Here is a 51,531-nt window from a genome sequence, read left to right as displayed (position 1 = left end):
GACAATCATTTCTGGCATTTCGCTGGTGGAAGCCTGGTGCTACCTAATCTGATTGCGAAGCAATAGGTGTCGAGGTTTTTGTTTCTCAGAGTGTAATGCGACCGTTTTATTCTAAAATTTAGGCTGGTGCGCCACTCATCTGCTCTTCCAAACTTAGTCTTTTCTTCAAAAGACTGTCTATGATACGCTGTCGATGGGCCTGCAGATTTCTGGCAGCGTTATTTTCAGTGGAGTACATCAACAATATGGGAAACGCAAGCAGATGAGTCCTGACATAGCAGACACCATGATTCCAAAACTGAAATATAGGTTCCGGTACAGCGGAGCTAGGCCAAGGTAGGCATAAAGATGTCCTAAAGCGGGTTTATTTATTTATTTATTTATTTATTTATTTATTTATTTATTTATTTATTTATTTGTTACTTATTTTTTCATTTATTATACCCTGAGGGCCATACGGCATTATAGAGGGGACTGGTTATACAATGTAACAAAACAACGAAATATCAGCACAATATTACGGAAGGTTGCTAGTTATACAGTGTTAGCTAATGCATCTTGAAATAAACGGTGATCATTAATTAGTGCCAGTGGTTCAGGAAGGTGATTCCACTCGTCGGATGTCAGGGGTAAAAAAGAATGAAAGTAGGTTCTCGTTCTGCAATAATGGTATTCCAACCTTGTGGGCATGATCCATCCGTAGTGACACGAAGTGCGGAGGTGATATAAGTTCTTCGCACAGGTAAGAATGTTGAGAAATTTTATAAAAAAGGCGGCGACGAAGTGTTCGACGACGGGACGCAAGGCATGGCAGACCGAGACTAGATTTCATGCTGGTTATGCTTGCAGTTCTGTTGTACTTCGAGAGAATGAGTCGGCCAGCTGTATTTTGGACCATCTCAAGTGAGTGCGTTACGTTCTGGTGATGAGGATCCCATAATGGTGCTGCGTAGTCGAGTTTAGGTAAAATTAGTGTTTTGTGCAGTAAAAGCCTTCAGCGATGATGGTGCTTTAGCAAAGTTACTTCGAAGATATCCAAGTCTTTTGTTGGCGTTGTTAACGACATGTGTGACATGAACAGTCCAGGTAAGGTCATTAGTAATGTGAACACCGAGGTATTGATAAGACTTTACAGAGTCTAGAGACAAGCCGTTAAGGTGATGAGAGGGCAAGTTATTAGTCACTCGAGACACACACATGAATTTGCACTTGTTAACATTAAGGTTTATTAGCCAAGATTTACACCACGTTGAGATGGAGTCGAGGTCTGATTGAAGCATTAGTATGTCACCATCGCATGTTATTTCATTTAATATTACGCAGTCGTCGGCGAATAGGTGAATGTGAGATGAAATGCAGAAAGGGTAGGTCGTTAATGTAAATAAGGAAAAGAAGCGGACCGAGCACAAAGCCTTGCGGAACACCGGAGTGAACCACACTCGGATCTGAGGTGAGGTAATTAATGGAAACTAACTGGAACCAGGTTAAGTTGCTGCAATTTGTATAGTAGTAAGCTATGACATACTTTTTCAAACTCTGGTCACAGCGAAAATGATGGTCACAGGGAGTTAAAGCCGTCTTCTGAAAACATTATACCAATACGTTGCCCGTCGAAACCTGGCTACAAGAGAGAGGTGTGTTTCTGACATGGGGGACTAATTGACTCCTATGTTGAAACCTAGAGAATGTCGATATTTATTTCTTGATTCCTCGGGCGCTGTATTCTTCTGGGACGTCCTGCAACGTACCCTTAAAAAAGACCTCCCGCTCATTCCCAAAGGTACGCTGTTTCTCGCTGTTAACAAGGAACAGATTTCACATGATGTGCTGTTTCGTCTTGGCTTGCATTCGACCTGGTGGTCTCGAATGGCAGTCCGATATACGGATCCTGATGTCCGCTCTGCGTGCAGTTATTTTGTTCAGAATGTATGTAATCTGCGTGTTATCCTCAGGAAGCAATGTTTCTATGGTGAAGTCATTGAAGTCATGTATGATCTCGCTAAAATGGAAGTCCATAAGTTTTTACATCAAACTATTCATCAAGGTTGGGTCGGGCTGTACCTGCCGCAACAGTCAATAAAGAAAAAAAATGCCGCGATAGTTTAGTACTTTCGCGGAGCGGCCTGCGCAGCTGATTTGTTCGCGCCACAGCGGCTTCACATCTCCGTCGTGGATAATAATTTGGTTTATTTTTGGTTATTAATTTCACTTGGCACAAACAAACAGACACCACAAGCATACGAACATCTTAAGATCTTGGCTAAAGTCAGCTGAGACACGTGGTATGTTATTAGAACATGCCATCAACTGTTGTCAAGTTACGTTCAAAGTAAGCTTGCTTCTGTCAACGTAACCAGCCTTTTCCCTCGCTGAATGCGCAGTTGAAACTCAGGCTGTTTCAAAAGCCACAGCAGCACAGGCGCGCGTAGTCGTCGAATGGGAAAGCCGTAAACTACGGAGCTGTACAGATGGAGACCCTGCCGAAAAATGCCGCCGGCCGTGCCAGAGTTCTACCGCTTCTCTACCCATCCTAGTGTCACGGGCGGCGTTAGAGCTGCACTCTGCTATCGAACCGCGCTTCGAGCATGTGCATTCCGGGACTAATAAAGTATCCTGAAGAATACCGTTAAGCATCTGTGTGTGCGTACATATTTCATGAACGAGTGAGAGGAAGCATTGATTCGACGACATGCTTTATAGCATTCAGCGCTATCGTAGTAAGTCACTGAAAAGGGCGTGCGCCTTCTTTCGGGTACGACCCTCCTAACGCTTTACAAATATATTTTAGGAATGCATTGGCCGTCACATACGTATCAAGATCCTATGCTCTCTTTCTTTGTAGGCGGAGAGGAAAGGTGGTATAAAATCAGCCGAAAGAATACATCGACGACATGCAGCTCTTCGATCAGCAGCTATATGGAGAAATTGTGTATCCTGGCTTTATTGCTGCTATTAGCGACCTCTTGCCTGGCCGACAAAGTACTCGGTGAGTGGTCTGAACAATAGCGTTGACGACCAAACTTGCAGCGTTCGCAACTTACCTCCTGTTCGCAACTCTTCATTCGTAACTTGTCTCGGAGGTGGCGTAGCTAATGCTTTCCTTCCTTTGTCTCCTCGAGTGGATGAAAAGTCTGACAGAAGAGCGAGAATCGTACAGGAGGTTTCTTTCGAGGCTAGCGGTGTCGGGGCAATACAGTGGCCCCATCGAAATGCCTGTGCTTATGTGCTAATGAGTCCAAGAAAGCTGGACTTGTTAGGAGCATAGCAGGGGAACGAAACTGAGAACAGCAATGAAGGCGTCTAGCGTGCAACCTATAAATTCGTTGTATCGGATGCAACGTGTGACCAACGCCGCGTTCAAGACATCTTCAGCAAAAACAGCAGCTCTCTCGCTCTTCGCTGAGTCCTGTAAGGGGACACTGTGAAATGCCATATGCAGTAGATGTGATGATCTATGCTGTGTGCAAGGCTATCCACGTGCGTTTAAAATAAAACAATTTTACGGGTAAACCTTGTGAGACTGCTATCGCTTTTATTAATCAATATTATTTTAGTTATTTGTTTATTCATCCATTCTTTCATTCATCACCATGATGTCAGCTAGAAAGTGATATTGCAAGAAGACTGCGTGGTACTGTCCTCCTGGGTAAGGTATTTCCAGTTTACCTGGCGGTGGTGCCTTGCACGATTGATATATTTAGTGCAGTCATAGGTTTATCAAGAGGATCACTAAGAAAAGGCGAAAAAAAATCGGCTGTGGTTTAGCTCTGGTGAAACCTGGAGTGACGTGATAGCAGCAGTTGGCCGAGTGGAACTCACTCAGTCGAATTGCAAATTCAGTCTTTCGCCGCTCCGTTTCGCTGGGCGTTCCTTCTTCATCTTCGACCCTGGAAGAAAACTCGCTCTCTCCCCCTCTCCCCCTCTCGATTCCCGCCCACTCAGTTTCGACGGCGCCGTGCCGCCAGCAGCTGCTCCGCACCACGTGACCGACCACCGTGGCGGTGCCACACGCTGACAGCTCGAAATGCTAGCGTCATGTAGCTATCACTACAAAATACTGTCAATACTATGGTTTGTACGCTGTTGTAAATGTCAAGGTTTGGCTTAAAAATTATCACGAAGTTTCACTGTGTTTGCTCATTACCATTATTTCGCAATTCCGTGCACCGTGAGTCTCATTTTAGATCAGCGATCACGGTTCCACACAAATCTTCGCGTTTGAAGACCGACTGAGTATTGTCGTGATGTAAACAAGTGCTCTTATACGTTTCAGAACTTACGCACTGGCACCACAAGCCACAAGAAAAGCCGACTGAAAAGCCGACTGAAAAGCCGCCTGAAAAATGTGATAGGGCCATACCAGATGGAGCGGTGAGCGAGCGTTGTGGCCGTACCCCGTGTTATTTTTAAATATCTTGCCGTCTCGTAAGGTGCCTCGTTTCACTTTTGCTATGGAATCTTTTCCGCAGATGAGAAGACGTGGTCGCTTATTGCACTGCATCTACCCGTGTGCAGGCACGAATGTGAAGTTCAAGCACGTGATGGACGGAAGTCGATGCTGGGTAGGTGTGTCCTGTACGTGGGTCAGTGTCAGTGAGGCATCCAAATAACGCAGCTTTCTTAAAGGCTTCTCCGGACTGCCACTGTTCGTGCTATCATTTGTTTTTGCCCCCAATAATGGTCTCCTGCCTTGGATTGTGGTTCATTTCACATAGCACAATGCAAATACTTAATCTGTTGTAGGCTGAACGGCTACAGCTCGAACTGTTTCACGCATATAGGTTCACTGGTTCACGAATTTCACGCATATTTCTTTAATTCGGAACACAATACATGACCTTTAATGCAATAGCGTTAAAGGCCCCGTTCACCACAAAATCCGGTGCCGGCATTGTCAGCGTCGGCGTTGTCAGCGAAAAATAACGGGAGTGGCTCTGACAGGTGGCCCCCGGAGAGCAACCTGGCATCCGGATAGTGAGCAAACTGCCCACCGTGGAAGGTGGCAGTTAAATTAATGATTGGTCGCTCGGTAAGAGCAACCTGGGCCGCATAAAGCCTACGGCTGGAATCACTTGCCATCGCAAGGCAGTCGCACATCGCTTAACCGCTGCACCATTGCGTCAGGAGGAGTATGAGGACTTCCAGGGATCTATGAATGTAAAGTAGAGGATACCGTTCCACATATACGGGAATTAACCTATTCCGTTATCGCGTTATACCCTTAAGGCGGACCTTAAGTGTCCCCTCTAATGTTTTGACAGCCGAACACAAGAACAAGGCACGTACACCGTTATCAACAGATGAGTTTCTTCAAAAGATCTTCAATTTATGCAATCACTGCATGGAAAAAAGAACAAATCATAATGGAGAACCTACAAGAAGGTCAGCAAGCGACACGAAAACAAAAATGACAATCTACTCCATACCTCTCACGATACCCCTTACGTGCAGTTATGTTGGGAAGACGGGCATATTTCTTAATGTGCCTCGACAAGAGCGTAACAAGAAACTGTACTGTGTAGCCGTATCCGGTAAACTGGCTGCCTACTGTCGCGAATGTAGCGAAGGAAACTGCCAGTCGGTTAAAAGAGACTGTCAGATTGTGACCGAGAGGAAATCCCAGCTCGCGAGGGAGATAGTACAGGCCTGCCATATAGCGAAGGACCACGATCTATGAGTCTTTGTTCTCTCAGCTTCTTTCTTTAACAACGACATTGAGTATGTATCAAACAGATCGTGAATCTTGCTCTGATGTAACTTGGCCTCTATCCTCTCCGCTCTCCATTATGATTTGGTTTTGTAGCAATAGCTACATTACGGTAGCATTTCGAGCCTTCAGCGTGGCGGCGCGCCAACCTGTGGCTGCGCCGCCACGCTGTTACGTGGTTTGTCACGAGGTGCGGAGCAGCTGTCGGCGGCGCGGCACCGTGGCTTATCACGTGGTTCGTCACGTGGTTGGTCACGTGACCAAGCTCCACTCTGCCAGCTGTAGCTATCGCGTCACTCCCGGTTTCATCAGACCTAAACCACCGCCATTTTTTTTTCATGCAGTGATTTTTTATAAAGTGACGACATTGTGAATAAACTCATGAGTTGATGGTCATCGGTGTATGTGTCCGGTTGTTGCGTTCGTTTATCTTTTCGCTCTGAGTTTACACCCTTCTCATGGACAACCAGCTCCACGAACTTCTACCCTTTTCGACAGCATTCTACTCGGCAGGTTGACCGCTGATGTTATGACACTGAATCACCTTCAATTTTGCTGTTTTCTTCTTTCCGCTTTCACTTTTGCTGTTGTTTTAGTGTGAATGTCCATCGACGCTTGCTTTTCCGTGTCATCTAACAGTGTCAAGTTGCTGCCTTTTTCTGTTCTCATTTTTGACAATATCCAGCATAGCCGCGGACGAGGGGAATGCCGCAAAGGTTTGTGTTTACCACGACGATAAGAACATCTGCACTTCTTCTCGGACACATTTGATCTGGACAAGGCTTCACATTTGTGGCAACAAGCATTGAAAATATAAAATGACTCGACGATTCACATGCGCTGTCTCTTCGCCTTCATTGCAGGTCTTTACTGTTTCGTCTAATACATGTGCGTCCCCACGCCACAGCAGTGTGGGCAGTCTTCGTGATGTTGGCACGACATCCTTACCGATCACGGCTTTTTTCTTGTTTGTGGTCAAGGGCAGGCTCTCTTCACCCTTCTCTATTCTTATGCAAGAGCTGTCACACATTGCTTGATCTTGGTGCTTTTTAGTACGACTGTGTCAATCTTAAAACTATGTCTTAATGACACAAGTACACGTTACTTTTTTTGAGAGGAGGATTAAAGTACTTTATTTCAAAAACATTTAGCTGGTGTTTAACTCCGCTTAAAACGACGTGTAGTGAACGAAAGCGCGCTGACGTAAATGGTGACGCCACAAACCACAAAATAGCAACCGGATTGCGCAAATCTTAAGGTCATAAATTATTCTTCCGAGACGTAAACTTAGATCTACGCAATTTTTATTCTTACTTCCCGAGGGCATAGCAGAATGGCGCTAAGCACTTGAACCTGTCCATGAGCAATGTGCATAATATTCCTTTTTACGCTTCAATACTCATGGAGTATAAATTAATACATGGGCAATTAGCGGGCGTTCACACGCCCGCTAATATATATATATATATACACATCGGAGTATACGCTTCATTTAAGGAAACATTTATTTGACTCGACGTTTTTTCAAGAGATCGGTCCTCCGATCGAAACGTCGAGTCAAATAAAAATGTTTCCCTAAATAAAGCGTATACTTCGATGTATATTATTTTAAGCAGTCAAGTACCTCATGTTTTCATAGCTACATATATATATATATATATATATATATATATATATATATATAGTTATGAAGGGAGCCAACAGTCAACGAAACCAGGGTGCATAGGAGAATGTTTAATTTTTTTTTAAATCTGTAGTGCTAATCAGTGAGATAATAATATTGAATTTAATCTATCGCTTAAAGAAGATTACTTATAAAGTAGCAGAAAAAACAACAATGCCGCCGGTGGCGTGTATATATATATATATATATATATATATATATATATATATATATATATATATATATATATATATATATATACGCACAGTGCTAAGCGGTCAACATTTTAACAGTTGTGTACTCATTCCTTCTTTGGGCAGAATTGCCGTGGTCTGGAAAGGAAGTTCTCAGATAATACTGAATTTGCAACCGCGCAGTTTGACAACCAATTATGTGGCGAACACAGATTATTGCACAACGAATTGAACAAAAAAATTGAACACGTGAAGCTGGCTCCGCGGCCTGTTAAAACATTCGGGCTGACGCCGACAGTGAAGAAGGGTTAATCAGGTGGTTAAACCAAACATTTGGCACCGCCAATGCATAATATGCGCCTTCACATTAACTTTTTTCCTGTCCACCAGCACGTTATCCAAATTCAGTACAGGAGCAACGCCTTGTAGCAAGGCGAGACCAGAAAGCCCGAAGGCCAGCAATGGCGGAAAGGTAACGTTACCAAATTTCACTGCGGCCATTCTCTAACGCTCGTCTATGGAATAAAGCCGCGTGGACATACGGACTTTGCGCCGATGAGATAAAATCGAAAGAACTTTTCTTGGCCTAACCGCCTCCTTCTTCAGGCTAAAATTGCGCACAGGGCTGGTATCTCGCGAGCAGTTGTGTTTTATATTACGTTTGGGAAAAGTACTAGACTGATTCGGTAAAAACATTGCGGTGGCTCAACTCAGCTGAGCCAGGTTACACGGAGCGGAAGCTGGGTTAAACGTGGTTACACACACTTAGGCCTATGTTCATCTTTATTGCAGCGCACAGTTATACTTTACTGTTTACACTTGGCAAGTCTTAGTCCTTAATGCTAAACAGCAAGGTTTCGCACCAATGATGCCGGTGGCGCTATTAAGTGCTCTCGGGGCGGATAAGAACTCAACCGAGGCTGCGGAAAAACGCATGAAGTTAACGCAAGGTGTCGGGAGAGGGGCAGCGGCGCCCAATGCTTTGCGCCCAGTTTTGACACAGTATTCGAGAAAGCCCTCACAAGCCAACCGCGTAATCGCTTTTTCCTCAGTTTTAACTTCAGCTAGCGGCAAAGCACTCGTTGCTCCGGTGAACGCAGATGGCGCTACCAGTACCACTGTTGTGAAAGCTTGCTGTTTTGGTACGCTCTAATCGCAGACGACAGGAATGTTTTATTAATTCTTACCGAATCAAGCTCGTACGTCACCCGGAAGTAATATAAAACAAAACTGTCCGTCAAATGTAACCTTTGTGCAAAGTTAGAGCCCCATTAAGTGGGTGGTTTGGCCGAGGGAAATTTTTTCGATTTAATTCATTGACGCAACAGTGACTACTATGTGGGGATTGTGCTTCTCGAACGACCAGGGCACTGGGCATCTGCTGCTGCTTTCCTTAAAGACCCCAGTGGTGCCGCAGGGAGCGGAACGACTGCATGCGGTCGCGCTAATTATCCTCCTCTCAAATGAAGCTTTTCCTAGGACAATTAGTGTAAATAAAACTCTGGTTCATTCATTCTCTGTCATCCCAGCGACGCCATTGTGCCCCTCAGAGTGACGTACTCAGGTGTTATTTCTACATGCGATCCCTCGGAGAGAGCCAACGTGGAGGTGGCCACCGACTCCGGAAGTGACAAGGTGCACAGTGGTTCTCTCCTGGTGCCCTGGCCTTTGCCAGAAGTTTATGAACGCGGATGGCCAACGCGCGTGCATTAGATGTTTGCTCGATTTTCAGCTCGAACTAAGTTCTGTCACCCGCTCTGAGCGGCCCTGACGATATTGTCGTGATGGCCTGACTTGACTGGCTATCCGTCCTGGCCATCCAAGACACGTGATGAGACATCAACGTGCGACCTGTGTCGTCTAGTTCTGTTGCACACCTTCCCCATTCTCTTCTGATTTGTTCCACACGACACCACTCTTAGGCTGACCGGCGACCTTAACTCTTCCGTCCGGTTTATGTAGTCGTTGATTGGGCGCGCTGTTCTGCAGGCCCGTTTCCGGATGTGAAGGTGGGGTTTATGGGTTGTAAGGAGGAATAAAGGTCCATCCAAATATCAGTGCACTCTTTTTATAGCAGCTTACTGTTTACTATACACTTATGGTCTTAATTAACCCTGCCTTCCTTCCTTCAGAGTGGTTTGAACACCTGCCGCACTCTAGGCGATGTTCAAACCACCAGGCCACCGCCGCGGTGCACCGCTGTTGACTTAAATGTGTGAACTGCTTTAAGCCAGCGCTATATTTATCTGCCATTCTTCCGCCAGGTCATGCCTTGGTGCCTGTAAGAACAGCAGTAATCTACTGCCCACTGGACCTTCAATGTACCATTCTCAGCTGACAGTGTCACGTGGACATAAGCAGCATGTGTTGTCCCTGCCATGAGCAGCCGCAAGATCCAAGGAAGCTAACCGCCGTGTCTGACTACCTTCCTCACGGATGCACTTGGAAGCGCACCTTTATAGCTTGAATTCCAGTTCTGCCTTCCACTTAGTCGTTTGCTTTCACCGTTCGTAGTGTGTCGCCCTTGAGGGGATTTTTTGGTTGCCAAGGAACCTCACGAAAACAAGGCTTAGACATCGTAGCATGACGTCCTCAGGGGCCATTACTAACAACCATGCATCAAGACAAACGGTAAGCGTGTGTAAAATAAATTCCGCGTGCAGGCACGCATTATCCCCGTTTTAGTCACAGCCATGGCGGCCGTGTCGCCCAGATTTCGTGTACAGTCGGTTCCGCACCATCGCTGCTGGCGAGAAGCGTTGGGCATCGAAGAGATTATTATAAACGGCTTTCACGAACCATGTCCGGCTATGGAAGAAATCCACTGCCCATCTTTCTCACGCTCCTTTGTCAATAACTTTACAGCAACATTTTCATGCTAGCTACGTCGCTCTCAGCTGCGTTACGAGAAAGCACACCTAGCTGCCGCATAAATATTTCGCGCTCTTATAATCCAAAGGTGCGCTTATCTGAATGCACGACATACAACTATCGGGACAAAACGTGACGGAATCCAGTGTCATCGAAACCAAGGAGCCTAGGGTGTTTCGTAGCGATAGCTACACTACACCACCTCTTCGAGCCTTCAGCATGGCCACCGCTTCAGCGTGGCCACCGTGGCAACCCCTGGTAACATGATTCGTCACGTGGTGCGGAGCAGCTGCTGCTGCCGGCGGCGCGGCGCCCTGGCGAAACCGACTTGGCTTTGCGCAGAGGTAGTGTCGCATCCCATGAAGTCTGGACTGAGGAGTGACTATTGCTAGTTGAAAACTTTTCCCAATGCCCCTCCTGGACAAAGTTAAATACCGTCGGCCAAGGCAAATTTTGAATGGCCCTCTGATAAAATATTAATAAGCCGCACGCACCCCGCAGCAGATCTGCATCGAGTGGGTCCCGCGTGACCTCCTGAGCGCACAAAGCCGTGCAGATTCCGCGACCCGCCTTGCGACCCCAACCTAGTCTTTGCCTCGAGTCCTCACTCTGTATGACACCAGCCGCCATTTAACAAGAAAAAAAAACACCTCCGGTGCCGCACACGTGCTCTAATTCCTCCGTGCGCGGTAACCCTCCCCCGTGGTCTTAACCGTGCAGAGAAGGTTGCGTTTCGGAGGAGCCGGATCGGGGTTGCCCTAACTCCAGCCGTGACCGCAATTTCAAGTGGCCGCAATTTCAAGATTTATATCCCCGCCCCGGGTGTCCATTCTGCAGGATCAAAGATGGTGAGGCGGATATTCACCACCTGCTGTGGGTTTGCCCGGCGCTGAAGCCGACGAAAATTCGGCACCTGGTGGCAGTAGGTCTCGCACCGAACAATCCGGATTCATATGTCGCTTGGACACAAGGACCACATCAGCGTTTACTACTTGATTTTATCATATCAGCCACCCTTTTTTTTTCATTTCTTTAAGCATCTTCGTCATCCCTCATTTCACACCCTTTTATTCCCGGAGGCAATCAACATTGCTTAAAAAAAACCGAGCTGCAACAGCTGTGCGCATGCGCCGTGTCAAGTGGGACGAAGACGAAGAAGGAACGCCCAGGGAAACGGAGCGGCGAAAGACTGGCTTTGCAGTTGGACTGAGTGAGTTCCGGTCAATAAGATGTAGCTATCGCATCACTCCAGGCTTAACCAGAGCTAAACAATAAACATTATTTTTTCTAGGATTTGTGTTATTCATCAACGTGAGAATAATAGGCTAGCTAAGCCTAATCGTCTAGAAAACAGAGGACAAGCAACCATATGCCACTGGTCGGATCTGAACCCACGACCTCTGAATTAACTGATCCCCCTCCAAGTTTCAAACCATGCCTCACTGCACGCGGCACGCTTCTTTGGAGGGAGGGTCCGTTACTTTTCTCCCCGATAGTACATAAATATTGGAGCAATGAAGTCCTAGCTCAGTGAAATTATGATGAGGTTTTAGGTCCTGAGTGAGTATACAGCCTTCATGTTTCTAGACGAAGTTTGGAGACCAATGTTTGACGAGTGCAGTCCTCAGTTTCGTCTTCATGTAAATGCTTGTAGCCGCACGCGTAAATCCAAAATTTTCTCTTCATTTTTGCTCTTATTACCTGACGGCGACGCTGGCCTTCGAGCCGAACCACTTGACTGTGTTGGCTTCACGTCACCTTGCCGTCCATCGTGGAGCAGCTTAGTTACACAAAGTGCGCCCGGTGCGTGTACTCCTGAGTGCAAGTGTATCTGGTCGTAATTGTGTCAATACGTGCCGCATTCTTCAGGTCCTGAGTGCATGGTCGACTGCTGTCGCCTTACGCTCTGTTGGGCTCGGAATAACGGGATGGGGTGGAGACTTGACCGCCAGCTGAAGAAAGTTCACATATCTCCATGTTGCAAGCCCGAAAACCGCTTCACGCTCATGTAAACAATTCCGACACTCAAGGGGCGAGCACAGCCTTACTTGATTAGCATTGGATATATTCGATGACGTGTTCTCTACAGCAACTAGAAAGTAGTGCACCTTCATGCCAGTCAGGCTGATAATTTTCGTGCACCGGTTTTGTCGAAACATACTTTGCATTCCCCGATGGAGCCAAACTCTTCTTTCTCAGGATGAACTTCCAAAACTTCCAAGCTCTTTCAAATGCCGCGTCAGTGCGCCAGTCAGGCGATGTGATCGCTGATATGAGAGTCGTAAACCACGGAGCGCAATAATGGACACAGGAAAGTGGGACGGCTTTGATCGCGTCAGCCTGCCGTTGCGGAGCTTCGCCCTTTCCCACAGCTGTGCACCTCTCCGCTTCTCCCACTGTCGACAGCGGTGCTAATGGTGCAACATAAATATACCCGCATGTGGCCAAACTGCGCTCGGTGTTACGTGCAGGATCTTTGCGGCCGTCTCTACCCTTTGTGTGCCACTGAGAGCAAGCACAGGTTGTGACGTGCCCTTTGATTCTCATTTGTATCGTCGGAAGGTGAAGTTTGCGACTGTTTGGCAGACATGTGAGGCAGCGGCGAAGTCCCTGAATGCTTAATGAGAGCGAATGTTAGGCATTCGTGTACGCAGCAGATCGTTCTTGTTATTCGCCGCCAGCGACGAAATGCGCTCTGAAATATTCCAAAGGAAACATCGACCGTGTGGTGCTGGTTTTCGATCGGCAGAAACATGGCGAAGGCGGTCGTTTTGACTTTATTGCTGCTGATTGTAACCTCCTTCCTTGGCGCCTAGTACTCAGGTCAGTAGTCAGAAGACGTTTGAAACTTCGAACCGTTGTCCCTAATTTGCGGAAAGCGGAAGGAGGCGCACAGAGGGACAGAGTAATTACTTTCCTTGCTGGCTACGGCAAAGGGCGACAAATCTTCGAGTTTTTAGATAGGGTGCTTTGAAGGAGACTTCTTTCGGGATAGATAGCGGCGGAGTAATTTTTGCTCTAAACCGAAAACTACTCGGTTAATCTGTTGAAGCGGATAATTTAATAAAAAAAGGCGCAGAAATGTTCTCTAAAATGCTTGAAGTGTGCCCTGTGAAATTCAATTGTACAGGCTCATAATGCTTTCCCAACGAGGCTAACTGTGGGGAGTGCAGTGTGCGCTAGATGGCAGTTCTGTCCTGTTAGATTTAGTCCGATTCTGTTGGAGACTGCCAGTAGCGCAAAAAGGAAGAGCTGGAAAGAAAGGCAATGAAATTTCGATTGTTTTTTATAGAGCTATGAGTAGGTTGAGTGGAACAGATATGCACTTCTCAGGACTTATACAAAAAAAGAGAGGGGCCAGCAGCCACTGAAAGCAAGGAAATAGGAGGTAACGACTTATTTTATGCATTGTTTAGGGAAGAAAAGTAGCTGAGTTATCAGTTTATATAGGAGTTAATTATTCATAAAGCATGAGAAAGCACAACCGCATGCAACTGACTGGCGCCCAACCAAAGTCATCTGCATGTTGCACCCACAGCATCACCAAGTGATCTACGACGACGGTTGTCTCCCATTCTACACACCTATGGATCTGTCTAAAAAGCATGCTAACCTCCCGAATGTTCTCCCGCGCTACACTCAATTCATGAACATGTGTCCTGCTATAGACCTGCCGTAGATCATGATCCATCTATAGACGAAAACCATGTTTACATCATACAAAGGGGCTCTCCCAACCAACAGGGACGGCCGGGGGATATCGTGCACGTCGTCGTCTGCAACTGCGCGCGATTCGCATGTCAACTCGTTTGAGGACTGTATTCCACGCTGAGCTCTCGATAAACTGTGTAGATATGGCGACGGCATTTGCGAGCAAACTCTGCGCACACGTCAGTATGTCCGGCTAAACGAGATGCTTCTGCGGCTCGGAAAAACACCCAGCTGACTGAAAGCCTTGACGTTGTGGGTGGTATGTCCGATATCAGAACACACATTTATCTTCGCGTTATAAAAAAATGACAGCTTCTAAATGAATGACCCTGAATATTTTCTGACAGTTTTTTTTACAAGTACCCGCCGCTGGTTAACCAACGGCCACCTTCATCAGCAAACTGTGATATGGGAAAATAATTTTGGAAAAATTTTCTTAGATCTGTATCTATGGGCCGCACCGCCCCTCCCCCCCCCCCCCCCCCTGCCCTGTTATAACCTGAACTAGGGGGTAATCCCTGCAAGCACATATTGTGATACTTTGAATATGTATCGGCCTTGAAATGACGTTCAATGCCCTAATATTGCCTTCCTGAAAACGCTCGGCATTTGTTAATGAAAGAGCAACAAGAAATCTACATTGAAAATTTTTGTTTGCATGTACTCCTATGGACCGTACCCTATCTCTCTACCCCGACGATGCGACAGCAGCGCCACCGCATTTAGCGTAGGTAACAAATCGTTGTTATAGGAAAAATGCCACGTGGTCTCGATTCTGGCAGTCTTCATGCCACAAGCTATATAAGATGATTCTTGCACAGCAGCAGCTTCAGCCTTCGATGATACTCCAGTTGTCATTTTAGGTGTAGCAGTAACTTTTCCTTCCACTGCTATGAATATGTGCAGAAGTGCTAAAATATTTCAAGGATAAGTGCAGCCAACGAAAATAAATTTAAAAGCTGATAGGAGATAACCGCCATCGTAACTCAGTTGGACAGGAGGAGATCATGCGCTTGACTTCCACTCTCGAGTGGATCCTCTTAATTTAATTCTTTATATACTTTATGGAGCAGCGTTAGGGCCCCGCATCGAAGGAAGGCCGCTGTCGGCGTTGCCGTCGGCGTGGCAGAAAAATTCGAATAGGTCGAAAAATTTGGAACAGTGGCCATTACAAGAGGCTTCCATAGATGGCGCCAGCGACATCAGCGGTGCGCAGGGTAGTGAGTCAGACACTCTGCCGCTCTACCGCGCAGGCACGTTCGTACGGCTTGATTAAAGTGGGACTTTACATGTATGACGTGTGGTTTTTCACACAGTTATTGTGACTGTGAAAGAAGAAACAGTGTCCGTACAAGCTATTCCTTGGTTTGGTAATCGGCTTCTTAGGGCTGCATGGCTTGGAAAAGGAGCCTGAGCCTTAAAATTCTCTCACTGCGGGCTTGAGCAGGCACTCCAAAAAACTGCAAAGGCGGATTTCTGTCCCTGGAGGATAGATTTTCAATCGAGGGAGGGTCAGTAACCAAGTCTCTTTTCCAAGCAGTTCACCGCAAAGGAGCCGAGTACCAGGCCGCAGGAAATCTTGTACCCATTAGAAAAACCAGGGACTACCCAGCAGCACTGCGGCCGAACCCACCACCTCCCGAATCCCAGGCAGATGCTATGCTATGGCCGCCGCTTAAGTGTACCACCGACTTTTATTCTTTTAGTGCTTTAGGAGAAAGAGGACACTTCGCTATTTTAGTAAGGTTTGCTCTTTCTCTTTTTCTCGGGTCCCGTCGGCAGCACATGGGATTTTTTTTCTACAGCATTCTGCTAATTATCACCCATCTAAAGTGATTTCCCAATTACTTCTCTTCTCTGAGGAACACCGCAAATATTGTGACTTTCTTTTAATGATTTCTTTGGCCTGACAGCACATTGGCGTATTCCGTAATGTTAGAGCAAATAAATGTCGAGTATTACGTCCATTTCTTCACGCCGCCCCCCATACAAACATCTGAGCCTTGTTACCCCTTCCACTCCGCAATAATGTTTTCATAAAATTTGCCTTCAATTAAAACCACATGAGCGCACTAATCAGATCTAGTCGCTCTCTCTTGCATCGCAGAGCGCATGACTCATGAACGACAGTGTCATAGACTTCATCCGAAAGACCAGGTAGGTCATCGGCATGCACGGAACCCATACAAGTCTCAAATAAATATCGTTTCAGCGACTGAGGTCATGAATTTAATTTAAGTTTTCGAATCTTTTCTACAGATGTTACTCCTTGGTCGCCTGCTAATGTGCTTCTACGTTTGTAAGGGCCTTCCCCCGAGATTTGGCCTCGAGAAAAATGGAACCAAGTGCTGGGTACGTGTACTGACATTGCAAAACCAAGATCAGTGTTGAGGAAGCATGCAAACGGCGCTAAATCTCCGCAGAGGCTTTTCATGACATCTATTGCTTTCACCCCTTTATTTTGCTTTATACTTTGAATAATTCCACGCCATGTGTTTGGCATATAATCGCATACCTTATTAAACAGGCTTGGTCGAAACATACCAGCATCCATATGCTTATGAAATACCACTATTTTAACTCCTGGAATACTGCATGAGCGCTAAGGAATGAGGCGCGGTGCCAATTTAAACGTGTGCAGATATTTCATTGTCGGTGCTTGACCCATTTATACAAGAACTATGCTTGGCAGACAGACAACTTACTGAATTGTTCTTACTGAAACATGTTCTTTTCATTTACTTTTTGCCTTTCTGTTTCTGTTTTTTTTTTGCTGTTACTGGGACAGGCACTGGGTACCCATGTTAACTGTCAGTGCCGTTATCCAATTTTAAATTGCGGTCTTCTCTCTTCTCATTTTTTGACGTCTAGTTTCTGTCCATCAAAGGGAAATGCAAGCATGGCATTTGCGTTCCCTGAGAAATGCCATGAAGCCAATCGGGACACCGCTGCTTACTGCCGGAATTAGTCTGCCTGGACACGACTTCGGTATTACAGGAGCCAATACTCTACCATTTCTGACTGCATGGTTTATTCGCGCCACCCCTTCGCCTGCATTGCCAGTGTTTTTTTATTGTATGTGCGCTCCCACGCCTCTGTTCCTGGTCTGCGGTCCGGCCGATGAGCTGCCCTCCCTTCAACCGTTTTTTATTTGTGATATGTAAGAGTTTACCCGTTTTATCTGTGGCCTGTACTACCACCATCAGCACTTTTCGCTCTTCACTAGAACCCACAATCTCTGCTGGCAATAAACAGTCTACCCCAGGGTTGCCGTTGGTGGCTACTTTGTGCCAAATTTTCTACTTTACGTCCCCATCTGGCAATGAAAATTTCGGGTTGGTTGCCTGGATACTTTCTGGCTACTTTGAATTTTGGCTTTGGTGCATTTACTAGCCATTTTTTGTTTAGTAACTACGTGTACAATATCAAGCAAGCATAAAGACAATCCATTATTTTCGAGCCTTTCTGTCGTAGTCGCCGATGTGCGCGCGCGTCGTCCTCGCCGGTGAGAATGTTGCGTACCGAGGAACCTGCCAAGCCTTGCCCGAAATTGCAGCCATATAGGCGTAACGCTTGGACATGAGAAACACAATACCGGTGAGGAAACACTTGTGCAGCCAAAGGTGGGAGAGCTTCTGTTTTATGTCTTAAACGTGCCGAGACGGTGTCCGCCATGTGAAAGCAGAGACGTGCACAACGTACATTCCTAGAAAAAGGACGAGAGGACAATAAACTCGGGTGGACGCTAATGTAACCGTTGACTGTTCTTGTTTAGATTCTAATAAGTAATTACTCCCATTTTAAAAATCTACTGCACCTTGGGGATTCTTCTACAAAATAGACCAATACTATATATTGTAGATGAGCTTAAAAAGCCCGTGCATTGAACTTTAAATAATATATATATATATATATTTATTTGCGGCCTTTTTGTGGTCTGAATATCAAGCAAAAAGGCGAAATTGTGCTCTTTATGTTGTTTCTTGTAAGTGATGATGTGATGATAGATTTTTATGGCGCAAGTGCATCTGTGGCGAAAGAGCGCCATGGGAAAAGGTATTTTAGACTTCTCAAGGTGGGGGAAAAGACCCATTTCCCAAGCATTTCACCCCAAATAAGCCGAGCACCGGGCCAAGGTAAAGCTTGTACCCATTTTATCATCTGTGGGTACCCCGCGGCACTGGGGATTGAACTCCGTACCTACCGCATTGGATTCTGTCTCTTGTGTTTCTACAAATCTGTTCTATTTGGCTACAAATATGGCGCTAAGATTTATTGCCATGAGTAATCTTGGCTAGCTTTAACTTGATTTGAGGCTCCTTTTGAAATCTGCCCAACGGCAACCCTGGGCTGCCCTGAGTCGCCGTCTATACGCCTGTTCGTTCCCTCCGTCTGGATATCTGACGTCACAACTATGTTTCTGTCTCAGCACTCGCACCAGTAAATGTCTTAGCACTCGTACCTTTAAGATACTTTGTACCATTCGTGTTCAGAGCGATGTCGAAGCTTTTTTTCAGCGAGTGCTGTACCGTCCAGTGATTTGTTTCAGCTGAACATAGGACCCTTCTTGTTACAGACAGTTCTTAACGGCATATCGCGAAAGCAGTAAATATGACTTCGCGAAACATTGAGCGAAGAAGCACTTCGTCCGACCTTTTCGTGCAGAGTTCACCGTCATTAATAACAGCATTTGCTTTTCACAGTTTCAAGTGTAATCTGCATCGTCGCAACGGAAATTTATTTCATCTTTAGGATGTTTACATGACAATCCTTGGCATTTATATTTTGCTATTCTAATCAATTTTGACAGTTTTTGCGAAAGTTTGCCCATCCCTGTGGAAAATCAACCCCTGGAATTCAGCGACTAAAAGTAGTAAATTATTTTCCTTGACGCCTAAAATTAATATTTAAATGGGGAAATGCTTCTTTCGGATGGAAAGAAAACAATAGCGCCTGAGAGGGTTGAAGGGACTACGCAATGAATTAAATGTCGCTTGTAAATGTCATTATTGCTACGGAAGAGAGCAGGAAATTTATTATTAATTTTTAAAAACCGGGTTTTTTGCAAATCGCGGGGCGATTCCTGCTCTCGTAGTGACAAATTTTGAAACTAAAATCGTGAAAAAAGACGTCACTATACCCATGACTTCACCAGGCCACCACACGCTGCCTTTCGCTGGAGCCACGGCAGCGACGACGTCACGGGCACACTTCCGGTAGCCGTGAAAGTCGTCTGCTCGTGCTGCCGCGCGAGCCCCTCGGGCAAGCGCGACCCAGGGCATTGCCTTCGCGCATATGGTTTCAATTTACCTCTACCGCCTATTTCTTTCACGAGTTCTGGAGCCACTCGCAGTGTCTTCCTCGTCCGCCCGAGATTTTCTCCGGGTCCATTACAGCTACAACCGACGACACGCAAAGGAATCCGAAGCGCGCCGTAATACAGGAAGACAACAGAGACCGGACATACGCTGCCGACGCTGCTGCTGGGGCGCTGGGTACGGCAAAACGAAGTCGCAAACCGAACGTCAACGGATGACGGGTTCATGGGCAAGGCCCAGTCCCAAAGCTTTCTTTATTTTTTTTTCTGGTGCCCGGCGTGTACGAGTATCGGGGGAGAGGAGAAGGGTATACATAGAATTTTTAATCGTCTACATCTTTGTTGTTATGTGCTAGCTCAAAAATTATTGCTCTAGGGCGACCAGTCAAGGAATGCCTATCTTTCATCTGCTTTACGTAACCTCAATTTATTGCATAGTCCCTTAAAAAAACGCATACCATTGAACCATAAATACCGCGCGCCGCCAGTGTGCACGCGTTGAATGGCGCCGACGCGGCAGGCCTGTGCATAGCTGGCCGGCACCTGGCGCCGTCTCGCGCAACCAGGGAAATCTGTGTATGCGTAGTGGAGGCGCGCGGTATACGATAAGCGCTAGCATTAGCTGTATGAACTGTGATAAAAGTCCCCAATATTTTCTACCCGTGTTAGTGGTTTCGCTGCCCGCAGAAACGCCTGCCCCGAACTAACAGGTGAGGAAGGTGCGGGGGGTTCTTGTCAGAAGGATAGCGAGATGACAATGAGCGTGCGCAGTATGATACTTGACGACGCCCACTGCGAATGACTCTTTCCTAGAGCGTGTAGCACCGTGAGTTTGAGCGCCTGACACCCGTTCAAGTCCGTTATGCAACTAAATAATGTTCTCTCCCATGCCTGCACACCAGAGTAGGAGCTCATACCTACTGGAAGAGCACACTCTCTCGCCTCTCTTCCTTCCAAAACACCAAAACGCACACGTACCTCACAAGGCTACAAATAGGCCTAGGTGATACTCAGCCTACAATGGCTGCAAGCGCTGTGTGAGTGAGCGGTAGGACTACAACATAAGAAGTGACGCGATTAGTTCTGTCTTCGTGTCGTATTTTGTCCCGTGAGTGTACCTCTCAGACCTGAGCACTTTCAACAGATGCACGTCACGTGCAGAACTAAGTATTCCGCATTGGGTAGATTTGTCAGGATTTAACGGGTGCTGAAATACCCGAAGCCCTGCGAGCGCGTTGTAGCAACACGAGACCACGGCACCTTATTGATTGCACTTTACACGGCTGGCACTTCCGTGCACTCTTCCTGAATGGGCTACACAGCTCCCTCTTGTTAGTTGAAATCAACAGGGGTCAAAGCGCAAGGATCGACGGCACGGAATCCTGAGACATCGCAGCCAAGATTTTTAAATGGAAAATTTATTTTCATTCTATACCGGCTAGAAACAGTGATTCATTGATCCTGATTCATCAGCTAGTTGTAAATCAAAATCGCAAAGCTTTAGCGCCGGAATCAGAAGACAAATCGGGTAACTGAGTGCATGATCAAAAACGGCATTTCGTGTAAAACGTAGAGCTCCACATGACAGCGGTTCTGCAGTAAACGATTTTCTTTTCTTTTGCAATGAGCTCTCCACAGCGGGCATTTCTTTTTTTTCCCCCATTTGGAGAGGCTAAGGCATGGCTGTACTGTTGGTGTAAAATTTTAATCCACATTTTTGGGGTAAGATTCGGGGACGTAGCGTGAACGTGTGGGTTTTCGAGGTTTTGGGACTGCAGGCCGAGGTCGAACGTGCTTATGCTCGGTCACTTCACACCTGCCATTTTGGCACGTGCCTTTCCCGCGCAGGCCCTGAAAACAGAAAAAAAGAGCACATTTAATACTGAAAAGGCGGAACTTTATTCGTAAGTAAGTTATAGAGGCCGGCTGTGGACAGATTGTCATTGATGACGGAGAGAGGGGAAAGAAAAACTCTTCAGCGGCAACTCCAGGGGCTCTTCCTGGGCGTACGCGCCCAGCGTCGGCGCTCTTGGCGTACGCCAAAACCGGTCTGCGCATGCGCACTGCAGGAGACGCCAGCGAGCCTCGGTGAGGCGCCGATACCTGTCCGTGCTAGATATCGGCATCAGCGCACGGGCGCTTGTGTACGCGTCGGAAGAGGGGTCCGGTTTATAACAATAGGCGGATCGCGGGGACCTCGGTGACTCTTTTCTTCATAGCTTGAAGCTCTTCCATGTTCCCAGAACTTTTGTTCGCGATTTAAGTTGTCCTTTCTTCGCTTCCCAACCCCTTCTCTCCGCGGCTTGAAATCCTCTCCGTCGGCTCGAGAGGGGAAGCGAGCCAGCACCAGGAGCATGGAGATGCATGCCCCTTTTCTACGCCCGTTCCGGCGTACGCCAAGAGCGCCGACGCAGAGCGCGTTGGCCCAGGAAGGGCCCTTGGAGTTGGCGCTTTAGGCGATCGTAGATGGACCGTTTGAATGCGCTAGCAGCCAAACGTTCGTTATATGAGAGGTTGACACATTTAAGCTTGTTATATCCGAGGTCAACATTAAGTTCGCCACATCGAAATTCATACCCAAAAGTTCGTTATATTTGAGGTGGAATAGTTAGGTTCGTTGTATTCAAGGTAACACTTGAAAGTTTGTTATATCCAACGTTAACACGTTCGTTGCATGTGGGCAGGTGGGCGGCGTGGCTACTGTCAGACGGCGGTCGCCATTTCCGCGTGCACAGACCCTTTAATGCTGACGCATTAATAACAGGCAAGGTGACGGCAATAAATTATAAAAAAGTTCTGAATATCTGGAAGAAATTGAGAAATATGCCCATTTACGGACGCTAGACACGACGTTTCCTCCACTAGAAATCAAGTGACGCCCGGAAAGCTTGAACAGTACAATTGATCCTCAGAGACCATGTACCGTCAGCAGCCAAAGACTCGTTGGAAATGGGGGCCAAGGCAGCAGCAAGGGCGACCCGATCACCAGCTTAGGTCACCACAATAAGAAACACGCGAGTAATATGCACGTCGAATATAGGACAAATACCATCACGCGAATCCTTTGCTTGATTAAGAGCAGAATATGATGCACACCGGACCATCCCGTACCTCCTGAGTTCACGGCGACGAATCATACGGATTGCTGGCATTGTTATTCACAGGTGATGCTCTTAACATATGTGCTCGGAAAGAATCCCAACCTTTATTCTGTGGTCTTAGTTCCGGAGAAGTGGTAACCAAATGTGGCATGCGGTTGGAACCGCTTAAGCGCTTCTTTTGAGGCACCCTTAAGCCCTGTGGTACACCTGCTCCAGATTTATTTTCACCGGCGCGCACCTTCTTTCGGAAGATTTGTTTCATTAGAACCGTTTATGTAGTTTTCAATGTCTCTAGTTTCCCGAGCTAGCCTCCTAAGCCCTGCCACATATGCAACAGCTTCCCCAAACCACCTGACATTCTGATTGGGACCTGGACATGAAAGCAGGCAGCAGCTGCCGGGATAGACAAGCCATAACCCAAGAAGCACAGGTCATCGGCCCAATATTGCAACAGGATGGTCCCATCCTGGTCCTTTGCAGGGCCAGCTTTGCCAATACAGGTCCAATGTTGGGCCAGTTATTTGTGCTGCTTGGGAATGGCGAGATCTCTTGATCTCGCGGAGTGACCAGGTGGCCCACTGAGCGAAGCGAGAAGATTACTATTACCACAAATTACTGCACAATCCTAGAGGAATTGCTAAAAAAAATATTGCGCCAAACCATGTAACCAACAAGTGGTTTGCATGGTTTAGCGCTATTTTTTCACCTATTCAATGATGCACCAACTAGCCCAAAAAGAGGTGTTAATTTAAAGGAGTTGCTACTTCTGTCGTTCTCCTGACTATCGTTTCCCGTCGTTCATTGTGACAAAAATTTAAAGTGACAAAAGCTGAGTCCTAAGTCTATGCAAGCAGCGCTAGGAAGTCTTACCCAGCAGGGTGTTCCTTCCGCCTCACTCTCTACCTTGGGAGGAAATGATCGGCAGAGGTACTTGCAGTACGGCGTGCGACCGAAGATGTTCGTCTGAGAAGAAAAAGAGAAAAGGAAGGTTGAAGAAGAATTTTTGTGAAAGCACGAAGACTGAGGCGCCCAGAGCTACTTAAAAAAACGTAAAAGATTCTAGAATACTTACAAATTTGCTGGCTATTATCTTTCCACATTTTTGCTTCTTGAGAAGACATTCTGAAACGAAATGATGTTTGGCTAAGCTCAGATTAGGGACAAAGAAGAGTGGATAGTGCCTTGCGCAGCCGTCCACTTTTCATGCCATCAGAGCTAATTGGGCCTCTTCGCTCCAGTCTGTTATGAAGCCGGTGGAGGGCACGCTTATGTCAAGACTGGGTTTCACATTACAACTTGACAGTACGCGGAAAAACGCTCATCATTCTATGCAAGCATTGGTAACTTAAAACCATAGACTGCGGCCGCTCATGTAAAATTTTGTAATCAGAAAACTCATCAATGCGATTTTTGGCTCTGCTTACATAGTTGCATGACCACAAGAAAATGTAGCCTACATTATGACACATAACTTCGCCTTCTGAATTTTGTTGTGTTATATTAATAGAAATCTTTACTCCCTTTACTGTTCTAAAGCATGCTCACATCGGCATTACATAATTGTCCAGCTCACCACCTATGCAAAAGAGACGCCTCTATAACTGTACTTCAGTTAACGATGTATCTCTCGAAATGTCATTCTTTCAACTCTCCATATCACCCAGCGGCCTTCACCAAAGCCTAGCTTTTGCTAGTAATCCATTCCCCTGCCTTAGCAAGCCACATGCTACCTTTTTGAGCATTACATGTCCCGTCCAAGTTCATCTTCTCCTCTTCGTTTCCACTTGCATAGCATTTATTCGTTCGTTCTCAAGTCGACAAAGCTCTTGGCTAACAAGTTAGCACAACACTAAAAACGTTCACGAGGAACATACATAGGACAACGGGCTACTGACAACTGATCATCTGAGAGTACTGCGCGTCGTCCTGTGTGTCTCCCTCGCGAACCTTTTAATTTCGCGCCAACTTTTTGCCCATCACAACGATGCACAAACTGCTCAAGCAACGATCTTCAGTACAGCACTCCTCTCTTTCTGCGTCTTGATCTCATTCTTTATCTCATTCACCTGTGAATGTGCACTATATTCCTTGTTCATGCAGTCGCACCCAGACTGAGCGAATCGGAAAAAAGCTATTATTGAACTCGGGAGCGAGCATCTTCCGTCAGGATTGAGAACAGGGTCGAATTTGAGAACATAATGCAACACTTAACACCGCCAGTTTTTTCGTGATGAAGAAAAAAGTAAAATGTCGGCGCAGATCCCACTTGACCAGGCAGCTCTTGACAGTGAGACTGTAGATGTCCTGACAGTGAGGCTGTCATGGTCATTCGTGCGCCATCGAGGTGTAAGTAGCTGCGTCGCAAAAACATATTTTGTTTTCAGAACTACTTCTTTGACTGTGGGACGTCCGGGTTGAATGTTCTTTAAAATATGAAGGGAGGTTTAGCAGCTTTCGTAAAAAAAAATGGCGATCGCAGTCAAGTGAATGTTTCCTTCAGCGGCTACACTTTGGGCCGGGCCGACACGAGCGATAGGGAGATCGCTGTTACAGTCAGCTGAGTGATTATGCACAGTTTAATTAATTATAATGATAATATATCCAATCCACTACGCGGCAATCGGAATTTGAAAAATGCATTGATCAAGGACTAATCTAACACCACTGTCGTGGCACGCCTTGCCTCACCCATGATGATCCGGCGGACCACCTGCCACAAGGTCTGATCGACTCGTTGTGTTGTGTTGAAATAAACTTTTTACTCTCGCTCTTTAGATGGATCAATTCTCTGCTGTTTCCAATCTGATTCAGAAACTGACCGCTCACAGAGCGCCGGAAGTCCCACCCTCAATGTTGCTTGTGGGCCTGATGAAATGTTCAAGGTACACATACAAGGTTGAGTATTAACGGGACCTTGTCGCTGCCAGCTGTCGGTACGGCAGACAGAGGCTCGAGCAACACTGTCACTGATACAGAGGGAAGCGCGCGCTTAAATTTCGTTACCCTGTGAGGGTCATCAGAGTATTGGCCTGGCTTTAACGTTCTCTTGGCAAGAAGGGCGGCCGAAAACACGCCGATGGTGCAGCTTCTGTTCATGATGATCCTTATGGAAAATGCAGGCTCCCGATACGGTCCTTATTACACGTTCTGCTTAACCCAGTCTGTGTGTAACTGCATGGGAATTAAGCGCTGCACACATTGCCGACATTCTATGTTCATTCCTATTTTACGCGCTGCATCACAGCCATTTGTTTTTTATTTGTGTAGAATGTGCTAATCGCTATTCAACAGCGTGATAAGCCTTGCTTGGTTTGAGCAGGACTGAAACAAAATACATTCACCGCTTATCTTCCCACAACGTTCTTAATTTCTGGAGATAGCGAATGAGCATTGCATAGTAAAACAGCTTCCTTAAATCCTTCAATGTTCCGAAGGCTCTTTAGCTTCTTTTTGGAGTCGACTGTCTTTACCAGCTTATTAAGCAGTGAAAACTGCATACTAAATATTTTGTGAGCATGGTTATAGTACGACTACCAATGGGCTCTCTAAATGCAAACGCTACATATTGCACTACCAGCGGCCGCCAGTTTGAGCCGCATTTAGCTGCCAATCTCAGGTTTAACACTGCTTGTGTTTTGTGCAATTTTTTTTTCATGTGTGTGCGGGCAGTCACGTGTGCATGTGCATCGCAAACGTTCATTACGTGCTTGTACGCTTGATATCATTGTGAAATGAAACCCGGATAGCAAAGGCATGGTGAAAAGTTCTGCGCTGTGTAGGATTTGCTTTAAAATTAAGGTTGCAGCTAGTATATGCGCCTGGAGACTGTGTACAGTGAAGGGAGCAGGTGCCAACACAGTTCTCAGATGCCTTAAACACAAAGACCGCATCATATGCCTGACCATCGAGCTAGATGCACACTACTAGCTGCGCAAGTTGCATGCCCGTGTCTCGCTAACTCTGCCAAAATAAGGCATAGTTTGTCCCGACTATGCAGTGAGATAAAAAGGAAATATATAAAAGGCAGTGTTTACGATGGGGTCACATTGAAAAGTCGTCTCTCATTAATAAACACCATCGCTACAGTGACATGACAGGCGTTACAATATTAGGACGTGTGTACCAACTGTCTTTGGAAAATGATATTTAGGGAACGCAAAAGTTTTCGAAGTATGCATGCCCTTAACGAAATGATTTGTGTGCAGCGTAAATTTTTCAAACACCAACTGTATTGGGTGCAGCGTATTGTTCTATATTACACGCTAGAAGTTTTATACTTCACGAATTAATAAATACTAAACACGCGGAAGTTCCCCATAACATGCTCCTTGATAGTTAAAACATCCAGTTAGTCGATGTTCGAACGACACTTCGATCGGGAGCGCTCACATCTAACACGCGCACAGGAGGGCACGGCCAGTGTGTTTGTCTCCCTGTGTCCGCGTCAAATTTTCATCATTATCAGACTGACTACGCCTACTGCAGCGCAAATACTTCTCCCATATCTCTCCAATGAACCCGGTCATGTGCCAGCTGCGGCCTCTTTGTACCGGCAAACTTCCTGTTCTCATCCACCCAACTAACTTTCTGCTGCCCCTGCTACGCTTGCCTTCTCTTGGAATCCGCTCCGTTACACTTAAGGACCATTGTTTATCTTGCCTCCACATTACATGCCCTGCCCATGCCATGTCTTCTTGATTTAGGTTTGTTCCCTGACCCACTCTGCTCTCTTTCTGTGTCTTAACATTAAGCCTGTCATGTTTCTTTCTCTATCTCTCTGCGCTGTCCTCAAATAGAGTTGAAGGTTTTCCGTTAAACTTCGCATTTCTGCAGCATAGATGGGTGCCGGCAAGATACAGCTGTTATATAATTTTCTCTTGAGGCATGGCGTGTTTTCTGTCTATCCGTGCCGCATTTTCCCCCTCATATCAGTGCAGTTGTGTGTGTGTATGTCCTTTATGTATCCTCGTCTGAAAGCGCTGTGATTCCATAATGTCTGACAAGAGCTAAACAGCCCACAATAAACCCTGCACCGGTTAAGTGCCATTCATGATCTGAGAGTGTCTGCCAAAGGCCATCCGTTCCATTCTTATTCTCCTAGTTATTTCACTCTCGTGTTCCGGATCTTCAGTCACAACTCGCCTCAAGTATATGTATTCTTTTACCACTTTCAGCACTCCGCTACATATCGCAATCTGCTGTTCTCTTACGAGACTGTTTAATTTTACTTTAGTTTTCTCCATACTAATTTGTAAACCCTTTGTTTGCATTTGCCTGTATAGATCACTGATCATGCTTTGCAGCTCGTCCTCTGAGTTATTTATCGTTAGAATGCATCTTGAAACCGCGAGAAAAGACAAGGGACGAGGAAGAAACCAACAGGAAAGAGCGCGGATTACTTCAACTTGTTTATTAAAACGGTGTGTCACATTTATGCAATCGTCGCAATCACACTGTAACCAGAAAAAGGATCATCACGTAACACTGGTGCGCAGCCGTGTACGGGACATCATGGTATGTTGGTTTCTTCCTCTACTACTATTCCTATTGAAAAATGTGTATAGGTTTGAACAGGTCGACAAATAGGGTTATGGAACATTTCGTTCAACATTATAGGATGAAGCTTCCGAAGCGATTCAGCCTTTGAGTGATTCCTTAGTGGAGGTCTCCGTATAACTTCGATTACCCGTGGTTAATTACCGTGTACATACATCACACAGTGCATGCAAGTCGTGAGTTCGAACCCACCCTCTGCGGTAGCACTTCGATGGAGCAAAAATGTGAAAGGTCCGTGTACTGTGCATTGTTAGTGCTCGTTAAGAACCCCAGGTGGTTGATATTATCCGGAGCCCTCCACTACGGCGTCCTCATAGACTAAGCCGCATTGGGACGTCCATCCTATAAAGCCAAACCAAATGTACCATAATCCTATTTGCTGACCCATCCAAACCTATATACATTTTTCAGTAGGTTATAGTCACCAATAAGCCCGCCTCTCTCTATTACACTTGTTATTTAGCAATTCAATGTCATCAGCGAATCGCAGATTACTAAGGTATTCTCCACTAACTCTTATCCCCCAGCTGCTCCCAATCCAGGTTTCTGAATACCACCTATAAACAAGCGCTGAGCAGCACCACAAAGATCGTGTCTTTCTGCCAAACACCTTTCCTTATTGGGGTTTTATTACATTGTGTATGGAGGCCGACGGTGGCTGTGCAGCCGCTGTAGATATCTTCCAGTGTTTTTACGCATGGTTCTTCTACAACCTGATTCTCTCATGCCTGCATGTCTGCTGAGGATTCGACTGGGTCAAATGCTTTCTCGTAATCTATGAAAGCTTATAAAGCTTATAAAGGGGATGCGTATCATAATCGGTCAAATATTTTACACTCCCCAAATGGCGAAGTTCACATATCGGAAATGAAGCTATGAAATCAAACGACGCAGAAATCAGACGAGCTCCAGACGTAAATGTCCCATATTGCACGACAGTTTGGCACTCAGAGCGACTGCCAGTTTTATGCTAGGAGAATGCACAATAATGTTATACTTTTCGTTGCAAAGCTGATCGTTTGAGAACACCAGACGACACGCGAGAATGGTCACCATTTTCAGAAAAAAGTGAGCTACCAGGATGATCGAAACAAGAGCAGATACACACCAGAAGAGTTTGCCGTTTAGCTAGCTGGCTGCAACGTGCAGCCGCCTGTGCGTAAGCTTTATTGTCGCTTTTCCCTCTCCCCTTACTCTGTACCAAACCCTTGCTAACCTTTTCTCGTTTTCTCTTTCCGCTAAGTGAAGCGTCAAGAAAAACACGCAAAAATTAACCCACATGAATCGGATCTTCTATGAGCCCTCTCTCTTCCCGCCTTCTATTACCTGTACCTTTTCGCCTATTTTAAAACCAGATTTAATATTCTCTAAATTTTCAAATTAATTTCACTCTCATATCGCAGTTTTTTTTTTCGATGGAAAATGTCATCTTCGCAACCTGGTTATAAAATTATATAAGCTTAGGACCATGTAGCAATTAACATTTCATATAGAACCATAATGTGGGACCATGTAACAAACTAATTTTGTCCTGTCCCCATATTTAGCTTGAAATCATGAAACAATTTAAACGGTAATCGACTACACAAAAAAAGAACAAGACAAAGCTGCTGCTTCTTACATGACTTAAGCCTCTTGTGTCCCTGGAGCTAAGTGTCATATCTTTTGCTTCCAAGAACTTGATCCACCCACAATTTTCATAAATCTATCACGTCCGACTGCACGGTGAGAACAAAAGCTCAACTTTCGATCAGTATTTCGACATTTAGGTGTACGCGCTCATTCACAAGCTCTATTGAAACCACCTCGCCTTTCATCGCTCCTTAAAGGTGTATGTGTTGTACCCCCGCACCCAACAACCCCTGCACGCAACACACGTAAGATACGTGAGTGGTCTTGAAATGAGTACGGAAGTCATAGCATGGCGGTGCATGTGCACCACTGGAGGTGTGTTTTTCTGAGGGTGCAAAAAAAGCGAATAAGACGAAAAAGATAAACAGGAAGGTAAATTGCTTATTAACACATCTCTGGAAGCAGGCTCACCTTTTCATAAATTCGGAATAATCCAATGAACTGCTACAGTCATATTTCAAATACCTAATCAGCGGTGGTCTCTAATATGAGAGAATTTAATGGTCTTGATCGGGTAGTCATAATACTGCAATGACACATCACTGTCTGACTCGGTGACCCACTAGAACAAGTAACCAATTTTGAAGGCCACATGTGTGCAACCTAAAAAGTACTTACGGGTCAAATATAAGGGAGACATGGAAGGATGTTAAGCAACGTAGGAGAGATTTTTTGTGTGCGCGTGCGTGTACTGTTCCTCGCGGGTTAATGCAAAGGAGAAAAAGTTATCCACGCCAGATTTACAGGATTCACACCCGTTTATTCCTTTTTTTTTTCGCTGATGGTTCGAACATCTGATGGCACCTCTATTGGCACAGCTCCCCCAATTGCGTTTAAAGCGAAGTTTATATTTCCTCCTTAGACGAAGCCGCAAATTTTCACATTGCGTCCCAGTGTGCAACTAAATAAACTCCGCTAAAATAACATCGTAGGGCGTGGAAACGAAGTCAGAAAAGCTTGAAAGAAATCCGTTTAAATCTTACCTCCTGTAGCAAAGCTGAACACCTGAAGAACCAATGTAGCGCCCATATGTCACTGCACTGGCTACCTACAACCTTCGTCTGCGGAACGAGTCCGCTTTTGTAAAACGGTGCTAAAGAGGTAAATTTTAATGTTCGTGCATCTATCTGCACAACGCGATTGCCCATAAGAAGAGTTCAGTTCGGTGAAGCAGGATAAGTTAGGTTAGGTCAGGTTAGCTTGTTAGGCACGTTAATTTAATATAGTTCTCCTAGTCGAATGTTCAAAACTACGCGTTAGTCTGAATATATGTCCCTTCGGCACCGCTTATAATCCGCTTAATCACTTATTATTGGAGTTCTAGCCTGCTTTGAAACTTTAATCAAGTTGTTTAATCATCGTCAGAAAAAGCCACAAGAGCAACACTATCTAATGCTGCTACTTCCAACTCTATCTGCTAGTGCCACGACTAACCTGATTCCTCTCCTTTTCAAACAACGCTGAGCTGAAAACTTCCGCAGCTAAACACCGACACATGGTCCCCGTTCTCTTTTATTTCTTTTCGGGATGGCAAGACTGATGTTTTCTTCAACGAATAAGCTCGGCGCTCGTCACTCACCCGATCCATGCAGCAGTGCGCACAAGAGGGCAGCGCATAGCACCACTGCCACCGCTGACTTTATCATGTCGACGCACTTGCGGAGTCCTCGCCGCCGCCGGAGCCCCCAACGCAAGTCTCCCCCCTTATGCTAGGCGCCGGGAGTGGGCGACACGGCGAACAGATCCGTTGGTGTGACGTCCTGCCGACAGCGCGTGTCCGCGGCGATCGAAAGTGAACTATTATAAACAATGGCAAGGGAAAGCCTTTGTATGCGGCCAGCTGCCGTGGCTCCCGCAGGAACCCCGTCCGAGGCCGCGGACAATCTGTGGACGATTATACAACCGCTTTGTGTGTTCAGCAATGCATGACGCCTCACAGAACGTCGCTATCTCACGCCCCTAGAGCGCCCTAACAACTGCGAAGACTTCACTGATATGCCTCATGGCGTGGCTCTATTCATGTGAAACTAGAGAGGGCGCGTAATCTAAGCATCTGGATTGTAACAAAAGGAACGGTAGCATTTTACACGAGGTGGTGTGAACTGTGATGTTGTTGCATTCCTTTTCATTTTACGTTTCTGAGATACATTGACCTGAAAAAGAAGAGGGGGGCAGAGATGGTAAAGGGAAGTAGCATTGACGTATTCAAGCACTTTTCCTTCTCTAAAATCAACCCTTGAAACGGGAGCTTCCGGCCAAGCGTGTCGAATGTTTTCCTGATATCAGTGGGCGCATGGCGGCCACAACGACATGTGTTTCAGTAAAACAAGAAAGGTTGTCCATAGTTTCTAACCATAAACCTTGTTAGCAGTCACGTGTAGTTGTGCACCTTCTACAAACGATTGTTCTTTGTCAAGATGTACATGCCGTGGAAGTGGCATCCTGCTTACGCTTGTATTCTCAACAATCTTCAAGTTTAAATTCAATCAACACTGATGCCAGCCTGCTCAGTAATTGGTTACCGTTTCGGTTCACTGAGAACATACTTTAATAAGGAGATAACAGGCGGCCTGTTAACTTTCCGAATACTTGCCACCCGAATAAAGCAAAACACGGCTTAGTGTGACATGATATTACGCGATACTTTTTTTAATTTCGCATGAAAACTTTCTCTTCGTACCCTGTCACGCCACAGACATATCTTCATTCCAAGCAGGTGTTGCTTTGACTTATTCAGCCACAATATTCGCTATTCTCTTGAACTGATAACCTCGTTTATTGCAAATTTCGGCATGCAAACAAGGGTGGTAAATCACAAGGGTGATAAGCGAAGTGTACTACTCTGGAGGCAGTCATGGTGCATAGTGGAGATTGTATGATGGTGACATTTTAGCGGCAGTAACATTTTTATGCGATGACTAATTGTGCAAGTGACCTGCCGCGAGGTCGTGGGTTCAATCTCGCTGGCGCAGGCCGCATTGCGGTAAAGCCGAAATACAAGAATTTTTGTGTGCTAAGCCTTTCGGTGCAGTTTGGAGTACGGTAGCAGGTCGAAATACATACGCAACCCTCCACTGCCGCGCCCCTCGCAGCAGCTCCCTTGTATCTATTCATTTGAGTGTCGGGTTAATTAAAGATTACGCGCACCAATGTTTTCTTTAGATGTCTCTTTCTCAGTGTCGAGGCAGGGCAAAGTAATCTTACAGTCGCGGTTGTTAAGAACAGAATTACGGGCTTATCATCCACGTTTTGCAGCTGGAAAAAATGTGTTTTCCGGTGGTCAGTCGGTTTTCCGTAGAAAAAGCGAAGACAGTACAACATTTTTTGCTGCAGCCAAACGCACGCACCATGGTATGATCATTCACTTCTAGTCCATGCAGACACTGCGTGAATCACTGCTTCCGTTCTTACTTTTGCGGAACGTTCCGTCTTTCGCGAATGTCTCGGACAACGCCTGTTTTCTGCTCTTCTTTGACAAAAAGGGCAGATCAAGATGCGAACCGTCCGTCAACATGTTCGTTGTTTCCGTGCAGAGCCCCCTGAGGTTGCCGGGAACAAAGGATTTCTACTCGAGAAACAAAACCTCATATTCTTGCACCAAATACCTGTGCTCTTTTTTCGCCTTTGTTTATCGCAAAACCAGCTGCCGCGCGAGAATTAGCAGCTGCTTACAGTGCCACGCAGGAGCGTGCTTAAACGTGACACCGCAAGGCGGCAAACGTTTGAATAAGATTGTGAAAGACAAGGCGCAGTGTCCTGCGTCACAGCTGCCCCATTTGTTCCTTGAAAAGCGGGTTCTCGAGGGAACAGAGAATATGGCCTCAGGGTCAGTGTAAACACAACGTGAATAGGAGTAGAGGCTGCCGAGCCTATTCCGCTGCCAGAAATAAAGCCGAACATGAGACGCCATTAGTGAACTCAGAGTGACCCGTATGAACAGTTGCAATCGCTCTTGTTGGCAGGCTCCTTTCGTCAGCAAATTTATTTTTCAGGAACAATGGAGGAAAGGAAGATAAGATCGGTCATTTCTGCGACGTTTGCAGTTAGTGTCTTGCTCTGAATAGTGGACATTCATCTCAGGTGGTATTTGTTAGTAAGCAACACCGCAGTCTAAATTTCAGTGCCCCATTTTTTTCCTTTTATTTCCTTGTATGTCTTGTATAGTTTAAACCCATTTATAAATCTGCTGAAAAGCATGACCCGTTCAACGACAGACCCATATCACTTAGGTAGTCCCGTGCAAAGTAATGGAACACATCATATTCACTCACCTTGCTAACTTTCTACGTGAGTTTAATACATTACGTAAGCTTTGCAAATGTCCGTGCACTCTTGCGCAACGTAAAAGCTGCTGTGGGGCGCCTCTGAGCTCATTCGTTGATTAAGTGATTCACGAGCTCGATGATCACCTAATCAATACTGAATTCAAACTTAGATTGCTTGCAGGAACGAGGGAGACAGGTAGCAAAGTAAAAGCGAAAGAAAAACAATCCTCGCCACTAACGGCTGATGTGAAATCACGGCATAGTAAACTCGACCCATGGTTTATGGGAACCTGCGCCGCTGCTGGTCGACTGTCCATGCGTCGATGTGGGCGGCAGGGGCAGTTATCCCAGCCACGAAGGTTCTAAATTGTGCTGTGGATGGCGATAGGTGAGCTGCGGGAAACGGGACCGCTTGGCGCAACGAGGAACAAAGAAAGACGCCAGGAAAAAAAAATTAGGTACGTAGGAAACGGAACGGAGGATGTAAGCAGTCTGTTCTGTTTTCATTCCTGCACGCATATGCTTGGCTGCGTAAGAAAACCAAACCCCGCCTCCCAGCTTATAGCAGTGCAGCGGAAGTTACGAATGCGAGACTACTCGTAATACCTTCCAGATCTGTGTGGTTGGGTCGCGAGAAGCATTAAAAGGGTGCACTTGTAGTTTAGATTCAATGCACATGGTAACTAGCGCTAAAGACAAGGACAGAAGAGAGACGGACACCACGAATGCTAGGCATCAACTGGTTTTATTTCAAGACAAGGGTCATTTTTTCAATCTCAGGCCAGAATGAACGCGAAATACTGGAAACCTTCCTCATTATCATGGAACGACAGTTGTGCGTAAGCAACCCATCCTTATCTGTCATCCAAAGAATTACATTTCTTTAACCGGTAGGTCCCGTTGCACATGCGGTTTAGGGTGTGATCCGTTGTATCTCTCTTCTGTCCTTGTCTTTAGCGCTAGTTACCATGTGCATTGAAACTAAAGATCACCAACTAGCCCAGCTGTCCACTTTAAAAGCACTTGTAGTGCCTGTCGCCTAACGCTAGTGCCGGGTGGTTCACTGCGACATGCTGTGAGACGAGCGTGTAAGAATAGCCGCTAGCGCACACGCGGCCAGCGATAACACGCGGTGAGCTGCGCTAAGTTCAGTTGCTATCCGCATCGACGCTATCATCTCCTGCACCTTCTGCGGTGCCGCATGGCTTGTTTCCTGATGATGATGGTGGATTTTTATGCCGCAAGGGCATCTGCGCCCGAAGGGTGCCATGGCACAAGGTATTGTTTCCTAATGTCGCTTTTAATGCATAAACTTAAAAGGTAACACATGAAAATGTAAAAAGTGTAATATAGTTTCAACGGCTAGACTTACTGATAATTTAACAACACAATAAATAATGCTTTTATTTTTCTTTCTATATATTTCGGTGGTTGGCTGGGTCGTTAGCAGTCGTGCATTCACGTTTATTACAAATACATCGTCAGGCCAGTCGATGGAGTGAGGGCGGTGGCGTGTTATCCGACCAAGGCGAAGGTCCCAGACCTCTGTACAGCTCATGCTGGCGCCATCTCTTTGTCTTCGGCACGGGGACAGCACTGGTCACAAAATTAAAGCGGGGAAAAATCCAAGTGCGCTCTCCAGCTAAGAAAATTGGCAGATGACGAAGCCTCCTAAAGACCCTAGTGCAGCGGCAGCCATCTACGCATACGCCATCCTTGAATGCGCTATTTACGCCTTTTCTGCGAAGCGTTTCATGCTTACTGCTACTCTCAGCCAGCGAAGAGATATATAGTCAGTTTGGTTTTTAGTGAACCTCTTGGTGTACTCCCGCTCCGCTACAGCATAATATGTTGCAACCTTCACATTCCTCCCTCGAGCAGCATCTTCGCTTCTCTTGTGTGGAAGTGGAAGCCTCGTTACACAATCAGTCTCTGTGTCGTCATCAGTGAATCTCGCACTCCGGCCTCTGAATAATTTTTTTGGCGTCGGTACCTTTATTTGCGTCTCTGTAGCTGGAAATGCAGCAGGGCATTTATTTCAGTTCAGAGTCATTCGTAATGACCGTAGTAAAAAGGACTAACTTTGAGCGCTATCCATGCGCATGAAACGAATGAACAACTCGCCTAAGCTAATAAGGTGGATTGTTGAGCTAGTTGGTGCATGATCTAATAAATGGCAGCGGAAGGTAAACGAAGACATCGAAGAAACACACAGACGAGGACGATGCGAGGACGAGCATCGTCCTCGTCTGTGTGTTTCTTCGATGTCTTCGTTTACCTTCCGCTGCCATTTATTCGATCGCCTAAGCTTTCCCGTATGAAATCACAAATTCGGCTGGCGACGAAAATGGTTCCTGTTCTCCCCATAGCTCTCATCAGCCGTCCTCGAGATGGTGTAGTATTTCTTTTTCTTTTGCAATCATGTGTAACTATGTGTCCTGTTTGTTAACCCAGCGGTCGTCCGAAGATCGGTAGCAAGCCCATTATCAGCGCCAAAAAAACAGACCACAACGAATTCGATTCCTACTCGCGCCGGAGTCCTTCTTTAGTTCTTTTCCTTTGGCTCAGGATATCCGTGATGTACAGAACCAGACATGCAACAATTTCTGTGTAAATAAGATTTACGTCTGTCGTCGATATTATTGCTGCTATCTGATAGCATGCTGCAGCTGTGAAGTTCACGTTCAAGTTCCATAGCAAGCATGTATCAAATGCTAGAGTTAAGAGCGAGCGTGTTCCTCCGTGGAACGACTACATGCATTGTACACTCTAATGTGCATTCCACGTAGGCGTTTGATGGCAGATGATGCTTTTCATATCGCTGGAACGTGTTTATCTACACTAAAATTAACAATACTCCTCGTAGCAGAGGGACGCCGTGCCACCGCGTACTCTGTAAGCGTAGTCGTGCGCGAGCCTCGCCACTGAAGAACATCTGATTTATTGAAAGACATCAAGTGCAAGACACACTGATGTTGTTATATATGTCGTATATAATGTTGTTATCGCATGCTGCCATATAGCGAGGAGCTAGCGAGGCCAAGTGTCGGATCAGCACCCGCGATGTTGATGCGCGCAGTGGAATAAAGATTGCGAATTCATGGGAATTGTTTACTTTTCCACATTTCAAGGCTGCTAACCGTCCTTCTGCGCAACAACCACTAGCTTCGCAGGCTTTTTATTGTTGCGCAACGCAACTCTATGCCTTGCAAACTCTGCTTACCTCATTGTGTCAGCAGCATTCGAACTACAAGGGTGTTAACAAGGCACTTTTCTGTTAGGACCTCGGCAGTCACTCTCTCAAGAATCGATTTTAGTTACAGCCCGAAAAAATGCAAAAAAAAGACAGGATAGAAGCGGCAGTATATGTTCATATTTATCTTGAATGCACGCGTCCTGCCAATCTAAGTTGTAGGCCGGAAGCTTTGCTGCTATGAAACCCACACGCATGATTTTACTGACTACCTATAGGTGCAAAAATTTTATCAAGAATATTACTCAGCGAGCATATTTTAAGTTGGTGCATCCAAGCTTTTCATAGTTGCCAGATGTGAATTGTTCAATATGAGACTCAAGGGTGCCCAGCATGCCTGCAGTCGCACTGCGGAATTGACGGGGTGTGCGTCGCCCGAGACTCCGTAATTCGACCCGTCTTGAACTAACGGGTTTACCTAAAAAGCACAACACACAATCAGGAAAATACCATCAAAGTTATGCATGCTGCAGGAAGTAAATCCATCAAAATCTTGTTAAGGGCACAGGGTAGGCCCTACACTTCGCATGTATTTTTAAGCGTGTTTAAAACACTTTTGCTTGGCAACTGCCACATGTAACCTATTCGGGTCTGTGTTATTGCATTTTCCAGTCCCTTCTTTTCTTTTACTAAACTGGTATTATAGTATTCTAGCGTATATATATATATATATATAGTTTTGGCATTTTTTCCGGAACGATAAATTTTAGTGTTCGGAAAGAATAAAGCTCTCCTAGAAAAAGGCCTACTGTGTATATTTTTACCATCATGGTTCAGTAGCTTTGCATTTCTAAGCAGGTGAAACTGACAAGAAGGTCAGCCTTCTTACTTATATTTTTCTAGTAATGGGTGAAATGTAACTAAAGATGACAGTGAGATATATTTAACCTTAAAAATAAAAACTAATTTCCTTCAATTCTGCGGCAGAAACAAAATGCACTTAAACTTCTATTCAGCTGCCACTAGTCATGATGTCAGTAACAGTGTCAGTTTTTCTACTCTTTGCTTGTCAGTTTGCTGCTGTAGTCACTTTTGTGATCTGTTTTCCACCCCTTTTAGGAAAATTGTTTCGGCGACTTTCCCCCTCCCGCAATCCGAGTTTACACAATGCAAGGCAAATGTGATATTTTAAATGGCGTGTGACTTGGCCGGCAGTATGACAAGCTGTTAGGTCAGGCCATGGTACGATCACTGCAAGTGATCCCTGTGACTGAGCTGGTAATTCGAACATGCGCATTCTTAAAAGGTCTTTTTTGGTGGGCGCTTCCAGACAACGTGGTTAAATCATTGGTTGGCATTTTGGGTTCACCCGTGGAGACACTTCTTGAGCTTTGTTGCGGCCCGTTGGCGGAAAAAAGACGTCGTGCCGTGAACAAATGATTTGTGCGAGCATTTATGCACAAAAAAGAACGTTCGACATTTCACCCTACCCGAGAATCAAGTGCCACTGTCTATCTAACAAAGCAGATCACTGGCGTCGCTTCCAGTAGCAAAGGTGTAGAAATACGTGACCGAAATAGTCTTACGCATGTTTGTTTTAAGGTATGGAACTAGTAAGAACGGAAAAGTTTCATCACAACTGCACAGAAATCAAGAAATCGCATGGTTCACTTGATCAAAGAAAAGCGCCCAATAAAACATGCGAACGCTCAATAGAGCCTGCAGTTGTATCTTTCTTGCTTTGCCTGGGAGCAGTTGAAGGACTAATTGAGCTTTGGCAACTTCCCAGTTTTGATTTTGACATCATTTTTATAACACAAATGCGAGCAAGTGTAAGCTTCGAAGGCATCAGGGGCGTCCCCTCTCGTCATTTGACTTCGAAACCTAAAATGTTCCATCTTTACCAAAGGGAAGGAAAGCATTTCAGTCGCTGAATAATGAGGCTTTGACATTCGATGTTGGCAGAAAACAAAAAATCAAATTTTTTGCAAGTTTAATCAGAAGTATCGTTCGTGCCAGTTGGTGAATTGTCGTATGAACTCTCAGTCAAGCGGGATCGCTTCGAAATTACTTCAACGAATGGTTCATCTTGCGTTGGCACCGTCTTTGACAAAAGTAACCAACCAATGGAGTTTGCTTCTTAGTCATCTAGCGGAGCACTGATGGCGCACCTTAGCATCTAATTCATTTCGATACCTTTTCTTCTTCAGAGGGTACCGTTTAAGAGCTTCACTATCCGACTGAGAAGCAAACATCTGTGTCTGATTGCTTTAGGCAAATACGGCACGTACGTATTGCAGTTATCGCTGCATCAGAGCGGCAGCTATTTGTATTTGACCTGCGAGAAATGGTTTGCAGTCATTTCCCAACGTACGGGATAATTCTACGCGTAACATTAGTTATTACGTTTCAGCCTGCTCATGTACTCTAGGTTTATCATTGTACCCCCCCCCCCTCTCCCGGTAACAACCTTTTACCCAAATACACACGCCACTAGGCAAGAGAGCAGACACAATGATCGCCACTAAAACGCGAATGACGACCATATTTTTTGCATTTTTTCCCTATCTATGCAGTTCTCAAACCCAATCGCTCCCTGTGATGCCAGGGTTTCGTTTCTGGAATCAATATTTAGGTTTACAAATGCTCAAGAGGCAAAAGACTTGACAGAAAATGCAGCCGGTACAACACACAGCTCATGTACGGTAAAAGGGCTTTCTTCATGTGCACAAAAAGCTCGGCTGGTTAAAAGTATCCTAGCGAAGAATGTACGGCGCTCATTGCATCCAAAGCTTATTGTCAGGTCCAAGCACAGCTGCAAATTGACTGGTGATCGGCTGTGTTCACGGTGCTTTCTGCGCAGTTATCCGAACCTCCTCGGCGGATTCACATTGGTCGGCCCTCCGGTAGTCCTGTATTTTTGTGTCTGCCTCTTGAACGGAGGCACCTTCTTTCGTGTAGATTTGCTTTGTGGCTGTTCAACTGATTTGCTGTTAGGGCCGCCTTCTGACGACCCACGGCGGCCGCTGACTCCACCGGGTCCTGACGGTTTCCGAAGAGTCGGGTCGGGAGGAACGTCTGTTACACAGTCTCCATACTTGCAGGCGCCGGGCCGGAAGAATTTCTAGAATAAGGTCAGAAATACAGAAGGAAGAGCATGGCGGGAATTATCCTGAATTAATCTTTCCTTTTCTTTGGTGCAATTATTTCTCAACACAATAAAAATCAATGAAGGTGGAGAAACAGGCACTTTACAGAAGGCCTTCAGACGATGTTCTTTAAGTTTATGTCCATTAAAATCACAGGCAGCTTCCTTCATCCCATTAGGCCATTTCTTACGTCTATTCTTATTGCTCATGTGGCTCAAAAGGCTTTACTGGTCGCTGCGCTTCGATTCAGTTTTTTACAGTACATCTTCGGACACATTCAGTCCCACAGTATTTAATTATCAAAACAAATATGTTCTTCCTATTTATCAACATCGAAACCTCGCCCCTTGTCGATATCCAAGCGGCAGGGATGGCAGCCAGGGATGCCATCATTGCGTATGGTATACTGCATGTTTTTCCTCCTCAACCCACATGTAATCTGATCTTTTCCCCTCGCCTCACAACTGGGCGCAATGGCTAAGCCCACCGACAAGTCTTGAAAAGGAAAACAAACCTGAGCCCTGAAGCTGCAGAAACTCGATCAAGCCCAGTTCTAATAGCACACTCCGCCAGCCCCTCGGACCAATTTTCAGTACATTGATGAAGCGCTACAGGATGCCAAGAACACAGATACCGGCTTTTTGTGGGGAAAAAATGTTTTATCTCCCTCTCTCTGCAAGCTCGAATTAAATTTAGAAGACGGTCACCTCCACTCTGTCCAATTTCACGTAAATGTGTTGCGACCAAACGTCTTTATTCATCGAGCCAATCCCGCGAAACAAAAAGAGAACGCGAAGTTGCAAATACTCCTTGCTTAAAGCACCAAGAGTTGCTATAAGAAATCTTTAATTGTCAATCAGCAATTATTTGTCCTAGCTGCTGGCTCATGGCGATTTTAATTTTGGCTTGGTCACATTTAGGAACTTGATGAACGCATATGATTTCTCCTCAACTGCATGGTGCACCGACTTGCAAAAACCTTCCCCACGTATCGCTTTCAGCCGAGGTGATAAAGAACACCGATAGCTTAAATACGCTCTTCCCTTGACACCCCAACCAGTTAAAGCACCTGCTCTATGGCCATGATAATTCAGGCCTCCTCCATGGCATAGCCACATGGACGTATTCCCGAAAGCGCCCAATATCAATCAATCAATCAATCAATCAATCAATCAATCAACTTTATTCAGCATTTTTTGTCCTGAAGAGCAGAAAAAAATGCTAGGGTAGGAGCAAAAAGCCACAAACTCAGTAGCTTGACGAGGCTCCCACCCCTAATTGACAAGGCCAACAGATTGTCACGTTATTACATATACACACACACACACACACACACACACACACACACACACACACACACACACACACACACACACACACACACACACACACACACACACATATATATATATATATATATATATATATATATATATATATATATATATATATATATATATATATATATATATATATATATATATATATATATATACGTGCAGGACTTAGAACCAGCGAAGAAAAAAAAAGTATGCAATGGAATGTGCAGTAAGACAGGTGCTATATCTGAAATAGTCCCCAAGAGAAAGCGGCAATTTTCTGCTACGTCATATTAAGGGTGTGAAGGGTTTTACCAACCGTGGTCGTACCTCAGAGAAATTCTCTGATTTAGTTATCACTCTAATCACCTTTTCTTGTCCGGAGGCTGTTCGACCTTTTATTGCTCAGCCGCGTCAATGGGCAGACAATAGTACGCTTTCAGATCACGAGGTTTCTGTTCTGTTAGAGATGTGAACTCACAAGGAAGTGAAATTTTGAGCTTCCACAAACAATTATCATCTATTTTTGCAGTTAAGTGACTCTGCGTTGCTCACTATAGCTCTGTGCCTTGCTCTGCGATACTAGAAGCTTTACACAGTTTAGAGCAAACAGCAGTCGGGCCACGTAGCGAAAGAGTTAAAAATGTGCAGGACACTTAAGCTCCGCCTTTAAGGGTATAGCGCTGTCGCGTTATGACACGGACACTGTTTCCATGCCATGTGAAAGACCACACGACATACACATAAAGATCCGCTTTAACGAAACTACGAAACTGCGCGGTTTATGGGTGGCTTGTCTAAATCGTAACCTAAGGGTTCGATTCCTGAATAACTATTCCAATTATCTTTTAGACGAAATTCATTAACTATCAATACTTCCATCTCCTAACGACGTTTGAGTAATGTTGCGAGCATCTAATCATCATTTTTATAACCTTGTAATCCATTTTCAAATCCGCCGCTTCACAAGTGTCGTAGTCGCCTTTTCAGCCAATCCGGAATTGTCGCTCATAACAACCACAACGTACGCTATTGAATTTTCTGCAGAACGGGACCTCAAAGCTACTGCTACATGAACTCACTGTGCACGGCGTCCCATCAGATTCGTAGCCGATTTTGGGTATGAAGCCCTTGCAAAAGTACCAGCACGCGTGGACGTGTCCTGTGAGCCCCTGGAAAAATGTCAATGACACCGAGAAGTCTTTTAATAATGTTGTTAACCTCCACTATCTTTCTTTCCTGTCTCTTTATCTTTTGCTAGTGGGCCAGAATATTGTCGGCTACAGAAAAGGAACATATAGGCTGCCGAATAACGTGAGAGACACAGAGACTTCATTCCCAGCCCCACCCTCAGCCGCTCAAAATATGCTGTGACTGCCGACCAAGTAAGACTGGTGATCAATCTGGTCTGAAGTTAGCCAAGAGCTCGAAGAAAGAGTAGCGGTGTGTGGGTGTAGGTGGCGAGAGGGCAGATGAGTATGCGAACAGGAATGCTCTACGGTCAGTTACTGCAAAGATATTCTATCACAAAAGGGTACTTATTTGAGCTAGTAATAGGTCGGCACACTAACTCATGAGTGCACTCATATCGCCTCACTGACACTCACGTTTGTGTTAGTGTGAGTGAGTGGTTGTGAATGCGAGCGGGCATCAGTGTGAGTGCGGGTGAGTGAATGTGAGTGCGGGTTGTCACGAGTGTAAGAGTGAGCGGATGTGAGCGTGAGTGGACGTGAGTGTGAGTAAGAGCGAGTGGATGTGAGTGAATGTGAGTAGTGAGTGGACATGAGTGATGAGTGGGTTGGAGTCTGTGTGAGTGCATATGAGTGGGTTGGAGTGGTTGTGAGTTGTTCTGAGCGAACGTGAGTGCGAGTGCGAGTGAGTGCGAGTTGCCATGAGTGCGAGTGTGACCGAGTGGTTGTGAGTGGTTGTGAGTGTGTGTGGACGAGTTTGAGTCGGTGGATGTGAGTGCGAGTGACCGTGAGTGTGAGTGTTATTGAGCCAGCTTTCATGGTGCCGAGGTATGGAGCTAGTCGGTAAATATCACAGGAAAAGGTACAGCGCAAAATACAGAGCTAGTCTGTCTGCTCCTTTAGCCCTGTACAGGCCGCCGCGGTGGCTGAGTAATTATGGCGCTCGGCTGCCGGCCCGAAAGACGCGGGTTCGATCCCGGCCGCGGCGGTCGAATTTCGATGGAGGCGAAATTCTAGAGGCCCGTGCGCTGTGCGATGTCAGTGCACGTTAAAGAACCCCACGTGGTCGAAATCTCCGGAGTCCTTCACTACGGCGTCTCTCATAACCTGAGTTGCTTTGGGACGTTAAACCCCTGTAAAACCAACGAAACCTTTAGTCCTGTATATTTTGCGCTGTACCTTTTCCTGTGATATTATGTCATTCGAGCTTCACATTGAGCCACTTTTTGCAATACCCGTCACAGTTCTGTTAGTGTGATGAGCAGCGCTACTCCTAGTTACTCGCAGTCTCCCATTCTGAGCTTACCATATATGAACTGCAGCTCTAAAGCAAGGACAGGCAGTTTCGGAGAGGCGAGGCGACTCTGATTAAGTGCGCTTCAGCTCATGCTATAGTAAGTACAAATGAATAGTTTGCTTACATGTTCTGCGGAAACTCGAAGAAAGCTCTATTTTTGAATGACGTGGAGATACGCGTCTAAGAATGCCAAAAAAGTTATGTTCGCACAAACACCACGTACTTACTAGTCTTCGCAAGAACTTCTTTTCGCATTTCTCTGCAAACAGTCCAGCTGCGAATACAGGGAGCAGAAAAAAAAAACACTTCTCAGCCAGTGAGCACAAAAGACACTACTGTCGGTGATAGACCGAGAAAGGGCTTACAGAACATCTAGATGCTTCAATACCGAAGCGTGCTCCACAATAAGAAAATTGAATATTTGCTTTAGTCCTTTTTTAATAACAAGGCACGCATTATAACTTGCGCTCAGTAACTGACACGACAGTTTGGTGTCGAGTCAGCTTTCGCACTGTGTGGCTCGACACCAAATATTATCACTAAAAAGTTCTTCACGTTAAAGACAGTTTCTGACATATATGGGACCGCCACTACTTTGCCTCGTTCAGTCCTTGAGCGCAACGTTAAACGAAACCGGAAATACTTCCCTATCATTTAATGTTAACCCACCGCGGGGGCTCAGTGGTTAGGGCGCTCGGCTACTGAGCCGGTGTACCCGGGTTGCTTCCCGCCCGCGGCGGTCACGTTTCGGTGGAGGCGAAACGCAAAAGGCGCCCGTGTGATGTGCGATGTGAGTGCACGTTAAAGATCCCCAGGTGGTCGAAATTATTCCTGAGACCTCCACCACGGCACCTCTTCCTTCCTTTCTTCCTCCACTCCCTCCTTCTTCCTCCCCTTACACCGTGTTTCGGGCGTCCATCAAGATAAATAACACAGTTACTGCGCCATTTACTTTCATAAAAAATAATAATTTTCAAAAACCCAATTTTCATCATTTATTGTTGGGTCCAGCCATAATTCACTTCAGCGCCCACAGAGCTCATCAAGCCAGATTCGTCGTCAGCTTTGCTTTTAACGTTTCTGCAATTTAAGGCAAGGAGAACGATATTACGAAAAGCCTGAACTCAAGCAGTACAGCATGGCCGCCTGAGCCGCATCACCTCATGCAATTGTGATTTCTATGTGAAAGTATTCCCGTCTATTAATAGTTTGTCATAATTAAGGTAAGTTTAACAATGTGCGCAAAATCATCTAACTTAGCTTTCGCATATTCCCATAACTGTTTGCGCTTAGCAAGGACATTACGGCAGTAGTCTTAACTGAGGTACAGACTTGCTACATTTAACTTATGGGCTTTACGAAACGGTACAGACATCTCGTTGAATTTAAATAGCCGCATGATAAATGGCCTGGTAGAGGTTTCTTTCTGTGAACACGAAGAATTCTCTCAATGCTTGGAGTTGCTACGCACGTCTTGGTGGCAAACGTTCTTGAATTACCCACCCCTGCAGTGAAGAGCAAAACCGCAAAAGAAGACGGGACTGAAGCAGGCGACAACACAGGGCGGTACTGACGACTGAAAATTTCTTGAAGAACATCAGAGCTTATAAGGATCAGTCGCGCGTGTAATCTGCGTAAAAAGGTGAAACATGAGAAAACATTTCAATGACAGCCATGACGAAAACAATCGGTACGTGGAAGGGAAGGAAACCGAGCAAGGATGACACACCTAGCCTGCGCAAAACCAAACAAATAAATGTTCTTCAATAAATGTTCAGTTGTCAGTACCACCCTGTGCTGTCGCCTTCCTCAGTCCCGTCCTGTTTTGCGGTTTTGCTCCTCACGACCTACCAACTGGCCCACAACCAAGTCCTTCTAACCTGCAGTGAAACAGGTGCTCCGTCACTGCTTTCCTAGAGGTCACAGATAAAATATTGGCGCCTAGTTCGGCTGTCTACTGTGAAGAGAAATCCGCTACTCAACGCTAATTGAAAACAGATCAATCACAGTAGATCCATGCGCTCGTAAAATTAAACGGGTACAGACACAAAGTGACTGGGTGTCCGTTTCTTTTCATGAAAAACGCCAGCTGGCCTAGTGATCATTGAAATGGGGTCAGACACAAGTGCGCTGTATGAATAATTGATTACAAATGATTTTGGACCACTAATTAAGTACAAACAGCGTAATCTGAGACGTGAAGAAGTAAGACACACAAGGACGAGCGCTGCCAGTGTGTGTGTCTTCCTTTCTTGGTCCCGTCTGCTGCGCTGTTTCCATGCAAAGAATGTACCAACTAGCCCGGCTTACTCCTTTCTTGGATTTAGTCGACAGAAGATAACATATCGACAGTCTAAGGAGAAACATATTTAACAACTGTTTATGGCGACAACAACGACGTCATTTAGTGGTGGCTAAAAACATTACTTCACCTGCTGTATTGCAACTGAGAGACTGCTGAAAAGTGCTTTCTTTACCCGTGTGATTTCTGCAGGTTAAAGAAATTAGTGAGTTAGCTTATTGTTATGTCTGTTATGTCTGTTTATCACTTTCACTTCAGCGAAGTATGGCCTGCATGTTTTGCTCTCACAATCCCTGCAAGGTATCACAAGGTGTCATTTCACCGTTTCATCGCGCTGTTTCTACTCAATTAAATACCGACTCGCCAAAGCTTCTGTTTTAGCTTGTGCCGCTTGTTTCGGTCTCGGTCTTCGTCAGCGCTGAAGTGTACATTGACGTCACGGTGGGCCGGCCAACCTGAACTACCACATTTCTGATGACGTCGTCGTCGTCGGCAAGCCCTTGTTTGTCCTGTGAACAACCGCTGGGTTCTGTTACGTCACAATAATTATGTTAATTGCAGCTTCACGTCACTCGATGCGGGTGGAAATGGCCAGCGGCTCTTCGGGCAACATTCAAAATCATATTATGTTCCATTCAATTCCTGCAACTGAAGCTAGCTAGAAGTCATACCCTTTCGGCCATAAAACAAATCATATCAAATTTTGTGTCTGTTCCCCTTTAAAGGGATAGGAGGGTCGAAATTGATTCTGCAGTGATACGACAGTCATGTTGAAATGAGCAACCATTCTTACCGACTTTAGAGAGCAAAACTCAAAATCAGATTGCGTAAGGTAATTTTCGCAGATACTTGCTAATTTTTCAACATAGTCTCAATTTCCTCGCAAAGGCCTTTCCTGTCGATATGCAGGTTCAAATGTCAACGCTGCAAGAGAACTCCGTTCCAGCCCTACAGAGGTAGAGACACACTGGTGCACGGATCATCTCCTGCGACACTGACGTCTTCGCGTCTGGCCCTTATATTCCCGAGATGAAAACCCGAAGGAGCCATGATCTAGGCAGGACTCTTACGTGAGTGCGGAAGAACTTCCCACCACGTTTTGTCACTTTCCTTCACTTTTAAGCTAGCAGTGGGAGGGCACGCTTTGTCGTGCTGCGAGGAGACTTTTATTCCAGGTCGCTTAACGTCCAATCTACGATGGAGCTTGTGGGGTGTTTCGACATACCGAGCCCTAATTTTGGTTTGTCACGCTTCAAGGTATTCAATCACGATCGAACACTTCACATCGAAAAAGGCTGCGACCACAGCATTGACAGCTGATGAAACCGTTTTTCTTGCTTTCTTATATAGTTTTGATGCTACTTCAACATTTCTCATTGTTTCCTACTTGAGATGAAGAAACTAGAGGGCCTACTTGTTGGGCTAGTTAGTACTTAATTACGAAGAAGATTCTGCAGCCAAAGGCACAAACGCTGAGTTAAGCTCTGTTTCTGCCTCTTTGCAAAGTGTGTGCCTTCAGTATCACAATGTCCTGCCTAATGATGAAACCAGCTTTCAAAATTGGGCAGAATGCAGTGGTACGCGCTTTTTCTTTTGCGCCTTTTGCTTTTGTTTTTGTTAGCTTTCAAGTTCATTTTGCCTTAATTCTGCCATGGACGTTCACCTTACTCTGTTGATACGGTTTGCGCAGGCGCACACTTTTCTGCACCACGTTCGCTCCAATAAACCAAAGTTGCTAGTTACCGCCTCTACTCCCACGTCCTGTTCCTGTTGTGGTTCTCTTTACCCTTTAACAGAGCAATGAATCATGGCCTTCGTTCGACATCTTCAAAAAAATGCTGCAGTGATCATATCGCGCTGAACTTTCATCAGCCCTCACCTTTTTTGCTGGCATCCGATTCTGACGTCTGACCATCCTTAATGTGACACGCCCACTTCAAGACTGCTCGCTCTCATGTAAATACGTATTAGCCCGCACATACTGAAGGGTCTGCGATTTTCCGCGATTTGAATTTCTTCTACGAGAACTACTATGACCACACGTTCGTGAAAATGGCAGGGATGAACGGCCATATTGTTTGGATTACTGGTGGCTAAACTGTAGAACCTGCTGATGTCAAATGACACTGAAGGAGTACAAGCGATGGCGCTGCGACCGCCAAACGCACAATCTTGTGCTCTTGCAGACCGCAGAAGATAATAGTCGTGGCTTCCGGCAGTGAAACCCGAGAAGTCACAGAGCTATTTTGATTTATTATTATTATTATTATTTGCCATTGTCGCGCTCTACCTTGTCATGTACTAACGCCGGGAGTTAAAAGCGATGCGTTGAAAATGAACACAAGATTCATAGAAAATAAAACAAGAATTAAAAATTGGCTAACAATAGAAATTCAGCGGCGAGCGATAAGCGTTTAGCACGGCAAGTTAAATCACGTGCACGGACATTTTACTAGTTCTCCTGAAGAGCCAGCAGAACTTACTTGCGTTACTTACTGAAGAGTTGCAGTAAGCTCAGTCCCAGTACGAAGAGCCGAATAGCTCGCTTCCCCATGCTCTGTGCAGAGCCTAGAAGCAAGTGACTAATACCTATTCCAAGAAGAGAAAAGTCGCCATGTCGTTTTCTAAGCTCCACTCGTCTGACCTCCATATTTAACGAATATTGTCAGGCGCGGGCTTGCAGCAAAAGAAGCAAGAGTTGCTTTGCAAAAAAAAAACCCCGTTCCTCACACATAACGCAGTGTAGTTAGGAAAGAAAAGTCATCCAACACATCCATCAAAGCGAGGAGCCTATTAGACTGCATAGCGCTCATCTGCCGCCGCACGTTCGCGGCGTGAAATGCAAGCTCTACGCTATTTTCCACGCTCCAAACAACGAATTGAAAAAAAAACGCGTTCAGCATTTGGTAGCCTTTTTCCTCCATAAAAACGCAGCCGCCGCGGTCGGGTTCGAACCCGGGAACTCCGGATCATTAGGGTGCTCGACTACTGATCCGGAGTTCCCGGGTTCGAACCCGACTGCGGCGGCTGCGTTTTTATGGAGGAAAAACGCTAAGGCGCCCGTGTGCTGTGCGATGTCAGTGCACGTTAAAGATCCCCAGGTGGTCGAAGGTATTCCGGAGTCCTCCACTACGGCACCTCTTCCTTCCTTTCTTCTTTCACTCCCTCCTTTATCCGTTCCCTTACGGCGCGGTTCAGGTGTCCAACGATATATGAGACAGATACTGCGCCATTTCCTTTCCCTAAAAACCAATTATTATTATTATTATTATTATTATTATTATTATTATTATTATTATTATTATTATTATTATTATTATTATTATTATTATTATTATTATTATTTGGTAGCCTAACGCAATGGGATATTTTCGTTTTCAAGGACCTTTGGTTGGGGCTAGGGTACGGACAAAAATAAAAAGCGTAAAGTTCTACAAGCCTCACTCTGAAAACACGTAGCCGCGTGCTATTTCATTCGAACTAAACTTGGTCTATGCAATGCACCGCTCAGGAGTAAAACCAGTCAAAAGACGAACCACAGCGAAGAGACGAGGCACACACACGACGACTGGACTAGCAACTGTGCTTTATAGAAGAAAACAGTCTCCCAGGAAAAGTGGCAAAGTTTGCGCAGCTCAGTTAACAACAATCTACATCTAAAGATAAGCTGTGATCTAACGCCGTTGCGAAAGGAAGCTTAGTTCCTTCTGCATGAGGTAGATAGAAGGACTGCTGATGCAGTAATCTCCTTGAATACTAATGAGGAACGCTTCGAGGATTTCGCGCTCAAGTTTTCCCTTGCCTCTGCCGACAATACTAACATTGGAAAATAGCGGGTAGCAACCGCATTCCCGGCAATGCCGAGGCAAGTTAGCGCCGTCAGTAGGGGACAGAGAGTTGTGGTGTTCTCTTAGTCTGTGATTAATACATCGGCCTGTTTGCCCAATGTACACTTTTTCGCAGGTCAACGGAATTTTGTAAGCCACACCTGTGGCACAGTTGACGTAGCGGTTTTCATGTTGCGTCGAACAAACTGGCCGATAAGTCCTGCCACGTGCAACATGTGAGCACAGGCGTGAAAGCTTGCAGGGAGCTGAAAACACACCATTGACGCCCTGCTTTCCGGCGACCTTCTTGATGGAGTGGGCGACATTATGCACATAACGCATGACTTCAAAGTTTCTCTTTTCCACTATCTTTGGGTCAACCCTTTTGACGTCTCGAAGCTTTATCTTTTGCAAGAGCGTTTCGGCCACTGCCCTCAGAAGTTCTTTTGGAAAACCGGCCGCCTCCAACCGTTCATACTGGATATCGAAGCTAGTCTTCATGCTGTGGTAGCAACTCTTTTGCAGTGCATTTCGGAAGCAGTTAGTAGCAATCCCCCTCTTGACAATCTTGGAATGAGCTGACGAGTACGGTAATAAGAACTTTTTAGTTCTAGGCATGAAGCACCAGCAAACATGGCCATCGTCACGAAATATTAATTGAAGTTCTATAAATCTAATCGAGTGGTTAGCAGGTTGTTCATATGTAAAACTGAGGGCACTCGAGCAAGCTTTAAAAACTGTCAAATCCTGGTTTACAACCACATGCAATGAGTCACTGGGTGAAAGATTCAAAAGAATCAGGAAATCATCAACATATCTAAAAATTCTGCACACATGTTTGTCAAAAAGAACGCCTTGCAACGTGTTGTCAAACTTTGCTAAAAATATATGGCACAGTACTGGTGCTACGCTTGCCCCAATACAGATTACTTTTTTCTGGACGTACATGCCATCCTTAAAATTAACAACTGTGGAAGAAAGATAAATCGTTAACAGCTCAAGGAACGTATCCACAGAAACGCCACAAGCATTTTGAAAGGCGACTTGACCCTGCTGTTCAATCAGCTCACGCACCGCCACAAATAGATCACCATGGGGGATGCTGTAAAACAAGTCCTCAATGTCAATGAAAAACGCACTGTTGGCTCCAGGGATGCCTTTGTCCAGAACTTCAATCACTGCAGCCGCGCTCGCAACACACTAAGGGTCCTGAACAGTGATGGACTGTAGTTGTCTC

General features: G+C 45.6%; 3 protein-coding genes, 1 long non-coding RNA gene and 1 other non-coding gene across 6 annotated transcripts; 3 read left to right on the top strand and 2 right to left on the bottom strand.

The window, feature by feature from the left end:
* The first annotated feature begins 2,843 nt into the window (after positions 1-2,843).
* LOC144118919 (uncharacterized) lies at positions 2,844-6,541 on the top strand. Its single transcript, XM_077651693.1, has 4 exons — positions 2,844-2,986; positions 4,274-4,371; positions 4,470-4,562; positions 6,393-6,541. The coding sequence occupies exons 1-4, from the start codon at positions 2,917-2,919 to the stop codon at positions 6,444-6,446; spliced, it is 315 nt and encodes a 104-aa protein (XP_077507819.1). The 5' UTR covers positions 2,844-2,916; the 3' UTR covers positions 6,447-6,541.
* Positions 6,542-10,765: 4,224 nt separating this feature from the next.
* On the top strand, positions 10,766-10,903 carry LOC144122254 (U4 spliceosomal RNA). The gene has a single exon (XR_013312865.1). It is a non-coding gene; the product is annotated as a U4 spliceosomal RNA (small nuclear RNA).
* A 5,138-nt stretch (positions 10,904-16,041) lies between these two features.
* Positions 16,042-17,867, top strand: LOC144118918 (uncharacterized). The gene is made up of 3 exons (XR_013312187.1): positions 16,042-16,303; positions 16,406-16,498; positions 17,018-17,867. It is a non-coding gene; the product is annotated as an uncharacterized LOC144118918 (long non-coding RNA).
* Positions 17,868-21,147: 3,280 nt separating this feature from the next.
* On the bottom strand, positions 21,148-31,654 carry LOC144121724 (uncharacterized). Its single transcript, XM_077655084.1, has 4 exons — positions 31,332-31,654; positions 23,637-23,686; positions 23,435-23,527; positions 21,148-21,314 (listed from the first exon to the last, which is right to left on the bottom strand). The coding sequence occupies exons 1-4, from the start codon at positions 31,396-31,398 to the stop codon at positions 21,168-21,170; spliced, it is 357 nt and encodes a 118-aa protein (XP_077511210.1). The 5' UTR covers positions 31,399-31,654; the 3' UTR covers positions 21,148-21,167.
* Positions 31,655-39,911: 8,257 nt separating this feature from the next.
* Positions 39,912-49,088, bottom strand: LOC144118917 (uncharacterized). Of its 2 annotated transcripts, XM_077651691.1 has the most exons (4): positions 48,964-49,088; positions 44,393-44,439; positions 42,761-42,850; positions 39,912-40,334 (listed from the first exon to the last, which is right to left on the bottom strand). In XM_077651691.1, the coding sequence occupies exons 1-4, from the start codon at positions 49,019-49,021 to the stop codon at positions 40,074-40,076; spliced, it is 456 nt and encodes a 151-aa protein (XP_077507817.1). In that variant the 5' UTR covers positions 49,022-49,088; the 3' UTR covers positions 39,912-40,073. The 2 variants fall into 2 exon arrangements, with proteins under 2 accessions (XP_077507817.1, XP_077507818.1); XM_077651692.1 differs by lacking the exon at positions 42,761-42,850.
* Between the last annotated feature and the right edge of the window lie 2,443 nt (positions 49,089-51,531).

Source organism: Amblyomma americanum, chromosome 2, assembly GCF_052857255.1.
Source record: "Amblyomma americanum isolate KBUSLIRL-KWMA chromosome 2, ASM5285725v1, whole genome shotgun sequence".
NCBI classification, from domain to species: Eukaryota; Metazoa; Arthropoda; class Arachnida; order Ixodida; family Ixodidae; genus Amblyomma; species Amblyomma americanum.
The sequence above is the reverse complement of the archived record's forward strand: the minus strand, read 5'-3'. Positions and strand labels throughout refer to the sequence as shown.

Bases quoted from the DNA above. Each gene is read 5' to 3' on its own strand.
- LOC144118919 (XM_077651693.1), top strand. From the start codon at position 2,917: ATGGAGAAATTGTGTATCCTGGCTTTATTGCTGCTATTAGCGACCTCT. The intron at 4,372-4,469 runs GTGAGCGAGCGT...TCTTTTCCGCAG, and splicing joins GGGCCATACCAGATGGAGCG to ATGAGAAGACGTGGTCGCTT. The intron at 4,563-6,392 runs GTAGGTGTGTCC...GACAATATCCAG, and splicing joins TGGACGGAAGTCGATGCTGG to CATAGCCGCGGACGAGGGGA.
- LOC144121724 (XM_077655084.1), bottom strand. From the start codon at position 31,398: ATGATAAAGTCAGCGGTGGCAGTGGTGCTATGCGCTGCCCTCTTGTGC. The intron at 23,687-31,331 runs GTGAGTGACGAG...ATTTCGTTTCAG, and splicing joins CGCACTGCTGCATGGATCGG to AATGTCTTCTCAAGAAGCAA. The intron at 21,315-23,434 runs GTAAGACTTCCT...TTCTGTTTTCAG, and splicing joins CGGAAGGAACACCCTGCTGG to GGCCTGCGCGGGAAAGGCAC.
- LOC144118917 (XM_077651691.1), bottom strand. From the start codon at position 49,021: ATGGGGAAGCGAGCTATTCGGCTCTTCGTACTGGGACTGAGCTTACTG. The intron at 42,851-44,392 runs GTAAGTACGTGG...ACATTTTTCCAG, and splicing joins AGAAGTTCTTGCGAAGACTA to GGGCTCACAGGACACGTCCA. The intron at 40,335-42,760 runs GTGAGTTCATGT...ACCTTATTCTAG, and splicing joins CTGATGGGACGCCGTGCACA to AAATTCTTCCGGCCCGGCGC.